The sequence below is a fragment of the Salmo salar genome, chromosome 07 (assembly GCF_965601325.2).
Source record: "Salmo salar chromosome 07, fSalSal1, whole genome shotgun sequence".
Lineage (NCBI taxonomy): Eukaryota > Metazoa > Chordata > Actinopteri > Salmoniformes > Salmonidae > Salmo > Salmo salar.
Genome location: NC_138297.1, coordinates 24,089,918 through 24,162,006, shown reverse-complemented (window position 1 = coordinate 24,162,006; position 72,089 = coordinate 24,089,918). Strand labels below are relative to the sequence as shown.

At 40.7% G+C, this 72,089-nt stretch overlaps 2 pseudogenes; both read left to right on the top strand.

Annotated features, from left to right (window-relative positions):
• The first annotated feature begins 30,865 nt into the window (after window positions 1-30,865).
• Window positions 30,866-38,233, top strand: LOC106608705 (uncharacterized; annotated as a pseudogene).
• Window positions 38,234-39,710: 1,477 nt separating this feature from the next.
• LOC145879982 (uncharacterized) lies at window positions 39,711-70,694 on the top strand (annotated as a pseudogene).
• Window positions 70,695-72,089: the final 1,395 nt, after the last annotated feature.

The window sequence follows — 72,089 nt, the reverse complement described above, 5'->3', positions numbered from 1 at the left end:
CTTGACAAAGGTGATAATGTGTTTCAGCCTGGGGCTGGAATAACGACATTCAGGTTTTTCCCGGGCTCTGAGAGCCTATTGGAGCCGTGGGAAGTGTCACGTTACCGCAGAGATCCTTTGTAATAGAATGAGATGTCAAAGAAAGACAATAAATGGTCAGACAGGCCACTTCCTGTAAAGGAATCTCTCAGGTTTTGACCTGCCATTTGAGTTCTGTTATACTCACAGACACCATTCAAACAGTTTTAGAAACTTTGGAGTGTTTTCTATCCAAAGCCAATAATTATATGCATATTCTAGTTACTGGGCAGGAGTAGTAACCAGATTAAATCGGGTACGTTTTTTATCCAGCCGTGAAAATACTGCCCCCTAGCCATAACAGGTTAAGCTAAAGGGTACAACACCCGTTGAATATGGACAGTGTCAGTAAACGTTTGAAAAAAAGCGTAATGAAATTGTTGCAAGCAGAGCTGGTTAGGCTTTTTTCATGTTATCCATAGGTAAACAAGTCATCGGCCAGAGCGTCAAATGTGCGCTCTGAACGCTCTGAGAGCGAAACGAGATGGGTGGGGCCAAAGCTTAAGAGGGTGTGAACGATGCTGAATGGGTGTAGACAAAGAAGTGCTCTTCACTAGATACCAAAATATTCAAAGGCCATTTTCTGAAAAGTGAGTTTTCAAGTTGATCAACTTTCAAAGCAGAATTACTTTCCCATTGTTCTTCAAAAATGCAGTATATGATATACCACTTTGTAGCTCTGAGTCTCTACTTTTATCCAATGTAAAAAACACCATTTCATTATTTTCCTACATAAGACCGCATCCATGTGGTGAGTCACAAATATATAAACAGTGCATTCAGGAAATATTCAGACCCCTTGACTTTTTCCAAATGTTGTTACGTTACAGCCTTATTCTAAAATGGATTAAATAAAAAAAACATTCCTCATCAATCTACACACAACCCCAAATTGACAAAGTGAAAACAGGTTTTTATACATTTTTGCAAATGTATAAAAAAAGAAAAAACAGAAATAACTTTTTACATAAGTATTCAGACCCTTTGCTATGAGACTCAAAATTGAGCTCAGATGCATCCTGTTACCAATGATCATCCTTGAGATATTTCTACAACCTGATAGTACTTCTGTGGTAAATTCAATTGATTGGACAGGATTTGAAAAGGCAAACACCTGTTTATATAAGATCCCACAATTAACGGTGCTTGTCAGAGCAAAAACCAAGCCAAGTGGTCGAGGCACAGATCTGGGGAAGGGTACCAAAAATGTTTGCAGCATTGAAGGTCCCCAATAACATAGTGGCCTCCATCATTCATAAATGGAAGAAGTTTGGAACCACCAAGACTTGAACCGCCCGGCCAAACTGAGTAATCTGGGAAGAAAGGCCTGGGTCAGGGAGATGACCGATTAAATCAATCATGCAACAATTAACTCATTAGGACCTGGGGCACCACGAGATCGGTACTGTTAGGGCTAGGGGGCAGTATTTACACGGCCGGATAAAAAATGTACCCGATTTAATCTGGTTATTACTACTGCCCAGAAACTAGAATATGCATATAATTATTGCCTTTGGATAGAAAACACCCTAAAGTTTCTAAAACTGTTTGAATGGTGTCTGTGAGTATAACAGAACTCATATGGCAGGCAAAAACCTGAGAAGATTCCTTACAGGAAGTAGCCTGTCTGACAAGTTCTTGTTCTTCTTGACTCTCTTTATTGAAAACTGAGGATCTTTGCTGTAACGTGACACTTCCTACGGCTCCCATAGGCTCTCAGAACCCGGGAAAAAGCTGAATGATGTAATTCCAGCCCCTGGCTGAAAAACATTAGCGCCTTTGGTAAGTGGTCTATCAGAGGACAATGAGACTGAGGCACGTGCACGAGGCGACCCCATGTTTTTATTTTCTCTCTCTTTGAACGTAAACACGCTTTCCCGGTCGGAATATTATCGCTTTTTTACGAGAAAAATGGCATAAAAATTGATTTTAAACAGCGGTTGACATGCTTCGAAGTACGGTAATGGAATATTTATAATTTTTTGTCACGAAACGCGTCGTGCGTGTCACCCTTCTTTACCATTCGGATAGTGTCTTGAACGCACGAACAAAACAGAGGATATTTGAACATAACTATGGATTATTTTGAACCAAACCAACATTTGTTATTGAAGTAGAAGTCCTGGGTGTGCATTCTGACGAAGAACAGCAAAGGTAGTAACATTTTTCTTATAGTAAATCTGACTTTGGTGAGGGCTAAACTTGGTGGGTGTCTAAATAGCTAGCCCTGTGATGCCGGGCTATCTACTTAGAATATTGCAAAATGTGCTTTCACCGAAAAGCTATTTTAAAATCGGACATAGCGAGTGCATAGAGGAGTTCTGTATCTATAATTCTTTAAATAATTGTTATGTTTTTTGTGAACGTTTATCGTGAGTAATTTAGTAAATTCACCGGAAGTTTGCGGGGGGTATGCTAGTTCTGAACATCTAATATAAAAAGCTGGTTTTTGATATAAATATGAACTTGATTGAACAAAACATGCATGTATTGTATAACATAATGTCCTAGGATTGTCATCTGATGAAGATCATCAAAGGTTAGTGCTGCATTTAGCTGTGGTTTGGGTTTATGTGACATTATATTATAGCTTGAAAAATGGGTGTCTGATTATTTCTGGCTGGGTACTCTGCTGACATAATCTAATGTTTTGCTTTCGTTGTAAAGCCTTTTTGAAATCGGACAGTGTGGTTAGATTAACGAGAGTCTTGGTATTTGAATAACGCTCCACAGGATTCCACTGGCTGTTACGTAGGTGGGACGAGGTTAACCTGTTTAGGATAGGGGGCAGTATTGACACGGCTGGATAAAAAACATACCCGATTTAATCTGGTTACCACTCCTACCCAGTAACTAGAATATGCATATACTTATTACATATGGATAGAAAACACCCTAAATTTTTTAAAACTGTTTGAATGGTGTCTGTGAGTATAACAGAACTCAAATGGCAGGTCAAAACCTGAGAGATTCCTTTACAGGAAGTGGCCTGTCTGACCATTTCTTGAACTTCTTTTCCATCTCTATCATTTACTAAGGATCTCTGCTCTAACGTGACACTTCCCACGTCGTCCATAGGCGCTCAGAGCCCGGGAAAAAACAGAATGTCGTCATTCCAGCCCCAGGCTGAAACACATTATCGCCTTTCTCAAGTGGCCGATCAAGGGACACTGGCTTATGCGCGTGACCCCGACCGCCCCCGCCTTTGGGATTTTTTCCTCTGTTTGCCGAAAAGGAGATTCCCTGTCGGAATATTATCGCTTTTCTACGAGAAAAATGTCGTAAAAATTGATTTTAAACAGCGGTTGACATGCTTCGAAGTACGGTAATGGAATACTTAGAATTTTATTGTCACGAATTGCGCCATGCGCGCGACACTTCTTTACTATTTCGGATAGTGTCTGGAACGCACGAACAAAACGCCGCTATTCGGATATAACGATGGATTATTTTGGACCAAACCAACATTTGTTATTGAAGTAGCAGTCCTGGGTGTGTATTCTGACGAAGACAACAAAAGGTAATCAAACTTTTATAATAGTAAATATGATTATGGTGAGTGCTAAACTTGCCGGGTGTCTAAATAGCGAGCCCGTGATGCCTGGGCTATGTACTTAGAATATTGCAAAATGTGCTTTCACCAAAAAGCTATTTTAAAATCGGACATATCGAGTGCATAGAGGAGGTCTGTATCTATAATTCTTAAAATAATTGTTATGCTTTTTGTGAACGTTTATCGTGAGTAATTTAGTAAAATGTTAGCGAATTCCCCGGAAGTTTGCGGGGGGTATGCTAGTTCTGAACGTCACATGCTAATGTAAAAAGCTGGTTTTTGATATAAATATGAACTTGATTTAACAAAACATGCATGTATTGTATAACATAATGTCCTAGGGTTATCATCTGATGAAGATCATCAAAGGTGAGTGCTGCATTTAGCTGTCTTCTGGGTTTTGGTGACATTATATGCTGGCTTGAAAAATGGGTGTCTGATTATTTCTGGCTTGGTACTCTGCTGACATAATCTAATGTTTTGCTTTCGTTGTAAAGCCTTTTTGAAATCGGACAGTGTGGTTAGATTAACGAGAGTCTTGTCTTTAAATGGCTGTAAAATAGTCATATGTTTGAGAAATTGAAGTAATAGGATTTTTAAGGTTTTGAAAATCGCGCCACAGGATAGCAGTGGCTGTTACGTAGGTGGGACGAATTCGTCCCGCCTAGCCTAGAGAGGTTAAAGAGCTACCATCTCCTGAATTAAACTCTAAAGGTCTTTACCTGTCACATCTATAAACAGTCAACTTATTAATCATAACCTCGTATCATATCATCATTCTGAACAGTCATAATCTCCTTTCATCCTCAAAAACCAGAACCTTACCTATGATTCAGTTCTACACAAATTTGTTTAATTATTTATTTACTAGCTAACTAAATAGTATCACAGGATAAACATACACACTTAATACATTAAAAACAGGTCCCTAGCGGACTGACAACAATATGGCTGCTTGTTACAAAAGACATGGAGAGGGCCAGAGAGAGGGACAGAGACACGTATCGCTGGTACGTTTTAGAAACTACTCTCACTTATAGTACTCCTATACTTATAGTACTTCTTATACGAACCGCCATCCGCTTGGAGTAAGAAATCATGAATTTATTTACGTAAAAATGCCTTGGTTCTTCTCGGGAACGGGGACGCCTTGGAAAGGGGGGTTTAGGCTTTTTCACGCCATGCTTGTAAGGCTCTGATTGTCCAAAGGGGTTTCTCTGTTCTTCTCCCCTGCAGTCATCCGGTATCCAGAGACTTGTCATGTAGTCCTGAAAAGAACTACAAGTTTATTCTCCTTCCATTTGCTCTGGGAGATCATTTTCTGAAGATAGGCTAGCCAGGTGTGTCGATGGTTCCCAGTGGGGTGATGCGAGTAGTGGAATACGATGGTTTGAAAAGAGTAGTAGAATGGTCCCACTTAAATTCGCTTTTGTAGATACTTTACTTAGGACAGCTAAATAGCGTCATGCTGTGGGGATGTTTTTCAGCATCAGGGACTGGGAGACTAGTCAGGATTGAGGGAAAGATGAACAGAGCAAAGTACAGAGAGATCCTTGATGAAATCCTGCTCCAGAGCGCTCAGGACCTCAGACTTGGGTGAACATTCACCTTCCAACAGGACAACAACACTAAGCCCATAGCCAAGACAACGCAGGAGTGGCTTCGGGACAAGTCTCTGAATGTCCTTGAGTGGCCCAGTCAGAGCCCGGACTTGAACCTGATTGAACATCTCTGGAGTGACCCTCCCCTTTCAACCTGACAGAGCTTGAGTGGATCTACAGAGAAGGATGAGAGAAACTCCCCAAATACAGGTGTGCCAAGCTTGTACCCAAGAAGACTTGAGGCTGTAATCGCTGCCAAAGGTCCTTCAACAAAGTACTGAGTAAAGGGTCTGAATACTTATGTGATAGTGATATTTCAGTTTTGTATTTTTTATACATTTGCAAACATTTCTAAAAAACTGTTTTTGCTTTGTCATTATGGGGTATTGTGTGTAGATTGGAGAGGGGGAAAAAATAATTTCGTCCATTTTAGAATAAGGCTGTACAAGTCAAGGGGTCTGAACACTTCCCGAATGTACTGTATATTTTGAAACGGCCCTACTGTGAATTAAGAACTGGCGTCAAGCACCTCAGTTTCTGTAACCGGTCACATATATTTCCACACTATGAGGTTGGAATAATACTGTATAATTGCGAAAATTATATAATGTCCTTTTAGTGTAAGAGCTGTTTAAAAAGAGCTCCTGAAATATCAGTCAGTTTTGGTGGGAAGGAGCTTTGGCCTGCCTGGAAACATCACCAGTGTCATATTCGTGTATGTAGGTGGCAGGGAAGTCAGGCGCAGGAGGAACCAAATTGGTTAAACTGGAGTATTTAATGACAAAAACAAACTCCAAAGCCAAAGTACAAAATAACATGGGTAAAAATAACCCGTCTCACACCGATACAAAATACACACGTAACATAACATCACAAACAATCACCGACAAGGACATGAGGGGAAACAGAGGGTTAAATACACAACGTGTAATTAATGGGATTAGAAACAGGTGTATAGGAAGACAAGACAAAACCAATGGAAAATGAAAAACGGATCAATGATGGCTAGAAGACCGGTGACGTCGACCGCCGAGCACCACCCGAGGAAGGAGGGGCATCGACTTCGGCAGAAGTCGTGACAACCAGGCTGTAAATTAGTTAATAGACCAATAAGAAAGAGACTTCCAGTTCTCTGCCAATAACAGCTAGTTTTCAGTTTTTCCCTCCCCACTAAGATCACTCCCAGACAGTCCTAGCAAAATTTTTGCTTGAGAACGTGCTCTTCACTATGAAGTAATTTTTGTTTATTTTTTATGTAAACAATCAAAGTAAGGTACTTAATTGTTATCCATAAATTATTTTATATTGAGATAAAAAAAAAAAATCCCCTGAAAAGTGAGAGAAAATGTACATTGTACTCTCGTTGAATGATTTATGGTATGGGAAATGCTATTAGCTTGTTTTTTGTATTCTTCAAACACTCTATACTCTACACCTTAATTGAGCAGCTGGGGTCTGGTGTTTTCGCCCAGATTAACAGATGAAGAGTGGTGTGAAAAGAGCTTGTGGTTTTGATGCGCTGAGATGAGAGGTGTGGTGAGAACAGAATGCCAGTCTTCCTGTAGTGCAGTGTGCTCGTCTTCAGCAGAGAAAGAGAATGATGCATGTTAGGCCCCTTATCGTCAACCCCCCCTTCCTCAAATCACCCACGTAGTTACACTTACATACTTAAATATTTTGGCCATTTAAAAAAAAGAGATTCAACTACTAGATGCTTCACCAACTACGCAATCTGTTGGCAGGTGGACAGGAAATCTGTCAAGACATACTGAGAGAGAGAGAAAGAGAGAGAGAGAGAGAGAGAGAGACTGCACGAGCGAGACATGAAGGCCAGCTCATCTCTCCGTGTTAGTTTGTGAGAGGCCCAGGGATGTTCACCTCAGCAGGTCTCATGCAACACTGAGCTGCTCCTCCACACTGGCCCCTCCTCTATCTCTGACCTAGATCACATTCTCTTTAAAAGGCGACTAGCTGCTTCTCAGAATAGGGGGCTGTGGTCAGTGCAAAGTAAAAACAGGAAATACTAAAGGGACGAATAACATAATGAGAATGCCAATTTTGATTTAACTTTGTCTTTATAAATGACCACTACAATACAATACAATACAATCATCAACTGTCTGGTGTTTTGCCCTTTAAGGCCACCTTATTAGAAATTACCAAATCACTAATATACACAACAGAGTTAAGAGTTAAGAGAGGCCAGAAGAGGCAACTACTCCTCTGCGGCCATTAAACAGTTGTGTTTTGACTTCTAACTCCTCCATTCTAACCACACCCTGCATGAATCTACAGGTAGCTAAAGCTAACCAACTAGTGAGGTTTAATGCGAATGGGTCTGAGATACGAATAATATTACTAAACAGATCATACACATAGCAATAGTTAGCCAGCCAGCCAGCTAACGTTATCTAGCTAGCTAACAGTACGCTTTAATTTGCAATGAAACTACTTTCTGACAAAATTAGAAATGTACAATATCTGAAAATGTAGCTAGCTAGACTATCTTACCCATTTACATGGATGAACACTTCTCCCTCTCTGTCATGGATGCCATGGTTGCCCTTAGTTTGAAGATGTAATCCAGAGACAGGTGTTTTATACAACAACCTTCAGTGTAAATTGACTGAGAACACTTTCTCATTTACAGCAACAAACTGGGGAATAGTTATATGGAGAGGAGGGGGGATGAATGAGCCAATTGGAAGCTGGGAATGATTCAGTGGCCATTATGGTATGAGGGGCCAGATTGGGAATTTAGCCAAGACACCAGGGTTAACACCCCTACTCTTACAGTATGTGCCATGAGATCTTCAGTGACCACAGAGAGTCAGGACAACCATTTAACGTCTCACCCTACACAGGGAAATGTCCCCAATCAGTCCCTAATCACTGCCCTGGGGAATTAGAATATTTTATTTTAGACCAGAGGAAAGAGTGCCCCCTCCAACACCACTTCTGGCTGCATCTGGTCTCCCATCCAAAGACTGACAGGAGCAACTCTGCTTAGCTTCAGAGGCAAGCCAGCAGTGGAATGCAGGGTGGTATGCTGCTGGTCCTTAATCAAAATATATTTGCCGGATAATTGTTTGGTTCTCTTTGAGAATGTATTTGAGTCTACTGTATCATCAGTCCTGCTTCGAACAGTGACCTGTGAAGTTATATGAAATTCCTGAATAATCCCTATAGGTGTACCTTGACTCAAATGTATGAAAAGGTCCTCTGTAGGTGTCAGCTTCCGCCCCTTTTTTTCAGTTTGTACTTCATTGTCTAACTGACATTATGAAGGTGATACATGCATCAACCACAGTGAGAGTGTGATGACCTGATATTATTAGTTATTGGCTCTGACACCCAGACAGATCTGCAGGCTTTGATCATGAGCTAAAATGGTTAGGGCAACGGCTATGGTTAAGGTTAGTGTTAGGGCTATGGTTAACGTTAGGGGTAGGGATAGGGAGAATAGGATTGGGCTCAGAGGTAGAGGATGGACCAGTGAGCAACACATCACTTCATCTTGTATGAGTGACAGGATGGAGCAGCTCAGTGATGAGTGAGACCTGCTGAGGTGAACATCACTGGGCCTCTCATAGACTAACACTGGGGGATGACATGGTCCTTATGTCCTATCTCTCTCTCTCTCTCTCTCTCCAGATTTCCAGTCCACCTGCCAACACATCAGTGTGGTTGGTCAAGCTTTTGGGTGTAAATGTGTGCGTGATTTTATGGGGATTGGGGATGTGAGACAGAGACACTGACCAAATGTCATTTTCCATTGCGGTAGACTTAACATGCGTCACTCTCTCTCTCTGCTAAAGACAAAAATACCTGCACCACAGGAAGGCTGGCCTTCAGTTCTCAGCTCTCACCACACCTCTCAGTGCATCAAAACCACACGCTCTTTTCACACCTCTCTTCATCTGTTCATCTGGATGATAAACACTAGAGCAGACCCCTGCTGCTCAATTAGATGTTCAAAATATTTAAATAAATACCAACAAGATAAAAGTATTTCCCATACTATAAAGCATTCAAAAAGACTACAAAGTACAGATACCTTGTAACTTGACAACAACAACAAAAGTATAATTTATTTATACATTTGCAAACAAAAAAACTTTTCCTTCATGAAAAAACAACTTCAGTCAGTATCAATTTTCACAGTGATATTTATTCATGCTTATACACACTGCTTATGTTGTAAATCGGGATGTTCCGGGGCTCTGAAGTACAGGAACGGATAAAAGAAAAGTACCTTTGTAATAAAGCAGTGCATGCATATCATCAAATTTGCGCCGTGGCATAGAGCAAGTAGAGGTGCTTACAGAAGTTGCAAACATGGGAAGAATTTTGCCTTTTATTAACACATTTCATGCAATTCTATGTCATTTTATATGACTGGAGACTTAAGCAGAATCTTTTTTAATACCGCACAAATGATTGAAATGACAGGCTACTTTGACACTGAGAAACTTTGATCAATAAAAATGACCTCGTCTTGAATCCATCAATAGCTTAGACCTAGGTGTGTGGAGACACGTATTGTACAATATGAGGAGGAAATTATAGTCTTAGAAAAGCTTTCCACTTTCACTGACTCACCCAATGATGCACAGCTCACTGCTGGCGATAGCCAATACTCTTGTGCCAAAAGCCTATCTCTCTTGTTCGCTCAATAGGCCAATTTGGAAGTTGATCAAATATTTTGGTAGCCTATAGTCAGATTAGAGTCTGCTCTTTTAAGCAGGAGCCATTTGCTTTCCAACCTGTGTTTTCCGGTGATTGTGTTAAAAATATTGCAAAAGGCTTGTTCTGGCTGCATGCTGTTAACTGACAGATTTGCAGCGCGATCCCGGGCTATATGCCTTGTGATTGGGTTACATAAACACAATCCACAGCTAGGCCATTTTTTTAAAGAAGTCCTCTGTGGCTGAATTATAGGCTTACCCCTGGAGTATTATTCGGAATTATTTGATTTCTTTCTGAACAGCCAGCAGTAATTATATAACATTGGCAAAAGAAAATCTGTGAATCAGAGTTGCATCTCCTGCAGCACCCTTACCGAGGGTTCTATAAGGATTCTATAAGGAAATAAATAATGAAGAGCAATGTGGGAGAGATGAGAGTTGCAGGCTCATGTCTATCAGAGCAAAGAGAGGGAGAGACCATAGAAAGTGAATCTCATTCTAGTTCTGAGAGAGATACAGGCGTGCTTCTCTCTCTCTCACCACAACAACGGTCACGTGTTGGTCTCAAACATAAGCTATAATGCGCTAACCATAAATTCGGGCCGACCTAACACTAATTCATTCTTGAATAAATTCTTAGAATATTAGGCGCGAGCTGAAATTCTACGTTTCACATTACGTTTTTTTTAGAGGGCATGAGAATTTATGAGGTGGCAACTCAAACAAACTTTGATTGCTTTTATTTAAAAAAAATGTTTTCTCATGTAGAGGTACCAGATGCAGCCAAATAGGTTCTGAGCGAAACAGTCCACAACTGAGAGGTGTTTAATTTGAGCCGGATCCTGCTGCTTATAAACACTGCTTATTCAATAGGTGCATACACATGCAGTGGTGTCAGTTCAGCTAAACCTGAGGTATGGCAAAGTGGGGTGGGAGTATTTTTTTAGGGAGGGGGGGTTGGAAGTTGACGCTAATTTACTGCATTTCTACACAATTTATAAACTCTAAAATGTTATTTGGAGAACAGCAAAAACAAAAACAAATGACCCAAGGCATTAATTATCACTGCAAATGATCAATGATAAATTGATGTTTACTGATCATGAAAAGCATGCAGTTACTTGCTGTATAACTCTGATGATAGAGCTAAATGTGCACAATTGTTTTTCATGGAATAATCAAACACTTGTAGGTCTGACTATGCTCTTCAAGAGGTGATGATATTACAAAGAAATAATTAGCGTTTATATAACATTCCCTTGAAAACAGCATGCAGTTGTCATAGGTTTTAGTGGAGCTGTGGGCCTCCTTGCCCCCCAGCAGGTAAATCGAACACTGTACACCTTATTATGATGTTTTATTGAAAGCAACCTATACAATGTCATACACTGTATTATATCCTCGATCTTATCATAAATTGACTTAAACCTTGTGGAAAAGCACATACAGTGCAATGTGAAATATATGCATAATAAACGCTATCAAGCCACAACAAGGATGACTTCAAATGCTGACATCCATAGTTTGGTGAAGATATTTTTTCACCATAAAATTGCACCTTTGTATTTAAAGAATTTCATGCGTCTAGAATCGCATTTCACAATCACTCTTAGCAAAACACACAGTTCTGAACAATGCGAGCCTGAGCGTGAAGGCCTAATCAGAGACGTTTCTTCTCCGTTCTTTGCACAGGAAAAATGTGGCCTTTTATAAACAAATTTCATGCATTTCTACTACATTTTATACGACTGAAGACATAAGCAACATCTTTTTTAATACAAAACAAATTAGTAGCCGACTCTGCTGACACTGACAACAGATCATTAAAAATGACCTTGCCTTGAATGCAACCATCTAATCCGGCCTGCAAGAAAAGGGAGACACAAATTGTACAATATGATGTTCATCTAGCCTGAAGGAGGAAATTATTGTCCCCAAACAACTTTCCAGTGGTACTGATTCAATGATAGAGACAGTGAATATGCTCGTGCTCACCGAGGATATGGCCTCCACTAGTGACAATAACATAAACTACTGTTCGCTCAATTGGTAGAGACAGATTAGTCTTTTAATGTGTTCTCTTTTCAGCAATGGCCATTCTCTTTCTGAAATATGTATTTCTATTGATTGTATTTAAAAAATAATGCGATAGGCCTAGGCCTATATAACAGCTTTTCACTGAGTGCCACAGCTCAGTAATATGCAATTTGGTAGGCTGTTTGTCTTGCCACGTGCACTGCTCAAATGACACGCTTAAAACAATCCACAGCCCATGTTTATAATAAGATGATACTCTGTGGCCAAATCATGCTCTCTGGTGTTGTATTTTGAATGATTTTATTTCTTTCTGTGTAGACACGAGTAATTATATAGATAATTATGCCAACATCAATTTGGAAGCAACCGGTGCATAAAACAGATGGCGGCAAGGCTTAAATGGCCGAGTTCAAATGCGGCATCAAATTCAAAGAAATGGCTGACCAGCAAAGCAAACTGTCTGGCACTGTCTCTGCTTTCTTAAAGTGAGAGAAAGGCACACAGGCTGGCAGCTTCTCCCCTAACAATGCTCCGCATGGTCCTAAAGCCAGCCCGGCAATATGCTAAACATCTGTTGTAAAATCGGGATTAGAATGATTTTAGGCTACTTTTTTGTAGCCTACTTTTACATGTTTAACAGCGATACCCTGCCATACCCAACTGACGCCCTTGTACATAAGGATTTGGAAAAGTAACTACATATACTCTACTGACTTTATTTATTTCCTGGTGGTGTAGAAGATGATGAAGATGGTCAGACAGCAGAGGAGAACTCCTGTTCTTATGACGGAGAGAAGGAACAGGATTCTCATCTGTGGATCAGCAACTGAAATAACAATCATTCTCTGTCTAGGTTGCTTTAAGATGCTGTTGTACTTTATTTATATTTCGTGCTGCTTTCATGGTATAGCATATTAATTAATTTATGAAAGATTCTCACTTAAAATAGCAGAATAAACATACCTTCTTCACAGTGCTCTGTTTGGTCCTTTTCAGAATCTTTGTGACCTTTTGGAGGATTAGTAGAGATAAAAAAATCCTGCTGTTCTTCACACTGTAGTACGATAGTATTACATCTCCAACATTTTCTCAATAATATCTCTGATACATCAGATACATGTTAGTGCATTTGGAGTCATAGCAGACAAGGTTGAAAAGATTACCTTGGACCTTCAGGACAGTCGCATTGGTGAAGATGATGAATCTATCAAACATTCCACAGCAGTACAGACCAGAATCAGCTACATCCACCTCTGTGATTTTGAGGAAGATTATTCTATGGTTGATTAACATTTCCATATGGCTGGGCGGAAAACCATTGTGATGGTGGACAGTTGAATCAGAGCTGTACATAGACGCGATGCATAGGGGCTCTGAGCCGTTGACTTGCTTGAACCAGCCAACGTGTCCTGGAGCTCCAGTGACATTAGTACACTGCAAAGTGACATTTTCTCCAGGATGGGCTACCACTGAGGGAGGAGGAGAGACAGACACAACAGGGGTCAGACCTGAAAGAGAGAAGACAAAGGTTAAGAAACAATGACAAACATTTAACTTCCTGTTCCCTCATGCACTACTACACATTAACCTAGTCTTAACTATGAATCATAAACTTGTAATGACTTAGATAACTTACACAAGCCATAGATGACAAGAGCTGATAAATATCTGCTTGCCATTCTGTGTTTAGATCTACACTGCTAGACCATGAAGGAAGGATTACATCTTGAGAGAAAAAACATTTGTAATTAGGGGCGGGACATGGTGTGAGAGCCATAGCTGCATACAATGACCAGAGACAATTTTTTTTCTTCCCACCAACCACTGATTTTCCACTCTTACATTTGGTTTGAGAGGGAGAATGATAAGATATTAGTTATAGACTTTGGTTTATCATCATAGAGGTTCCCAGAATTGAACATTGTAAGTAGGTTAAACATACTGTATATTGTCCATTTTAAAGTAATAACATTTAAACAAAGGGTCTGGATTACACCCCCTGGGGTGGATAACAATTGGCTGGAGTTGGTGGTTGTTAACCAATAGGGGGTGCTCCTCTGACTGCACCAAGTAGATCACTGAACTGAAGAAGTCATGCGGTTGGCAGGAGCATTGGATTTTAGTCACACTATAGTATACCTTTAAGGTATTCTAAGCTTGGCTGCATTACATTTGATCATAGAAGACACACACAGTAGTGTCAGCCCAACAGGACGCTCAGGTCTGTCTATCTGGCCTCTTGTAATCTGGGTTGTAATTTTAGTTGAGAATGTAACACAGAGAATGCTTGTTATGATGATGATATCGACCAAAACAAACGTTATGTAGTTCAGCAATCGGGTTTGATTCTCATGAGAAGGAGAAATATATAAGTTTCCAATTAAGGAATTGGTAAGGTTGCTGACCAAAACAAATGGTGTAGTTAATAATACCTTTACCTATATTTGGTGCCCCGCATGAGGATAACATAATATTAACCGTTTTTTTTGCATTTTATGAAGCCTTTTATTTACAGATCTGCTCGCTAAAATATAATAATGTATCTAATAATAAAAATAATAATAATCTAATCATTTTTATGGGGGGAGATTATGTTCCCAAGTTTACCTGATTGACAGGTGCGGTTGGTAATCTATCAATTCAGATTAAAAAAAGGAAGGGGGAAAAATGACATCAAGTACAGTATAGAAGCCATCTTATTAATGCAGTATATTTTCCTCTTGCATAGACCCGATGGTTGAACATTACTGTGAAAAATAAATAACTGTAAATTAATTAGTAGTTATTAATATGCATGTCAGATGCAAATGACAAGTCTTTCTATACCTCTAGGTCCTCTGTTACTTTCCTTGCATATTCCACATGGCAGTAGAATGATCACAATCACAACCAGTGCAAGAGCGGTAAGAGTCAGCGGAAAATCATAATCTGAAACCAAAGGATTTGAGGATTTCAATCTGCTAATTTTCAATGTTTTATTGGTAGAATATCAGGTAATAGTACATTTTATCTTACAATACAGGTTACACATATGCATGCTGTAAAACTCTATAAATGGTAAATTGGTGAAATAAGTGAAAGAAATTACCTTGAATGTCCAGCTTGTGGCATCCCCACAACACACAGTGTGTTGTGAAATCTGTAACTGTATTGTAATGTTTTTAAAATTGTATAAACTGCCTTCATTTTGCTGGACCCCAGGAAGTGTAGCTGCTGCTTTGGCAGCAGCTAATGGGGATCCATAATAAATACAAATACAGCACAGTAGTAAGGTTCTTCTTTGGGAGGTTGTAGGCACAGCTCTGTGTAGGAGACCCAGCATCAGGCATCTTCTCACACTGATCACTCCTGTATCCATGGGTTTAAATGATTCCTGGACGGGATTCTTCTGAGCCATGTCTGAACCAACAGAGACTGTTGTCCTGCACAGGTCTTAGTGTGTATTCTACAGTTCAGAGTCACAGAGTCTCTTGGCTGGACTGACTTAGACACAAGCTCCCGAATGAGATGCTGAATTTGCACCTTTTGAAAGAAAACCAAGGCTCCATATGTTTCCACATGAATTTCATAATTTCCACATACAAAAAGACAGACAGTTACATATTATAGAACTTCTGTGTTACTTACTATCATACTTCAAAAACACAACTTTCCCAAAGGTCACAGTTTCATAGTCCTTTGCAGCAAAGTAACACATCCCAAAATCTGTCTGCCTTGCATCTGAAATGGTCAGCACAAAACGTACAGTTATGACTATATCTACTGTTCCCTGAAGGAGGGAATGATGTATATCATACTATGTGGAGTCAAGGACCAATTATACAGTGCATTTGGAAAGTATATATATATATATGTCTATATAAATTCCCTAAATTGACAGTGCATGTCAGAGCAAAAACAAAGCAATGAGGTCGAAGGAATTGTCCGTAGAGCTCCAAGACAGGATTGTGTCGAGGCACTGATCTGGGGAAGGGTACAAAAACATTTCTGCAGCATTGAAGGTCCCCAAGAACACAGTGGCCTCCATCATTCTTGAATGGAAGAAGTCTGGAATCGCCAAGACTCTTCCTGGAGCTGGCCGACCGGGCCAAACTGAGCAATCGGGGGAGAAGAGCCTTGGTCAGGGAGGTGACCAAGAACCCGATGGTCACTGACAGAGCTCCTGAGTTCCTCTGTGGAGATGGGAGAACTTTCCAGAAGGACAACCATCTCTGCTGAACTCCACCAATCAGGCCTTTATGGTAGAGTGGCCAGACGGAAGCCACTCCTCAGTTAAAGGCACATGACAGCCCGCTTGGAGTTTGCCAAATGGCACCTAAAGGACGCTCAGACCCTGAGAAACAAGAAACAAAGCTCAAACTCTTTGGCTTGAATGCCAAGCTTCACATTTGGAGGAGACGTGGCAACATCCCTACGGTGAAGCATTGTGCTGTGGGGATGTTTTTCAGCGGCAGGGACTAGGAAACTAGTCAGGATCGAGGGAAAGATGAACAGAGCAAAGGACAGAGAGTTCCTTGATGAAAACCTGCTCCAGAGAGCTCAGGACGTCAGACTAAGCACACAGACAAGACATTGCAGGAGTGGCTTGAACCTGATCAAACATCTCTGGAGATACCTGAAAATAGATGTGCAGCGACACTCCCTATCCAAAATACTAGTGTGCCAACCTTGTACTGTCATACCCAAGAAGACTTGAGTCTGTAATCACTGCCAAAGGTGCCTCAACAAAGTACTGAGTAAAAGGTCTGAATACTTCTGTAAATGTGATATTTCAGTAATAAAACATTTAACCTCTATGGGCTAGGTGGGACGCTTAGCTAGCTAACATTGAACCTGGTTGGTTAGCTACCTGCAGATTCATGCAGGGTAGTAATGTCATAAATTGGGATTATGGTTCATTGTTTGCCTAGCTAGCTAGATAAATATCTTAAATTGCAACAATTTCTAAAAATGTGTTTTGTCATTATGGGGTATTGTGTGTAGATTGATGAGAGAGAGAAAAAACAATTGAATCCATTTGAGAATAAGGCTGTAAAGTAACAAAATGTGGAAAAGGTCAAGGAGTCTGAATACTTTCCGAATGCACTCTTTTCACCTGAAGAAAGCAAAAAAACACGCCCAACGGGACTATGAATGCAAAGCCCGCCCTCAGAAGCACCGCCGTCCTGGCTATAATACCAGAGCTCGCATTAATTTCCTCAATTCAGTACTGCTCTTGAGCAAGCTCAAACACCCTGATTGCGCGGGCCCAAAATATGTTATACCTCATTCTGTCCTTTAAGGAACAGCTATTATATTCATAACTGTACGTTCCTTTTCAGTCGGTCACTCGGTATAACATGCTATGGGGACACACAATCCCACCCCAAGCCGGCTCAGACAGTACCAAACTAGGAGGCACATGGCAGTCCAAGCACACAGAGGTTCCATCGGCTCCAAAAGTGGGCTTAATAATTACCAAAGAAGCCTGAACTGTCAGAACCCCATACAAGGAACCAGAACCTGCTGGAACTTGGATATGGGCACTGAAACGCTGCAGCCCAAGTCCATAGACACCACAGTTACAAGAAACTGGCCACACAGAGCACAATAGTTACCTTGTGAGCCTGAAATGTTTGAATTTGTACAAGGAACCGCAAGTCGACAAAAATGAACAGCTTCTTTAACTTGGTAAAGTGCACACTCGCGCTGCATAGCCTCGAACAGAGTCAACGAACCACGGCACCCTGAGGCTCAAACCCACAGGAAAACCTGCAGTACCCTACTAGTTTCAAAAAGTCTCACATGAGTTTGGAATGCCTGAACTCACACAAGGAACTGCAAGTCCAAAAAAACAGACACTTGCTGTGACTTGATAATGCACATTCACACATCGCCTCATTTACGAACCATGGCAGCCCAAAGCTCAAATCCACAGGGAAACTGTGGTAACCCGGATAAATGGGCAATCTGTGCACTGCCGGGCATCAAGGCAGCACAAGGTTCAATCCCACAGGGGAACTGTGGTGACCCGAAGAAATGTGCAACTGGTGTGCTGCCTAACACCCGCTCCCGGACTCAGCCATAAGAACACAATGAGCCAGACTGGGAGCAGTTACATCCAAGTGATAAAACCTCACAAAGGCATGTGAGGAACCTTAACTCGCTAACTGGCTAACATTGGCTAGCTTGCTAGCTACTTCCAGACACATAATGAGAGAACATCCCACTCTGACCATTTTTCTCGCCCTAGCAGAGCTGGTTAGGCTGTTTTCATGTTATCCAGAGCATTGGTGACTGTAACTGTGGTGCTAGCATCAATTTAATTACACTTTTTTGCTGACGTTTACTGACACCGGCCATATTCAACAAGTGTTGAGCGTACGTAAATTCATCAGTTATTCTGCGCTCTCTGGCGTACTCAGACGAGAGTGCTCTGAAATCGGAGTAGATGGCCAGAATGAATTTACGAAGGCACAAAAAAATGGTTAATTGTATAGTGGAGTCTTTTGTTAATTAACCTCTTACATCTAGACGTTCCGCTAGCGGAACACCTGCTCCAATATCCAATGATGGGCGTGGCGCGAAATACAAACTCCTCTAAAATCCGAAAACTTCCATTTTTCAAACATATGACTATTTTACAGCATTTTAAAGACAAGACTCTCCTTTATCTAACCACACTGTCCGATTTCAAAAAAGCTTTACAGTGAAAGCAAAACATTAGATTATGTCAGCAGAGTACCAAGCCAGAAATAATCAGACACCCATTTTTCAAGGTAGCATATAATGTCACAAAAAACAAAACCACAGCTAAATGCAGCACTAACCTTTGATGATCTTCATCAGATGACAACCCTAGGACATTATGTTATACAATGCATGCATGTTTTGTTCAATCAAGTTCATATTTATATCAAAAACCAGCTTTTTACATTAGCATGTGACGTTCAGAACTAGCATACCCCCCGCAAACATCCGGTGAATTTACTAAATTACTCACGATAAACGTTCACAAAAAACATAACAATTATTTTAAGAATTATAGATACAGAACTCCTCTATGCACTCGATATGTCCGATTTTAAAATAGCTTTTCGGTGAAAGCACATTTTGCAATATTCTCAGTAGATAGCCCAGCCATCACGGCTAGCCATTTAGACACCGACCAAGTTTAGCCCTGATCAAACTCCGATTTACTATTACAAAAGTTTCATTACCTTTGTTGTCTTCGTCAGAATGCACTCCCAGGTGTGCTACTTCAATAACATATGTTAGTTTGGTCCAAAATAATCCATCGTTATATCCGAATAGCGGCGTTTTGTTCGTGCGTTCCAGACACTATCCGAAATGGTAAAGAAGGGTCGTGCGCATGGCGCAATTCGTGACAAAAAAAATTCTAAATATTCCATTACCGTACTTCGAAGCATGTCAACCGCTGTTTAAAATCAATTTTTATGCCATTTTTCTCGTAGAAAAGCGATAATATTCCGACCGGTAATCTCCTTTTCGGCAAACAGAGGAAAAAAATCACAAAGACGGGGGCGGCCAGGTCACGCGCCTAAGCCCAGAGTACCTTGATCGGCCACTTGAGAAAGGTGATAATGTGTTTCAGCCTGGGGCTGGGATGATGACATTCAGGTTTTTCCCGGGCTCTCAGCGCCTATGGACGACGTAGGAAGTGTCACGTTAGAGCAGAGATCCTTAGTAAAAGATAGAGATGGCAAAGAAGTTCCAGAAATGGTCAGACAGGCCACTTCCTGTAAAGGAATCTCTCAGGTTTTGACCTGCCATTTGAGTTCTGTTATACTCACAGACACCATTCAAACAGTTTTAGAAACTTTAGGGTGTTTTCTATCCATATATAATAAGTATATGCATATTCTAGTTACTGGGTAGGATTAGTAACCAGATTAAATCGGGTACGTTTTTTATCCAGCCGTGAAAATACTGCCCCCTAGCTATAAGAGGTTAAGACATGTAGCTAGCTAGCTAGCTAGGTAAACAATGACCCATAATCACAACTCATGACATTACTACCCTGTACGAATCTGCAGGTAGCTAACCAACCAGGTTCAATTTTAGCTAGCTAACATTAGGCTATAGCTAGCCAAGCAAAAAACTCAGAGCTATGAATAATAAGGTCATACACATAACGTTAGCTAGCAAGCCATCCAGCTAATGTTAGCTAGCTAGCTAACATCAGACTAAAGCTAGCCAAGCAAATGGCTCTTTCTGTCAAAATTAGAAACGTGTAATATCTGAAAACGTAGCAAGCTAGACTATCTTACCCGTATACATCATTCATAGTTGAACGCGTCTCCCGTTGGATGCCATGGTTGCCCTTAGTTTTAAGATGTAATCCAGAGACAGGTGTTTTCTCCATCTCCTTAGCTATCATACTCGCATTCCACTGATTTCAAAACTCTGTCCTCCAGAAAGTGGAAAGCAAAACTTATGCAGGATTAAAAAAAACAAAAGCAGCATTAGAGAGGATTACCTAGACATACTGACCAGCTCAAATAGACAGAAGTGTGCTATATGGCAGACCAATCCAAACTCATCTCTCGGCATGTCGAACCCACTCATTATCTCAGCCAATCATGGCTAGCGGGAAGGTTGCTCTCTTTAACTTTGACTAAACCAACTAGGCTCGTAATTTAACAATTTTATTTGTATTTACAGATGGCATACAAGTTTGTTATTAAGGCACATGAAAGTTCACATGTTGGCGAAGGCATTTCTGCCCCACAAAAAAGTTCACATTCAAACAGCTGTCCTGTGAAGTAGTGACCGCGACATACACCTAGTTTCCTGAAACGGGTCACATATTTAACCTGTTGGGTCTAGGGGGCAGCATTTGCACGTCTGGATAAAAAAAATGTACCCGATTTAATCTGGTTACTAATCCTACCCAGTAACTAGAATATGCATATACTTATTATATATGGATAGAAAACACTCTAAAGTTTCCAAAACTGTTTGAATGGTGTCTGTGAGTATAACAGAACTCATTTGGCAGGCAAAACCCTGAGACATTTTCTGACAGGAAGTGGATACCTGATGTGTTGTATTGACTTTAAACCTATCCCATTGAAAAACACAGGGGTTTAGGAATATTTTGGCACTTCCTATTGCTTCCACTAGATGTCACCAGCCTTTACAAAGTGTTTTGAGTCTTCTGGAGGGAGATCTGACCGAACAAGAGCCATGGAACGATGATGGCCCATTAGACACCTTGCGCGCGAGTTGATGTTGGGTACCCTCGTTCCAATACGTTATAAAAGAGTATGCATTCGTCCACCTTGAATATTATTCATGTTCTGGTTAAAAAAGGCCCTAATGATTTATGCTATACAACGTTTGACATGTTTGAACGAACGGAAATATATTTTTTCCCCTCGTTCATGACGAGAAGTCCGGCTGGCTTACATCATGTGCTAACGAGACGGAGATTTTTGGACATAAATGATGAGCTTTTTTGAACAAAACTACATTCGTTATGGACCTGTGATACCTGGAAGTGACATCTGATGAAGAGAATCAAAGGTAATGGATTATTTACATAGTATTTTCGATTTTAGATCTCCCCAACATGACGTCTAGTCTGTATCGCAACGCGTATTTTTCTGGGCGCAGTGCTCAGATTATTGCAAAGTGTGATTTCCCAGTAAGGTTATTTTTAAATCTGGCAAGTTGATTGCGTTCAAAAGATGTAAATCTATAATTCTTTAAATGACAATATAATATTTTACCAATGTTTTCTAATTTTAATTATTTAATTTGTGACGCTGACTTGACTGCCGGTTATTGGAGGGAAACGATTTCCTCAACATCAATGCCATAGTAAAACGCTGTTTTTGGATATAAATATGAACTTGATAGAACTAAAAATGCATGCATTGTCTAACATAATGTCCTAGGAGTGTCATCTGATGGAGATTGTAAAAGGTTAGTGCATCATTTTAGCTGGTTTTATGGTTTTGGTGACCCTGTCTTTGACTTGACAAAACATTACACACAACTCTTGTAAATGTACTGTCCTAACATACTCTAAATTTATGCTTTCGCCGTAAAACCTTTTTGAAATCGTAAAACGTGGTTAGATTAAGGAGATGTTTATCTTTCAAAGGGTGTAAAATAGTTGTATGTTTGAAAAATTTGAATTTTGACATTTATTTGGATTCAAATTTGCCGCTCTTGAAATGCACCTGCTGTTGATGGAGTGCACCACGGGTGGCACGCTAGCGTCCCACCTAGCCCATAGAGGCTAGGTTACTAAACATTCCTTAAGCCAAAATAGTGGGAGTGTCAAAATAACCTTATACCAATTTCTTATAAACCTATCTTCGCCCCATTTTTAACACTTAATTCTCCATGAGAGTAATGTATATAAAAAACTACTACTGGTCAAAAGATAAGACAACATTTCAAATAACATAATCAAATTAAAATCACTACCCTGAAAAACTCCCCAAAGAAAAATGATTGTACCCTTATGGTCATAGGAAAATAGACTTAAGGAAGCATATCCTTAGTCAAAGGCAATGCTCTTTCTTTCTTCTCATTGGTTCAAATTACAAATATGTCTAAGAACTTTAAACTCCATCATAATTATCAATTACACAAATTACCTTAAAATCAGTATTATAAATGACCTTAAATTCATTATCCAAATGGCTTTCCAATGAGGCTGATCAAACCACAATGGAAAGTCATGATAGAGGTCATAGGTCATACAAACCCTTCAAAGAAGTGTTTCTTACTATATTAGACAAATTAAAGAAAAACCGTCAAACATTTCCTACATGTTGTATCCCAGGTTCCTAGAACAGTCCTTTATCAAAAGAATTCACATGTTTAATTAAAACTCAGGAAATAAAAACTTCTAAAATGCCATGTGCGTGCCCCTTTAAGATACCTTGGCACTTAAGACAAATGGAAATCTCACCAAACCCAAAGGAAATAGAACACACAAATCAAAACACAGTATTTTGAAAGCACCAACAAATAGTAATACACTATTTGTGTGTGTGGGTATTTGCAAACCCTAAGGTAAAAACAAACAGAAACTTGCCAGGCCTTTTCAATTTGGTAGTTTATGGCCTCCATCTAACTCACTCTCCCCAAGATTATAGCCCCAGGAAACATTCCAAAGAGAGACAATGAAACCCCCATTTTCCCAGAAAAAAAAACACAAACACTTCGTCAGCATTCATTATACTACACCGATTCAGAAACCCAAAAGTTAACTACAAACAAAACCTAATAATAATGATAATTCCACTGTACTCCCTCAAATCATTCGTTTTAAACTTCCTCAATGTTTATATGTACTTAATTGAACATGCGCTACCGTTAGATACAATTATCCTGGTATCATTCCTCGACCCATGTCCAACAAATATGTAATAGCTTTTTCTCCTTAGATTGTTCCTGTTACCCCACTAAATGCAACACATTTTGTTTTCTGTCACAAATGTAGTACATTTCTCAGCGTAAGGAATCAGTGATATTTATCCCAGGCTTTTAATAGAAATGTAGGCGTGTTCTCCTATGCCTCCTTAATAAACATACATGCTTTAGATGACTTCCATCCTTTCCGGAAGAAAGAATCCTGTTGTTTAACAAATCTAAAACCTTTAAAAAGTTGGTGCTGTCTCATCTCCATATCTCTCTACTCTCGCTCTCGCTGTCTCTGTCTATCTTGCTCTCTCTGTCTCTCTCTGGAATTTAGGAATAATTACTATTGTGACTTTTGATAAGTTATTAGGTCTCACACGTGAGCGAATTATCGTTTTTGTGACTCTCGACTGATTAATATATCTATCTCTACTTTTAATAGTCTCAGACTACTTCCCATATACAATAGACTATTTAGGTCTCACACGTATACGAGTTACCGCTTCTTATGACTTTTGACTGGTTAATAAACCTCTCTCACACGCACATAATTTTTCCCCTGCTGATATCCTTCTTGAAACTTTCTCTCTCTCTTTCTATGCATCTGTTTAATCATAGACTCTAACACAACACATTTCAGATGATACACACCACGAAACGATTCAATCAGAACACATTTCAGATGACACACACCATGAAACGATTCAATCAGAACACATTTTCGGATGATACACACCATGAAACGATTCAGTCAGAACACATTTTCGGATGATACTCCCCCTGAAATGATTTAATCTTGTCTATATCGAGACGCCCAACAAAACCATACTTCTTTCTCCTTCACTCCTTCTACTCTCTTACGGGCCTCAGACAGCCACACCCTAGTGGTGTCTAGCCCCTCTACTCGCTACTTCCCTATACTATCTCCGCATGCCTTATGCATTTGCTTTACAATTAGTTCTAGCTTTTCTACATCTAGACGTCCATCAAATTCGTACTTCTTTCTCCATTTTGGGCCCAAATAAATGTTCCTTTTATCCATATATCTCTCATCTCCGGTTAATTCCAGGACCTCCTTTGAGAATTTACCACCTATGTCATTTCCTTGTTATTATGCTTATTCTCACCATCTATTATGCTTATTCTCACCTAATGCTGGCTCCTTGTACTTGCCCATTTTACACAGTAAAAAAAAAAGCCTGACACCATTACATATTATTTCTTAACAACTGTACTTACCCTCATGCATCAAAAACACACAATTTCCAAATATGATGGTGTCATAATCGCATGCAGCACAGTAATACATCCCCACATCTGCCGGTCTGGCATCTGCAATGGTTAGCACAAAACTAGTTCCACTCTTCTCTGCAACTAACTCAGGGTTGATAAACACTCCAACGTTCTATGGGGAGTTTAACCTCTATGGGCTAGGTGGGACGCTAGCGTGCCACCCGTGGTGCACTCCATCAACAGCAGGTGCATTTCAAGAGCGGCAAATTTGAATCCAAATAAATGTCAAAATTCAAATTTTTCAAAAATACAACTATTTTACACCATTTGAAAGATAAACATCTCCTTAATCTAACCACGTTTTACGATTTCAAAAAGGTTTTACGGCGAAAGCATAAATTTAGAGTATGTTAGGACAGTACATTTACAAGAGTTGTGTGTAATGTTTTGTCAAGTCAAAGACAGGGTCACCAAAACCATAAAACCAGCTAAAATGATGCACTAACCTTTTACAATCTCCATCAGATGACACTCCTAGGACATTATGTTAGACAATGCATGCATTTTTAGTTCTATCAAGTTCATATTTATATCCAAAAACAGCGTTTTACTATGGCATTGATGTTGAGGAAATCGTTTCCCTCCAATAACCGGCAGTCAAGTCAGCACCACAAATTAAATAATTAAAATTAGAAAACATTGGTAAAATATTATATTGTCATTTAAAGAATTATAGATTTACATCTCTTGAACGCAATCAACTTGCCAGATTTAAAAATAACCTTACTGGGAAATCACACTTTGCAATAATCTGAGCACTGCGCCCAGAAAAATATGCTTTGCTATACAGACAAACGGCCATGTTGGAGAGATCTAAAATCGAAAATACCTTGTAAATAATCCATTACCTTTGATTCTCTTCATCAGATGTCACTTCCCGGGATCCCAGGTCCATAACGAATGTAGTTTTGTTCAAAAAAGCTCATCATTTATATCCAAAAAGATCCGTGTTGTTAGCACATGATCTAAGCCAGCCGGACTTCTCGTCATGAACGAGGGGAAAAAATATATTTACGTTCGTTCAAACATGTCAAACGTTGTATAGCATAAATCATTAGTGCCTTTTTTAACCAGAGCATGAATAATATTCAAGGTGGACGAATGCATTCTCTTTTATAACGTATTGGAACGAGGGTACCCAACATGAACTCGAGTCTAATCGGCCATCACCGTTCCATGGCTCTTGTTCGGTCAGATCTCACAGTAAAAGACTCAAAACACTTTGTAAAGGCTGGTGACATCTAGTGGAAGCAATAGGAAGTGCCAAAACATTAATCAACCCCTGTGTGTTTCAATGGCATAGGCTTAAAGGTAATTCAACACATCAGGTATCCACTTCCTGTCAGAAAATGTCTCAGGGTTTTGCCTGCCAAATGAGTTCTGTTATACTCACAGACACCATTCAAACAGTTTTAGAAACTTTAGGGTGTTTTCTATCCATATATAATAAGTATATGCATATTCTAGTTACTGGGTAGGATTAGTAACCAGATTAAATCGGGTACGTTTTTTTATCCAGCCGTGAAAATACTGCCCCCTAGCCCCAACAGGTTAACAACCCTCCAGACGAGCTTCAATGCCATTCAACTCTCCTTCCGTGGTCTCCAACTGCTCCTAAACACAAGTAAAACTAAATGCATGCTCTTCAACCGATCGCTGCCTGCACCTGCCCGCCTGTCCAGCATCACTTCTCTGGACGGTTCTAACTTAGAATTTGTGGACAACTACAAATACCTAGGTGTCTGGTTAGACTGTAAACTCTCCTTCCAGACTCACATCAATCATCTCCAATCCAAAGTTAAATCTAGAATTGGCTTCCTATTTTGCAACAAAGCATCCTTCACTCATGCTGCCAAACATACCCTCGTAAAACTGACTATCCTACTAATCCTCGACTTCGGCGATGTCATTTACAAAATAGCCTCCAATACCCTACTCAACAAGCTGGATGCAGTCTATCACAGTGCCATCCGTTTTGTCACCAAAGCCCCATATACTACCCGCCACTGCGACCTGTACGCTCTCGTTGGCTGGCCTTCGCTTCATAATCGTCGCCAAACACATTGGCTCCAGGTCATCTACAAGACCCTGCTAGGTAAAGTCCCCCCTTATCGCCGCTCACTGGTCACCATAGCAGCACCCACCTGTAGCACGCGCTCCAGCAGGTATATCTCTCTGGTCACCCCTAAAGCCAACTCCTCCTTTGGTCGTCTCTCCTTCCAGTTCTCTGCTGCCAATGACTGGAACGAACTACAAAAATCTCTGAAACTGGAAACACTTATCTCCCTCACTAGCTTTAACCTGTTATGGCTAGGGGGCAGTATTTTCACGGACGGATAAAAAACGTACCCGATTTAATCTGATTAGTACTCCTGCCCAGAAACTAGAATATGCATATAATTATTAGCTTTGGATAGAAAACACTCCAACGTTTCTAAAACTGTTTGAATGGTGTCTGTGAGTATAACAGAACTCATTTGGCAGGCCAAAACCTGAGAAGATTCTGTACAGGAAGTACCCTGTCTGACCATTTCCTGGCCTTGTTGATTATCTCTATCCATTACAGGGGATCTCTGCTCTTACGTGACACTTTCTATGGCTCACATGGACTCTCAGAAGGCAGCAAAAAGCTGAATCGTGGCTTTGCAGGCTCTGGTTGAAACAAAGTAGCGCGTTTGGGTAGTGGCTGGTTACAGTACTGTGAGACTCAGGCTCGTGCCCGCGTCGACCGAAAGCTTTGTTTTCTTCCCTCTGTTTAGCTAAATGGAGATTCCCGGTCAGAATATTATCGCTTTTTTACGAGAAAAATGGCATAAAAATGGATTTTAAACAGCGGTTGACATGCTTCGAAGTACGGTAATGGAATATTTAGAAATCTTTTGTCACGAATTGCGCCATGCTTGTAACCCTGATTTACCATTCGGATAGTGTCTTGAACGCACGAAGAAAACGCCGCTATTTGGATATAACGATGGATTATTTTGGACCAAACCAACATTTGTTATTGAAGTAGCAGTCCTGGGAGTGCATACTGACGAAGACAACAAAGGTAATCAAACTTTTGTAATAGTAAATCGGAGTTTGATCAGGGCTAAACTTGGTCGGTGTCTAAATGGCTAGCCGTGATGGCTGGGCTATCTACTGAGAATATTGCAAAATGTGCTTTCACCGAAAAGCTTATTTAAAAATGGACATATCGAGTGCATAGAGGAGTTCTGTATCTATAATTCTTAAAATAATTGTTATGTCTGTTGTGAACGTTTATCGTGAGTAATTTAGTAAATTCACCGGATGTTTGCGGGGGGTATGCTAGTTCTGAACGTCACATGCTAATGTAAAAAAGCTGGTTTTTGATATAAATATGAACTTGATTGAACAAAACATGCATGCATTGTATAACATAATGTCCTAGGCTTGTCATCTGATGAAGATCATCAAAGGTTAGTGCTGCATTTAGCTGTGGTTTTGTTTTTTGTGACATTATATGCTAGCTTGAAAAATGGGTGTCTGATTATTTCTGGCTGGGTACTCTGCTGACATAATGTAATGTTTTGCTTTCGTTGTAAAGCCTTTTTGAAATCGGACAGTGTGGTTAGATTAACGAGAGTCTTGTCTTTAAAATGCTGTAAAATAGTCATATGTTTGAAAAATGGACGTTTTTGGATTTTAGAGGAATTTGTATTTCGCGCCACGCCCATCATTGGATATTGGAGCAGGTGTTCCGCTAGCGGAACGTCTAGATGTAAGAGGTTAAGCACCAGCTATCAGAGCAGCTCCCAGATCACTGCACCTGTACATAGCCCATCTATAATTTAGCCCAAACTACTACCTCTTCCCCCACTGTATTTATTTATTTATTTATTTTTGCTCCTTTGCAGCATATTATTTATACTTTAACTTTGAACTTTCTTCAAACTACAAATCTACCATTCCAGTGTTTTACTTGCTATACTTTATTTACTTTGCCACCATGGCCTTTTTTGCCTTTACCTCCCTTATCTCACATCATTTGCTCACATTGTATATAGTCTTATTTTTTTCTACTGCATCATTGATTGTATGTTGTTTTACTCCATGTGTAGCTCTGTGTTTTTGTATGTTGTCGAACTGCTTTGCTTTATCTTGGCCAGGTCGCAATTGTAAATGAGAACTTGTTCTCAACTTGCCTACCTGGTTAAATAAAGGTGAAATAAAAATAAATTAAATAAATTAAAAAATCTGACACCGCGATTGCATAAAGGAATTCTGTATCTATAATTCTTAAAATAATTGTTATGTTTTTTGTGAACGTTTATCGTGAGTAATTTAGTAAATTCACCGGAGGTTTCGGTGGGTATGCTAGTTCTGAACGTCACATGCTAATGTAAAAAGCTCGTTTTTGATATAAATATGAACTTGATTGAACAAAACATGCATGTATTGTATAACATAATGTCCTAGGAGTGTCATCTGATGAAGATCATCAAAGGTTAGTGCTGCATTTAGCTGTGGTTTAGTTTTTTGTGACATTATATGTTAGCTTGAAAAATGGGTGTGTGATTATTTCTGGCTGGGTACTCTCCTGACATAATCTAATGTTTTGCTTTCGTTGTAAAGCCTTTTTGAAATCGGACAATGTGGTTAGATAAAGGAGAGTCTTGTCTTTAAAATGGTGTAAAATAGTCATATGTTTGAAAAATGGATGTTTTTGGATTTCTGAGGTGTTTGTAATTCGCGCCACGCCCTATCATTGGATATTGGAGCGGTGTTCTGCTAGCGGAACATCTAGATGTAAGAGGTTTTAAGCCATTTAGCCACAACTTTGGAAGTATGCTTGGGGTCGTTGTCCATTTGGAAGACCCATTTGCGACCAAGCTTTAACTTCCTGACTGATGTCTTGAGATGTTACTTCAATATATCCACATAATTTCCATCCTCATGATGCCATCTATTTTGTGAAGTGCACCAGTCCCTCTTGCAGCAAAGTACCTCTACAAATGGTGCTGCCACCCCCATGCTTCACGGTTGGGATGGTGTTATTCAGCTTGCAAGCCTCCCCCTTTTTCCTGCAAACATAACAATGATCATTATGGCCATAAAGTTATATTTTTGTTTCATCAGACCAGAGGACATTTCTCCAAAAAGTATGATCTCTGTCCTCGTGTGCAGTTGCAAAAAAGTCTGGCTTTTTTATGGTTTTTGAGCAGTGGCTTCTTCCTTGCTGAGCGGCCTTTCAGGTTATGTCGATATAGGACTCGTTTTTACAGTGGATATAGATACTTTTGTACCTGTTTCCTCCAGCATCTACACAAGGTCCTTTCCTGCTGACCTGGGATTGATTTGCACATTTCGCACCAAAGTACGTTCATCTCTAGGAGACAGAAAGCATCTCCCTCCTGAGGGGTACGACGGCTGTGTGGTCCCATGGTGTTTATACTTGCGTACTATTGTTTGTACAGATGAACGTGGTACCTTCAGGCGTTTGGAAATTGCTCCCAAGGATGAATCAGACTTGTGGAGGTCTACAATTTTTTCTCTGAGGTCTTGGCTGATATCTTTTGATATTCCCATGTCAAGCAAAGAAGCACTGAGTTTGAAGGTAGGCCTCGAAATCCATCCCTAGGTACACCTCCAATTGCCTCAAATGATGTCAATTAGCCTATCAGAAGCTTCTAAGGCCATGACATCATTTTCTGGAATTTTCCAAGCTGTTTATTAAGAAGTTATATTTCATTTAACTACATTGTACTTTTGAAATCCCTGTATATGTTGCTTCTTTTAGCATTAAGAAATATAAATTTAAACAACATACTGAATAAAATAGACTTGTTCCTTCTCTTGAGTTCTGTACATAATGTATGTCTGTATGAATGTGTGCAGAGGGCTTCTGCAGACCCAACCTACTGATAAATGCTAAACACACCCATGCATGCACCCACACAGCGAGATGTTCACAGGTACCTGCACACTGTGGTCTGTTGTGAGCACAAAACAAGTCCGTCTCTACACTTTGGACAGGCCTGCTGGCCTTTTACACACCTTGTGTCTCTATGTGGTTTTCAGCAGGATGTCTATGTGGTGTCACTGTTTTCTCTCATTCTTTCATTGTTGTTCACAACCATGACAATTAGCATCAAAGTCCACTTATATACTGTATGCCATGTTGCCTGTATCTTGTCCCTTACAAGATCATAGGTTTAATTCATTCAAACTACAATCATTTGTTTACAGAGTTTAAAGTAGAAATTGTATCAATGTACAGCGAAGAGGCCTACCCACGAGGTACACCCCTACTAAATGCTGAACTAGAAGACTACACTTGAGTTAGTACATGAATGACAGGGATAAGACTGACTTTCATTCTGTAGGTGTTTCCCCCATATACCCTCACAGTAATACTCCACCCCTGTTCACCCTACAAATCAGGATATGTTCTATGTATAACAGTCCTCCTATAGGTCATCAGGAGTACTGCCTGTAACTGTTACATGGGTGGGGCTAAATCTATCTTTGGCACACAACTGAGTTTAATAACAAGAGGATTCATGTATATGTATGTGTAATGTATGCTTGAAAATGTACTGCATACTTACCAGATAAGATAATTTTAACCCACTTTAATAAGGGACATTCAAATATTTTATTTTCACACTGCCTCAGACATATTTGATTCAGTTGGTGCCCACATAGCAAACTATACAATGTTTCTAAAAAATATATAATTATCATCTAGACACCACAAGTGTGTATGCTTCACCCACCCTCTCCAAAATATCCTATACAGTAAGCATTGGTTCACTTTGCATGGATTATATGAGCGATTTACACCATGGTTGGCTGAATAAGTTGTTAGCAAAAATGACACATCCAGTTTGACCAATCACCAATAACCCCATAGTTGAAGTGTTGTCTGCATTGGTGGACTTTTTCCACTCAAGACGTAGGTTGTGAAGAGGACATACTTTGATATTTCTCTGCTTAAGGGATATACACTCGGGTTCTTTATTGATGCAATTCATAGATGTATTTTTTGGGGTATATAAAGGACTTGTGTAAGTAACGGATCATGTCTCTGTGTGTATTCTAACTGCTACACAATCCTCGGAAATTCATCTTGTTACAGCCAATGTTGGAGAAACAGTGACTTTACACTGCTTCTATAAAGGCAATCTGGCACTGTACTTTAAGGTGGTACAAGGAAACATTGGGTGACAATCTTCAAATCTTATCAGTCTTTTACAAGTATAACAAGAACGCAACATTTTACCATGAATTTAAGGGTAACACTCGCTTCTCAGTGCAAAGCGGTGAAGAAATGAATCACCTAAAGATCTCAGACATGCAGCTCTCTGATTCAACCACATATTACTGTGGGAACTCTTATGCCAACCAGGTGGAGTTTGGAGGAGTCATTCAACATCTGAATTTATACAGAAAGGAAATAGTAACTAATGCTCTGCAACTATAATCTTGAGGGCTTTTTCCACATTACGTTTTGGATATGATGGGAACAGATTTACTGACTTATAAACCTTTGTGAGGGATCAGCCGGATCAAGTGGTCCGACTGCGCCCTCTCCTGGAGGTGGGCCGCAGTACAGCCACTACTGATGAGCTCACCTGAGATCAATTGACTGATTATTGTTTGTGCTCTCTTAAAATTTGTTTGAGATAGGGGGCAGTATTTTCTCGTCCGGATGAAAAGCGTGCCCAAAGTAAACTGCCTGCTACTCAGGCCCAGAAGCTAGGATAGGCATATATATATTGGTGGATTTGGATAGAAAACACGCTAAAGTTTCTAAAACTGTTAAAATAATGTCTGTGAGTATAACAGAACTTATTTGGCAGGCGAAACCCCGAGGACAAACCATCCAGGATTTTTTGTTGTTGAAGGGACTCTGTTTTCCATTTGGTTTCTATGGGAACCTGGATTTCTGTGGCACTTGGTTGCAGTTCCTATTGCTTCCACGAGATGTCAACAGTCTTTAGAAATTGGTTGACGTTTTTCTTTAGAGAAATGAAGAAGTACGGCTTTTCAGAAAGAGGGTCTAGCCGAGTGGACTATACTGTTTTGATGCGCGCTCCAGGCCACGTGCTTCACTTTTTTTTTTATCCCGTATTGAACACAGTTTATCCCGTCTTAAATTTTATCGATTATTTAAGTTTTAAAATACCTAAAGTTGGATTAGGAAAGTTGTTTGAAATGTTTGGACAGCGTTTACAGGTAACTTATTAGATATTTTGTAGTCATGCTGGGCGAGTTGGAACCGGTGTTTTTCTCAATCAAACACGCCAAATAAATGGACATTTTGGAGATATAATGACGGAATTAATCGAACATAAGGACAATTTGTGATGTTTATGGGACATATTGGAGTGCCAACAGAAGAAGTTCTTCAATGGTAAGGCATGAATTATATCATTATTTCTGAGTTTTGTGTCGCGCCTGGCAGGTTGAAATGTGATTGTCATGTGTTTGTTTGATGGGGTACTGTCCTCAGATAATCGCATGGGTTGCTTTCAACGTAAAGCCTTTTTGTGTATTGCACTTGTGAATGTATGAAAGTTAAATATTTGTAATGATTTTCTTTGAATTTCGTGCTCTGCAGTTTCACTGGATGTTGTCGAAACATTCCGCTAGCGGAACCCCTATCCCAAACCCCTTTTAAGGACCTGACTGAAGGGGAAGAGAGAAAGAGTGATTATGAGTTGGAGACTATGGTGAATTCCTGGACAGTAGGTTTCCTGGTTATAGGGTCGGCTGAAGCTGTTGGAGTGGAGGCCATTACCCTGGCCTTTGTTTGTATGGTCCTGTGGAGAGTTAACCTCTCTAGGGTCGGCGGGACGAAATCGTCCCACCTACGTAACAGCCAGTGGAATCCTGTGGCGCGTTATTCAAATACCTTAGAAATGCTATTACTTCAATTTCTCAAACATATGACTATTTTACACCATTTTAACCTGTTAGGGCTAGGGGGCAGTATTGACACGGCTGGATAAAAAACGTACCCGATTTAATCTGGTTACTACTCCTGCCCAGTAACTAGAATATGCATATAATTTTGGGCTTTGGATAGAAAACACCCTAAAGTTTCTAAAACTGTTTGAATGGTGTCTGTGAGTATAACAGAACTCAAATGGCAGGCCAAAACCTGAGAAGATTCCATGCAGGAAGTGGCCTGTCTGACAAGTTGTTTTTCATCTTGGCTCTTTTTATTGAAGACTGAGGATCTTTGCTCTAACGTGACACTTCCTACGGCTCCCATAGGCTCTCAGAGCCCGGGAAAAAGCTGAACGATATCGAGGCAGCCTCTGACTGAAACACTTTATCGCTTTTGGCAAGTGGCCGATCAGAGTACTATGGGCTTAGGCGCGTGCCCGAGTCGACCGAATGCTTTATTTTCTTTCGTCTGTTTACCTAAACGCAGCTTCCCGGTCGGAATATTATCGCTTTTTTATGAGAAAAATGGCATAAAAATTGATTTTAAACAGCGGTTGACATGCTTCGAAGTACGGTAATGGAATATTTAGAATTTTTTTGTCACGAATTGCGCCATGCTCGTCACCCTTATTTACCCTTTCGGATAATGTCTTGAACGCATGAACAAAACGCCGCTGTTTGGATATAACTATGGATTATTTTGAACCAAACCAACATTTGTTATTGAAGTAGAAGTCCTGGGAGTGCATTCTGACGAAGACAGCAAAGGTAATAACATTTTTGTTATAGTAAATCTGACTTTGGTGAGTGCTAAACTTGCTGGGTGTCTAAATAGCTAGCCCTGTGATGCCAGGCTATCTACTGAGAATATTGCAAAATGTGCTTTCACCGAAAAGCTATTTTAAAATCGGACATATCGAGTGCATAGAGGAGTTCTGTATCTATAATTCTTAAAATAATTGTTATGCTTTTTGTGAACGTTTATCGTGAGTAATTTAGTAAATTCACCGGCAGTGTTCGGTGGGAATGCTAGTCACATGCTAGTCACATGCTAATGTAAAAAGCTGGTTTTTGATATACATATGAACTTGATTGAACAAAACATGCATGTATTGTATAACATAATGTCCTGGGGTTGTCATCAGATGAAGATCATCAAAGGTTAGTGCTGCATTTAGCTGTGGTTTGGGTTTATGTGACATTATATGCTAGCTTGAAAAATGGGTGTCCGATTATTTCTGGCTGGGTACTCTGCTGACATAATCTAATGTTTTGCTTTCGTTGTAAAGCCTTTTTGAAATCGGACAGTGTGGTTAGATTAACGAGAGTATTGTCTTTAAAATGGTGTAAAATAGTCATATGTTTGAAAAATTGAAGTTCTTGCATTTGTGAGGTTTTTATTAACCTGTTGGGTCTAGGGGGCAGCATTTGCACGTCTGGATAAAAAAAATGTACCTGATTTTATCTGGTTACTAATCCTACCCAGTAACTAGAATATGCATATACTTATTATATATGGATAGAAAACACTCGAAAGTTTCCAAAACTGTTTGAATGGTGTCTGTGAGTATAACAGAACTCATTTGGCAGGCAAAACCCTGAGACATTTTCTGACAGGAAGTGGATACCTGATGTGTTGTATTGACTTTAAACCTATCCCATTGAAAAACACAGGGGTTTAGGAATATTTTGGCACTTCCTATTGCTTCCACTAGATGTCACCAGCCTTTACAAAGTGTTTTGAGTCTTCTGGAGGGAGATCTGACCGAACAAGAGCCATGGAACGATGATGGCCCATTAGACACCTTGCGCGCGAGTTCATCTTGGGTACCCTCGTTCCAATACGTTATAAAAGAGTATGCATTCGTCCACCTTGAATATTATTCATGTTCTGGTTAAAAAAGGCCCTAATGATTTATGCTATACAACGTTTGACATGTTTGAACGAACGGAAATATATTTTTTCCCCTCGTTCATGACGAGAAGTCCGGCTGGCTTACATCATGTGCTAACGAGACGGAGATTTTTGGACATAAATGATGAGCTTTTTTGAACAAAACTACATTCGTTATGGACCTGTGATACCTGGAAGTGACATCTGATGAAGAGAATCAAAGGTAATGGATTATTTACATAGTATTTTCGATTTTAGATCTCCCCAACATGACGTCTAGTCTGTATCGCAACGCGTATTTTTCTGGGCGCAGTGCTCAGATTATTGCAAAGTGTGATTTCCCAGTAAGGTTATTTTTAAATCTGGCAAGTTGATTGCGTTCAAGAGATGTAAATCTATAATTCTTTAAATGACAATATAATATTTTACCAATGTTTTCTAATTTTAATTATTTAATTTCTGACGCTGACTTGACTGCCGGTTATTGGAGGGAAACGATTTCCTCAACATCAATGCCATAGTAAAACGCTGTTTTTGGATATAAATATGAACTTGATAGAACTAAAAATGCATGCATTGTCTAACATAATGTCCTAGGAGTGTCATCTGATGGAGATTGTAAAAGGTTAGTGCATCATTTTAGCTGGTTTTATGGTTTTGGTGACCCTGTCTTTGACTTGACAAAACATTACACACAACTCTTGTAAATGTACTGTCCTAACATACTCTAAATTTATGCTTTCGCCGTAAAACCTTTTTGAAATCGTAAAACGTGGTTAGATTAAGGAGATGTTTATCTTTCAAATGGTGTAACATAGTTGTATTTTTGAAAAATTTGAATTTTGACATTTATTTGGATTCAAATTTGCCGCTCTTGAAATGCACCTGCTGTTGATGGAGTGCACCACGGGTGGCACGCTAGCGTCCCACCTAGCCCCAAGAGGTTAACGCGCCACGGGATTACACTGGCTGTTACGTAGGTGGGACGATTTGGTGCCACCTACCCTAGAGAGGTTAAAGACAAGACTCTCGTTAATCTAACCACACTGTCCGATTTCAAAAAGGCTTTACAACGAAAGCAAAACATTAGATTATGTCAGCAGAGTACCCAGCCAGAAATAATCAGACACCCATTTTTCAAGCTAGCATATAATGTCACATAAACCCAAACCACAGCTAAATGCAGCACTAACCTTTGATGATCTTCATCAGATGACACACCTAGGAATATTATCGCTTTTTTTACGAGAAAAATTGAATAAAAATGGATTTTAAACAGCGGTTGACATGCTTCGAAGTACGGTAATGGAATATTTAGAAGTTTTTGGTCACGAATTGCGCCATGCTCGCGACCCTGATTTACCATTTCGGATAGTGTCTGGAACGCACAAACAAAACGCCGCAACAGCGAGATCCGGAGGTGCTAAAGCTTATGGCCGAAGTGGCAATTATTGATGGGAAGAGGCTACAGGATGAGGGTGAGTTACGTTTCCCATATTTTGACATACATCACATCCTATTATATTGGATATGTAGGAGAAGGGAGGGGGAGATCGAACTATTTGTAGTACTGAGGTCATATCAAGACACTGCGCTGCACTTGGCCCACTCCCATGCCTTGGGTAGACATTTAGGACTGGAGAAAAAAGCTGATGGTACTCACCCGGTACTACTGGCCGGGGGTGACCAGAGAGGTAGCCAAATACTATGCTACTGTAGAGAGAGGTGCTGGAGATTAAATGGGCGCTAGGGTATCTGATGTACTACCTCCTGGGGAGAAGTTTCCGTCTGGTCACAGATCACACCCCCTCAAGTGGATGGCGGGACAGAGGAACAACAATAGCCGGATAACAAGGTGGTTCCTAGCACTGCAGCTGTTTAAATTTGAGGTGGTTCCCAAACCCGGAAAACTACACTTTCTCGCCGAGACTGACTGAAGGGGCAGAGACAGAGTGATTATGAGCCGGAGACTATGGCGAATTCCAGGACAGTAGGATTCCCGGTTATAGGGTCGGCTCAAGCTGTTGGAGTGGCGTTTGTTGCCAACTGTTATTTTAATTTATTTTTGGGGTTTTGTTTGGATAGCCATTACCCTGGCCTTTATTTGTTCAGTCCTGGGGAGAGTTGAAAGAACTCCCAATACAGTTGCCTCTTTTATTAAAAAAAGATAATTTTTGGTCACTTGTCTTCGTCTCATTTTGTGCTGTCCCGCCTAGGATTTCGTCAGTGAATAGGTACGGCCTTTCACACTTTCTTGTCAGGATAAGGGTCCAGAAACATGACTGTGCTCCAGCAGCCTCTGTCTGAGTCAGTCCAACCAGGAGACTGACTGAACTGTATAACACACACTGAGACCAGTGTAGGAGAACAGTGTCTACTGGTTCAGACATGGCTCAGGAGAGTAGCATCCAGGAATCATTTACACCCATGGAGACAGGAGTGATCCGTGTGAGAAGATACCTGATGCTGGGTCTCATACACAGAGCTGTGTCTACAACCTCCCCAAGAGGAACCTCAGCCTCTATGATGCTGGGACTTACTACTGTGCTGTGGCCTCATGTGGGGAGATACTGTATGGGAACGTGACCAAGCTAGACATTCAAGGTAGGTGATATGGCTTGCATCTTTTTAAATATTTTACTAATCTATTGTGTAGAACACTTACGTGATATTCTGAGTGTCCTCTATCAATGTTTGAATGTCCACAGGCCATAAGGCAGACCTTCTTCTCTTGGTGTACTTCCTGGGTGTAGGATTGACTTTCTTGTTAATAACCTCTTACATCTAGACGTTCCGCTAGCGGAACACCTGCTCCAATATCCAATGATAGGTGTGGCGCGAATTACAAATTCCTCAAAAATACAAAAACTTAAATTTTTCAAACATATGACTATTTCACAGCATTTTAAAGACAAGACTCTCCTTTATCTAACCACACTGTCCGATTTCAAAAAGGCTTTACAGCGAAAGCAAAACATTAGATTATGTCAGCAGAGTACCAAGCCAGAAATAATCAGACACCCATTTTTCAAGCTAGCATATAATGTCACAAAAACCCAGAAGACAGCTAAATGCAGCACTAACCTTTGATGATCTTCATCAGATGACACACCTAGGACATTATGTTATACAATACATGCATGTTTTGTTCAATCAAGTTCATATTTATATCAAAAACCAGCTTTTTACATTAGCATGTGACGTTCAGAACTAGCATACATAACATAACTTCCGGAGGAATTTGCTAACAATTTACTAAATTACTCACGATAAAACGTTCACAAAAAGCATAACAATTATTTTAAGAATTATAGATACAGAACTCCTCTATGCACTCGATATGTCCGATTTTAAAATAGCTTTTTGGTGAAAGCACATTTTGCAATATTCTAAGTACATAGCCCAGCCATCACGGGCTAGCTATTTAGACACCCGGCAAGTTTAGCACTCACCAATATCACATTTACTATTATAAAAGTTTGATTACCTTTTGTTGTCTTCGTCAGAATGCACTCCCAGGACTGCCACTTCAATAACAAATGTTGGGTTGGACCAAAATAATCCATCGTTATATCCGAATAGCGACGTTTTGTTCGTGCATTCGAGAAACTATCCGAAATGGTAAAGAAGGGTCGCGCGTGACAATTCGTGACAAAAAAATTCTAAATATTCCATTACCGTACTTCGAAGCATGTCAACCGCTGTTTAAAATCAATTTTTATGCCATTTTTCTTGTAGAAAAGCGATAATATTCCGACCGGGAATCTCCTTTTCGGCAAACAGAGGGAAAAAAATCACAAAGACGGGGGCGGCCAGGTCACGCGCCTAAGCCCACAGTCCCTTGATTGGCCACTTGAGAAAGGCGATAATGTGTTTCAGCCTGGGGCTGGGATGACGACATTCAGGTTTTTCCCGGGCTCTGAGTGCCTATGGACGACGTAGGAAGTGTCACGTTAGAGCAGAGATCCTTAGTAAAAGATAGAGATGGCAAAGAAGTTCCAGAAATGGTCAGACAGGCCACTTCCTGTAAAGGAATCTCTCAGGTTTTGACCTGCCATTTGAGTTCTGTTATACTCACAGACACCATTCAAACAGTTTTAGAAACTTTAGGGTGTTTTCAATCCATATATAATAAGTATATGCAAATTCTAGTTACTGGGTAGGATTAGTAACCAGATTAATTCGGGTACGTTTTTTATCCAGCCGTGAAAATACTGCCCCCTAGCCATAAGAGGTTAATCCTGGTCATTGTCCTTGCTTGCATCATGTACAAGATGAATCAGAGAAAGTGTCTGCAGTGCAGAGGTAAGAGACACCCACTCAAAGTTTCACTGGAAGACCTGTACAATATAAAGAAGATGAATCAGAGAAGTTGCTCTTCTTTAATATCACCATCTACAGATCTATCTGCAGTGGAAGAATGAGTTATATTTTTATCATTGGTGTATTTCTTTTCAGGATCAGTCTCTCTGACATGTCGAGCAGTCTCTTCTACAGATGCAGGGGTAAGTAGAATTCCTGAAATGTTGTATTTAAGGAATTGGTGAGTGCTACGGGTCGGTAGTCATTTGGGCAGGTTAACTTGGTATTCTTGGGCACAGGGACTATGGTGTTCTGCTTGAAACATGTATTAGAATCGGCCAGGGACAGGTTGAAAATGTCAATGAAAGGTGTGTGTGTGTGATTTATTTATATATTTATTTCAATGTGAATTTGGTCAGGTTGTCAAAGTTACACATTGCAGCTTTAATTTGTAGTGCTAAACCGTTTTTTTTTTTCTCTTATCACGCCGCTAGCTCCCTCAAACACACAGCAACCTATTTACAGTTACTCTGTGGTCTGTGATGAACACAAGATGAGAATGTATCTTCACTTTGTTAGGGCTTGTTGGCTTTGTACACATAACCCTCTGCTCTCTTTCTTTCTCTCTGCTCTTTCTCTCTCTCTCCTCTCTCGCGCTCACTCTCACTTTCTCTCTTTTTGTTTCTTTCTTTCTGTGGTTTTCAGCCGGATGTCTCAGAACTCTTAGCTCTCTCATACTGTAGGCTATACTAGTTGCTCTTCAAGTTGACCATTTTAACAACCGTAAACCAACTCTTTTGATAAGGCAGCTCATCTAAACATAGTCGACTGAAATCTGTGAAACACTGAGCTATTTATTAGGTTATTTCAACTAGATCTATAGTTCTTAGTCAAACACAACACAGTTTTAACAGTGAAGTATTATATAGGCCTAGAGGAATCTGCCTCCTCAATAACAACATCATGGGGAGGGATTCTATCCATCCAATCCAAATGAGTGTAAATCCTGAATTAGAGATTTTTTTGCATTTATGTTTTTTAGTGAGGGGAAGTGACTGTGTGGTGATAGAAGCCCTGGTGGATGACAGTGTCATTGCATGCATGCCACCATCAAGTTCACAACTGATTCTCTTGATGTTGACCACAGTAGCTGTAGTGATAAAGAATAAGGGATGCAAGCTCAGGGCGGCAGGGTAGCCTAGTGGTTAGAGCATTGGACAAGTAACCGACAGGTTGCAAGTTCAAATCCCCGAGCTGACAAGGTACAAATCTGTTGTTCTGCCCCTGAACAAGGCAGTTAACCCACTGTTCCTAGGCTGTCATTGAAATTAAGAATTTGTTCTTAACTGACTTGCCTAGTTAAATAAAGGTCAAATAAAAAAACTTGAATAATTATTACTAAATCTATAAGAATATAATACAATCTTTGTCTAATTTTGTCCAGCCTGTGACTCTGAACAATGTGAACAAGATTGTTCTTCCACAATATGGTGTCAACAAAAATGATACGTCCAGTTCGACCAATCACCTGTAACTCCATTGTTGAAGAGTTGTCTGCATAGGTAGACTTCTTATACGAAAAACAGGTTGTGAGGAGGACGACACTGTGTCTGATAATTCCACTTCTTGTAGAGATGGTAAAGTCCAACTTTTATATTTCTCTGCTTATGAGATGTCCGCTCTTGATTTGGATGCTTGAGATATCACATGTAATACTCTACAGACACTTTGAATATTCTAAGTTGTATTTGGGGTATGTAACAGCAAATATACTGTATTGTTCATGTTCCTTAATAGATGTAGTAGCTGGTACTGAATCCTCATCCATACTTCAGGACAGTGGTTTCATATCAGCCAACGTTGGAGACACAGTGATTGTGCACTGCTTCCATGAAGGCCACATGGACATGCATTTCTCCTGGTACAAGCTTCAACTCTTCTCAACTGTCTATAAGTTTGACAGGAACGCAACATTTTACCATGAGTTTAAGGATAACCCTCGATTCTCAGTGGAAAATGACCCAAAAAAAGAATCACCTGAGGATCTCAGACATGCAGCTCTCTGATTCAGGCACATACTTCTGTGGAAGCGCTTATGACAAGGTGGAGTTTGGAGAAAGAGCCATTCTCATAGTAAAAGGTACGTTTTTGTAAAACTGAATTTACAGATATAAGGTGTAAATGAGGTAATATCTTAATCAGATGAGATGTTTATTTAACAAATGTTGAGTTTGAACACTTTCTACAGTAATAGAGATTCGATGCTTTTATCGATTTTGTCAGGATAAGGGTCCAGAAACATGTCTGTACTCCAGCAGCCTGTGCCCCGGGATTTCCGCCCCTGCTGAGAGGCCGTGTCATTTCAAACATATTGGGACCTTGTGTAGAGGAGTGGCCAGTAAGAATCACATCTCTTACTGTGGTGACAGGAAGGAGCAACTCAGTGTTGAGTGAGACCTGCTGAGGTGAAAATGACTTGGCCTCTCATAGACTATCACTGGGGGATGGAATGGCCTTTGTATGTTACACTCTGAAGGAGAGTCTCTCTCTTTTCTCTCTCTTTTTGAAGTGCCATAAAATAAATTAATGCTTAGCACCTATGCGTTTATATTTACTATCAATTTACTTATTGTTTCCTCTTTTTCAGTAATGATTAGTCTTGTCCCAGGAATAGCATGTTTCACCAGAGTTATGTGCCTGCCAACAGATGCTATGGATGGTGAAGCACTTGGCGTGTTGGGGCTGAGGGACACCAACAGTAACTTTCCACTGTGCGTCATTCTCTCCCTATTGAAAATGAGCAACCTGGGCCACATCAAGTCTGGCATTCAGCTCTCACCACACCACTCAGTGCATCAAAACCACACACTCGCTTCTCACACCTCTCTTCATCTGTTCATCTGGTTGAAACACCAGACCCCTGCAGCTCAATAAGATTAGTGGGTAAAGAAAACAAACAAGGCCATTTTCATTCTCAAGCATTCAACAAGTGTACAAAGCCCACCTCTGACCCATGAACTCAATACATAATGATCTTCAGTTCAAAATGCTATGTATTAATGAATACAATAGGTGCATAGACAGGGATTTGGGGAAAGCGTATACAAAAAACGTACATGCAATATGCTAGGAAGACATATTCCCCTCTATTGACTTTGTCCTTTGCTTTACCTATTTATTTGTGTTGTAGAGGAGGATGCAAATGAAGCAGAGGAGAACTCCAGTTCTTATGATGGAGATAAGGACCAGGATTCTCATCTGGGCAGCAAAGTCACCACCCTCAAAGTCCAGCGTGGTTCAGTTCCCAAACAGTATCTCCCCACATGAGGTCACTGCCTAGTAGTGACCAGAGGGGCTGAGGTTCCTCTTGGGGAGGTTGTAGACACAGCTCTGTGTAGGAGACCCAGCCTCAGAGCTCTTCTCACACTGATCACTCCTGTCTCCATGGGGGTAAATGATTCCTGGACGGGATTCTCTTGAGCCATGTCTGAACCAATAGGCACTGTGTTCTCCTGCACAGGTTTCAGTGTGTATTGTACAGTTCAGAGTCTCCTGGCTGGACTGACTCATACACAGCTTGCTGAACAACATGCTGGGTCCTGGTATCTGCACTGTTCATTGCACATACAAACAGAAAGGTTCTTCATAAAAAAACATCTAAATATTCATTATAATTTTATCATTAACAAAGATTCTGACAAGGCCACATAATTGAACTTTTGAAATACACTCATGAATCAGAAATATGCCATTCCCATAAGTCGTGGTGTCATAATCGCGTTCACCACAGTAATATATCCCCACGTCTGACACCATGGCATCTGAAATGGTCCTCACAAAACAGTTCCTGCTCCTCCCCGCAGCAAACCGAGGTTATTAAACTCCCAATAGAACGTAACTGTGTTGGAGGAAGCATAAAGACTTAGCATTAACATTGGAGCTTGTTCAACCGTGAGCTTGTACCAGTAGCTGTAGGTGGCAAGTGCTGCAGAAAAGAAGGGACCAACAGAGAAGGATGAGGAAAAGAGTGGGTGGAATGTACAGTAGGTTAACTTCATATGCCTCAGATGTGGTCTTCAGAACAGTCTTAGAAGGAGGCTAAATGTCACAGCCACAGGTCTGCTCATGGCTTTTGAACAAGAAATGGACTCTTGGGAGTTAAATGGATTTGACGTGGGGAGAGTCATTGTGGGAGGTTTTGAAAACAGAAATAGGACATGTTCTGTACTGTGAAGGTATTCTGAATATGTGCTTCATATTCTCACATAGGCAGGAGGCCTATATATTTTCATATGTGTGTTCTCCTGTAGCTTACATTGATGTCTCTAATTTGAAGTTATATTCCAATATTTTTAAATTTCTTCTACTGCTACATTGATGTCTTGAAAATTATATGAAATTCGGGTCTTGCAAGCCCGCAGTGGCCAGCTGAGTATGTGGGCATATTCATATGGCGGGTGTTCTGCAGTGTCGTCTAAAAATGTTGTTTTACATTGATGTCTAGATGTAAAATTAGGCTATAAGAAATTTGGACTTGTGTAAGCCCGTAGTTATACTCAAGTATGTGTGCATACTGCAGTGACGTCTAAAACGTTTTGAAATAATCAGCACCTTTGAGAGTGCTGTCCGTTTCACCACCATAGATAGTAGGCTACTTTGCTGCTACGTTCTGTTTGACACTTTTTTTTCTCAATGTGTTTCGGTACTTCAGAGCTCCCCTGATAACCCTCCCTTCTCACGCTTACTATGTGTTCCGGGACCTCCCTATTTACTACTCAAGCACTGGGCATTGTCATGCTGAAACAGAAAAGGGCCTTCCCCAAACTGTTGAAACAAAATTGGAAGCATCGAATCGTCTAGCATTTCATTGTATGCTGTAGTGTTAAGATTTCCTTTCACTGAAACTAACGGGCCTAGCCCGAACCATGGAAACCCAGATGCGTCCTTCGGGTTGCCAGATGGTGAAGAATGATTCATCACTCCAGAGAACGTTTCCACTGCTCCAGATCCCATTGGCGGCGAGCTTTACACTACTCCAGCCGAAGCTTGGCATTGCGTACTTCTGCTCTGCCATGGAAACCCATTTAATGAAGCTCCTTCCGAACAGTTATTGTGCTGAAGTTGCTTCCAGAAACAGTTTGGAACTCGTAGTGAGTGTTGCGACCAAGGACTGTCACACCCTAATCTGTTTCACCTGTCTTTGTGCTTGTCTCCACAGCCTCCAGGTGTCGCCCATCTTCCCCATTATCCCCTGTGTATATATACCTGTGTTCTCTGTTTGTCTTTTGCCAGTTAGTTTTGTTTCGTGAAACCTACCAGCATTTGTTCGCCTGCTCCTGTCTGGTCTTGCTGCTGTTTTCTAGTTCTTCCCGGTTTTGACCGTTCTGCCTGCCCTGACCCTGAGACTGCCTGCCGTTCTGGACCTTTTGCACCCTCGCTGGATTACTGACTTCTGCCTGCCTTGGACCTGTCGTTTGCCTGCCCCTGTACTAGAAATAAACTTTTGTTTCTTTGACACTGTCTGCATCTGTGTCATACCTGAAACCTGATAAGGACAGACGATTTTTACACTCTACGTGGATCAGCACTCAGTGGTCACATTCTGTTAAGTTGTGTGGCCTATCATTTCACAGCTGAGCCATTGTTCCTCCTAGATGTTTCCACTTCACAATAACAGCACTGACAGTTGACCGGGGCAGCTCTAGCAGGGTAGAAATTTGACAATCTGACATGTTGAAAAGGTGCCATCCTATGACGGTGCCACGTTGAAAGTCACTGAGCTCTTCAGTAAGGCCATTCTACTGCCCATGTTTGTCTATGGAGATTGCATGGCTGTGTGCTCGATTTTATACACCTATCAGAAACAGATTTGGCTGAAATAGCCGAAGACACTAATTTCAAGGGGTGTCCACATACTTTTGTATATATAGTGTACCTGGCCTTACCTGCTGGAAATAACAGAGGGTTATACCCATGTGTAGACTAGTTCTGTCTGTCAGATGACAGTGAGAGTCAGTGGGTTGTCTGTCTTACATGGCTGGAGTGTTGGGCCCAGGCCAGGACTGATTGGCTGCTGTGAGACCAACAGAGAGAAGGATGAGGACAGCCTACTGTATCATAGTCCTACTTCGAAGAGTGAACTCTGAAGTTAAGAATAATACATAGTCATGAATAAAGTAATGAATAAACATTTTTCTGTTTGCATACTGTGCCCCCAAACAGTATTCATACCCCTTGACTTATTCCACATTTTGTTGTGTTACAGCCTGAATTCATATTGGATTAAATAGATTTTCTTCTCACCTATCTACACACAATACCCCATAATGACAAAGTCAAAAAAAGTTTTCAGACATTTTTGCTAATTTATTGAAAATGAAATGCAGAAATATCTAATTTACATACGTATTCACACCCCTGAGTCAATACCTGTTAGAATCATCTTTGGAAGCGATTAACCTCTTCAGGAATGGACCCTTTTTTTCAGTTTTCGCCAAAAATGACATACCCAAACTAACTGCCTGTAACTCAGGCCTGAAGCAAGGATATGCATATTTTTGATACCATTTGAAAGGAAACACTTTGAAGTTTGTGGAAATGTGAAAGGAATGTAGGAGAATATAACACAATACATCTGGTAAAAGATAATACAAAGAAGAAAAAAAAAACATTCTTTCATATTTTTTGTACCATCTTTGAAATGCAAGAGAAAGGCCATAATGTGTTATTCCAGCCCAGCTGCAATTTAGATGTTGGCCACTAGATGGCAGCAGTATATGTGCAAAGTTTAAGACTGATCCAATGAACCATTGGATTTCTGGTCAACATTTTGTATTAAGATTGCCCAAATGTGCCTAATTGGTTCATTAATAACTTTCATGTTCAAAACTGTGCACTCTCCTCAAACAATAGCATGATATTATTTCACTGTAATAGCTACTGTAAATTTGACCGTACAGTTAGATTAACAAGAATTTAAGTTTTCTGCCAATATCAGATATGTCTATGTCCTGGGAAATGTTCTTGATACTTACAACCTCATGTTAATCTCATTAGCCTACATTAGCTCAATGTCCCACCAATCCTGAAGAAGTTAAAGCTGTGAGTCTTTCTGGGTAAGTCTGTAAGAGGTTTGCACACCTTCGATTTAAGTAAAAACTGTAACTAGGCCACTCAGTTGTGTTTTAGTTTATTGTCCTGCCAAAAGGTGAATTTTTCTCCCAGTATCTGTTGGAAAGCAGACAACCAGGTTTTCCTCTAGAATTTTGCCTGTGCTTCGCTATATTCCGTTTATTTTTATACTACAAAACTCCTTAGTCCTTGCCGGTGACAAGCATACAATAACATGATGCAGTCACCACCATGCTTAAAAATATAAAGAGTGGTACTCAGCGATACGTTGTGTTGGATTTGCCCCAAACATAATGCTTTGTATTGTTAGGTTCTAATTTTGAGTAAATAACTCACGGACACTAGAGAAGCTTAACCAAGTTTAATTCTTCCCAAAGGGTCGATACAGCTGTAATTCAGACAAAAAAAAACATTTCACACAAGCACTGATATTAAACCCTTTCTCCTAGGCTGAGTCTCCTCCTCCACAACAGAACAGCCAATGCATCTCTGGTGCTAGACAGAACTTTAGTGATATCTGTTCTTCCTCACTTCATCTAACCTGACCTGTACCCCCAAAGTGTTCACTCCTCCCCAACTCAAGGCTGTCATGGTTATTGATACCAGTCTCTGTCTCTTCTCCTCCCAGAGTATCCCTGATGGCTAACAATAACATATCCTGACATAATGTAAACGTTATACATTAACCTCTCTCCCTCAGTGACATTGTTAGTTTCTAAGATCTCCACCCGTCTCCCCTTATCAATGCCTGCCACATGTAATCGCTTCGCTGCACTCAACACATTCCAAGATTAGTTGCACCCATTATATACCTTCCTCCATTAACCATTAACCTCTGGTTTAGACCCTCAACCTTAGCACTCCATCAGTGACATGAATAAGTATATTTTCATATTCTCAGAACCCAACAGTATTCATGACGTAAAGTTAATTTCTTTGCCACATATTTTGTAGTTTTACTTTAGTGACTTATTGAATACAGGATGCATGACTTGGAATATTTTTATTCTGTACAGGCTTCCTTCTTTTTATTCTGTTATTTAGGTTAGTATTGTGGAGTAACTACAATGATGATAGACCATCAGTTTACTTCTGTCACAGCCATTAAACTGTAACTGTTTTAATGTCACCATTGGTCTCAGGGTGAATTCCCTGAGCGGTTTACTTCCTCTCCGGCAACTGAGTTAGGAAGGACACTGTCATAAAAATAGTTGTACTCATCCTTAAAAATGTCGTACTGGAGAGAAGAGGACCAAAACACAGCAGGTATGTGCAGGCTCATCTTGACTTTTATTCACTATCAAAATGAATGCCAAAATAACAAACCATGAGAATGAACGAACAACCAACAAACAGTCTGGCAAAGCATAGGCTCAACACAGAACAATTCCCCACAAACCCCAGTGACAAACAACTCCTACATATGTGACTCCCAATCAGGAACAACGATTCCCAGCTGTTCCTGATCAAATGTCACAAGACACACACCAGACTGCCACGTCCTGACCCCCAAACTACTACACCAGCTCCATCTGCTGGTCAGGACGTGACAGTACCCCCCCCTCAAGGTGCAGACCCCGGAATGCACCTAAAAAAGAAAAACAAGAAAAATCCCCAATACCCCAACAAAAACCCAACAAACAATAACCCCTAAACCATAAGGGAGGGAAGGGAGGGTGGCTGCCGTCAACGACGGCACTGTGCTACACCCTCCCTCCCCAACCCACCTATCCTGGAGGTGGCTCAGGTGCAGGCCGTTCCAGGCTGTCGGGGCAGTCTGGCAACTCGGCGCAGTCTGGCCACTCCGGCAGTTCGGCGCAGTCTGGCCACTCTGATGATGACTGTTGACTGGCGGGCAGCTCTGATGACGACTGTTGACTGGCGGGCAGCTCTGATGACGACTGTTGACTGGCGGGCAGCTCTGATGACGACTGTTGACTGGCGGGCAGTTCTGATGACGACTGTTGACTGGCGGGCAGCTCTGATGGCAACTGTTGACTGGCGGGCAGCTCTGATGGCAACTGTTGACTGGCGGGCAGCTCTGGCGACTGACTGGCGGGCAGCTCTTGCCCCGTCAAACAGCCCTTGTGCCCCCCCCTAAAAAATTATTGGGGGTGCCTCTCGGTCTCCCTTACCTCGCCAGCCTTCTTCCGCTGCTTGTTCCTTTGTTGGTGGGGAATTCTGTCATAGAATAAGTTGTACTCATCCTTAAAAATGTCGTACTGGAGAGAAGAGGACCAAAACGCAGCAGGTATGTGCAGGCTCATCTTGACTTTTATTCACTATCAAAATGAATGCCAAAATAACAAACCATGAGAATGCACGAACAACCGTCAGTCAGTCAGTCAGTCAGTCAGTCAGTCAGTCAGTCAGTCAGTCAGTCAGTCAGTCAGTCAGTCAGTCAGTCAGTCAGTCAGTCAGTCAGTCAGTCAGTCAGTCAGTCAGTCAGTCAGTCAGTCAGTCAGTCAGTCAGTCAGTCAGTCAGTCAGTCGTCGCGGCAAAGCATAGGCTCAACACAGAACAATTCCCCACAAACCCCAGTGACAAACAACTCCTACATATGTGACTCCCAATCAGGAACAACGATTCCCAGCTGTTCCTGATCAGGAGTCACAAGACACACACCAGACTGCCACGTCCTGACCCCCAAACTACTACACCAGCTCCATCTGCTGGTCAGGACGTGACAGACACCTATATCTTTGTAGTGACTGGGTGTATTGATACACCATCCAAAGTGTAATTAATAACTTCACCATGCTCAAAGGGATATTAAATGTTGCTTTTTTATTTTTACCCATCTAATAATAGGTTACCTTCTTTGAGAGGCATGAGAGAGAGAGAGAGAGAGAGAGAGAGAGAGAGAGAGAGAGAGAGAGAGAGAATATAGGGTATTTCATCCCCCAGTGTTAGTCTGAGATAAACAGTGATGTTCACCTCAGCAGGTCTCCCTCTACACTGAGCTGCTCCTTCCTTTCACTCACACCACAGGAGGTGATGCATACCCTCACTGGTCCCTCCTTTACCTCAGACCCAAATCCTATTCTCCTTATAAGGTGCTTCTCAGAATAGGGGGCTGTGATCAGTGCAAAGCCAAGACAGGAAATACTAAGGGGGAAATAACAACATGATAAAGGCAATTTTGGTTTAACTCTTTATTTGTCTTTAGGAGTGATCAATACAATGCAATTGTTCACTGTTGGGTACTTTGCCCCCTCAGGGTCACCCTATAAAAAAATAACCAAATCACTAACAGACACAACAGAGATCTAAGCTAAGAGAGGCCAAAAGAGGCAACCACTCTGCGGCCATTAAACAATTGTGTTTTGACTTCTAACTCCTCCTCTCTAACCACACCCTGTACCACTGAGCTGTGTGGCCTAACTGAGTTGGAGAGAGCTACAGTGGCCCTGAGGTACAACTCACAAACATACACTGCAGAGACGGATTGATTCACATTTCAATACATTTATTATAACTTCACAGATAGAAAATCGCAAGATTTAAACTTGTATTCTAAGATAAGGCAAACCAATGTATTCAAAGATATGGCCAACCAATTTTCCTCCTCTTCCATCCTCCTCCACTTTATCATCTTGTAGCAGCATACACTACATGGGTGTCCAGCTCCTTCTCTCTTCTCCTCTCAATCTTCCTCTTCTTGGAGGTGAAATTCAGAGCGGCATAATTCAATGTATCTGGATCTTGGTTCTGTAGATTTGCCAACATGTTATTTTAACGATTGCTGAATTGCTTATATCTCAGTATTTAATCATGCACTATTTACCTGATCAGTTTTACCTGATCATTGTGTGGTTGTCTTTGAGAATCAGGTCCTGAATATGATATAAAAGAGAGACGAGAGAATGGATCATTCCATTTTAATGTGCACACTTACTCCTCATGGGAAAAACATCCACATTTGAAGTGTTGTTCACAGGTCCCATATTATCATGACATGGGTTCCTACCTGTGTTGTGTCTGTTTGCGTCTCGTCTGATCTTGAGGACCAGGATGAGGATGACTATAGGTAGAACAGCAGTCACAACACCCAGGATCACAACCAGGGGAAGGAGGTACATGGATCCATCATCATGCTCTCCTACAATACCGATAGTTCCATTACACTACCACCCATCACAACCAGTGGGAAAAGGTTAATTGGTAAATCATCCTTTCCTCTAAAAAAAATGTCATTTAGAATCACAAGTATAAAATCTATACACCATAATCAAACAATTACTAGCTCAGATTAAAGATATGGGTTAAAATGGATGTTTTAAATTATTTTCACCATACAATAACAGACTGAGCATACCTTCAGAACATTGTTCTGGCTCTTTGTCAGAATCCTTGTAACCTTTTGGATGAATAGGAGAGTTTAATATTCTGACTACAATAAAAGTTGATTGAACGTTTCCTTGTTTCCAACCCTTTTATGTGCACGCACACTTGTAGCACAACATTTCATAGCATTCAGTTGTCACAGCTGAGAAATCGTTGAAAAGATTACCTTGAACCATCAGGACAGTCATGTTAGTGAAGATGAAATAATGATTATACATTCCACAGAAGTACAGACCAGAATCAGCTACGTCCACCTCTGTGATTTTGAGGAAAAGTATTCTATTCCCAAATAACATTTCCACATGGCTGGGCTGAAAACCATTGTGATGCTGGGCATATGGCTGAGAGCTGTACATAGACGCGATGCACAGGGGCTCTGAGATGTTGACTTGTTTGAACCAGGCAACGTGCCCTGGGACTTTAAGGACATTAGTGCACTGTAGGGTGACATTATCCCCAGGATGGACCACCACTGAGGGTGGCAGAGAGACTGCGATGACAGGGGTCAAACCTGAAAGAGAGAGAGAACAGTTACACATTTCTGTGTAATTATTACGGAATATACATCTGGTGTGATTTAATAAAAAGCTATTGTTCACATTCAAAATATTTTGCACACTCACACATATAAAACACACACACCTAGACAGTCACGACTATTTGAAAGACCAAATCGATTAAAATCTGAGCTGAAGATACAGTAACTTACAGAAGCCGTAGAGGACCAGAGCTGGTACATATATGCATGCCATTCAGTGTGTACATCTACACTGCCAGACTATTAAGGAAGGACTGAATCTTCAAATACGAGAGATGAAAGTAACTTGTAATTATGGGCGGGACATAGTGTAACAACCATATAGCTGCATAAACCCCAGATTGATAACAAGCTACTGGTTTTCCATTTTTGCATTTGGTTTGAGAGAGAGAATTATATTTTATCATGCTCATAGAGCTTCCCAGAATATAACATTGCAAACACTCAGAATTTATTAAATGTTTTGCACTAGATCACATTTTGCCCATTTTAAAGTAATAACCTTTGGAAAAAAGTCTGACAGCAAATATTTAAAATCTTATGTTTTGTCAATGATGATGCCCAGCATGGTTGGATCTAACAACTGTGTTGGTCAGGAGACCCCCGGAGTTGGTAGGTATTGGCTGGAATTGGTAGTGGTTGGCCAATAGGGGGCACTATTCTGACTGCACTAAGTAGATCACTAAACTTAGGATCTCTTACGGTTTGCAGAAGCCATAATGGACTGGCCATCTGGCATTTGCCTGAAATGCCAGATGGACTTGTTCGTCTTTAGCCACATTGGGCCAGTATAACTTCTTTTTTTTTGTTGCACAAAATGATCATTATCTGGCTAATAATGAAATTTATGTAATAGACAATTTACTAACATCAAAAAACATTAATGTTCTATACATCTCTGAAACACACTTTGAAGATTCATTTTGATGATGCAGTAGTAGCTATACATGATTGTAGCATATACAGGAAAGATAGGAATGCAAATGGAGGAGGTGTTGTTGTATATGTCCAGAGTCAAGTTCGTGTTAGGCTGAGAGAGGATCTGATGTCAGATGATGTGGAAGTAATATGACTACAGGTTCATCTGCCTCACCTAAAGCATTTTCTTGTAGGAAGTTTCTATAGACCACCGAGTGCTAAAAGTCCGTATTTGGACTATATGTGTGAAATGCTCAATAATGTATGTAATATCAACAGAGGTATATTTTCTAGGTGACCTAAATATTGACTGGTTGTCATCAAACTGTCCACTCAAAATTAAGCTTCAAGTTGTAACCGATGCCTGCAATGTGGTTCAGGCTATCAGTCAACCAACCAGGGTATTTACTAATGCGGCAGATATCTGCTCTAAAGCAGAATCCACACCCATCAGATGTTGTTATCATAATATAATAGCTATATGAAATTCCAAGGTTCCAAGGAGTAGTACTAAAAAGGTGTATAAGCGATCATACAAGAGGTTTTGAAACAATTCCCATGTCGAAGATATGAAAAATATTTGTTGGTGTGATGTGTGTAATGAGGAACATCCTGATTCCACACTTGAAGCATTTGTAAAATTACTACTTCTGGTTACAGATAGGCATGCACTCATCAAGAAACGGACTGTTAGAACTGCCAAATCCCCATGGATAGATGATGAATTGAAAAACTCTATGGCTGAAAGGGATGAGGCAAAGGGAATAGCAAATAATTCTGACAACATAGCAGATTGGAAAATATACAGTCAATTTGTCACGCCTACTCCTGCTCCCTCCCTTCGGTGCTCGACGTCACCGGTCTACTAACCACCGGTCCTGGCAACCCACATTGCACACACCTAGTAATCATCATTGTGCACACCTGCATTGGGCCAGTGACCGAAAGGTTACTAGATCGAATCCCAAGGTAAAAATTGGTCGTTCTGCCCTTGAGCAAGGCAGTTAACCCACTGTTCTTAGGCCATCATTGTAAATAAGAATTTGTTCTTAACTGACTTAACTAGTTAAATAAAGGTTAAATAAAAAATTAAAATAAATACCCATCGTTAAGCACAGCTGGACTTTATCCCCCACCCTGATTACTCTACCTTCATATAGCCCTCAGCAACCTCAATCATCAGGCTGTATTGGTTTTGGTTACGTTCAGTACCCTTCTCCTTATTTGTATTTTCTTCATGTTTATCCTGTTGGGGATAGGGGGCAGTATTTGCACGGCCGGATAAAAAACGTACCCGATTTAATCTGGTTATTACTACTGCCCAGAAACTAGAATATGCATATAATTATTGGCTTTGGATAGAAAATACCCTAAAGTTTCTAAAACTGTTTGAATGGTGTCTGTGAGTATAACAGAACTCATATGGCAGGCAAAAACCTGAGAAGATTCCTTACAGGAAGTGCCGTCTCTGACCATTTCTTGGGCTTCTACACTCTCTTTATTGAAAACTGAGGATCTCTGCTGTAACGTGACACTTCCTACGGCTCCCATAGGCTCTCAGAAGGCGGCAAACCGGTGAATGATGCCTTTGGAGCCCCTGGCTGAAAAACAGTAGCGCATTTGGATAGTGGTCGATCAGAGGACAATGAGACTGAGGCGCGTGCACGAGGCGACACCATGTTTTTATTTTTTCGTCTTTGAACTGAAACAGGGTTTCCCGGTCGGAATATTATCGCTTTTTTACGAGAAAAATCGCATAAAAATTGATTTTAAACAGCGGTTGACATGCTTCGAAGTACGGTAATGGAATATTTAGACATTTTTTGTCACGAAACGCATCGGGGGCGTCACCCTTCGTCACCCTTCGGATAGTGTCTTGAACGCACGAACAATACAGAGGATATTTGAACATAACTATGGATTATTTTGAACCAAACCAACATTTGTTATTGAAGTAGAAGTCCTGGGAGTGCATTCTGATGAAGAACAGCAAAAGTAATCACATTTTTCTAATAGTAAATCGGAGTTTGGTGAGGGCCAAACTTGGTGGGTGTCAAATTAGCTAGCCCGTGATGGCTGGGCTATCTACTCAGAATATTGCAAAATGTGCTTTTGCCGAAAAGCTATTTTAAAATCGGACATAGCGATTGCATAAAGGAGTTCTGTATCTATAATTCTTAAACTAATTGTTATGTTTTTTGTGAACGTTTATCGTGAGTAATTTAGTAAAGTGTTCGGTGGGAATGCTAGTTCTGAACGTCACATGCTAATGTAAAAAGCTGTTTTTTGATATAAATATGAACTTGATTGAACAAAACATGCATGTATTGTATAACATAATGTCCTAGGGGTGTCATCTGTTGAAGATCATCAAAGGTTAGTGCTGCATTTAGCTGTGGTTTGGGTTTATGTGACATTATATGCTAGCTTGAAAAATGGGTGTCTGATTATTTCTGGCTGGGTACTCTGCTGACATAATCTAATGTTTTGCTTTCGTTGTAAAGCCTTTTTGAAATTGGACAGTGTGGTTAGATTAACTCTTACATCTAGACGTTCCGCTAGCGGAACACCTGCTCCAATATCCAATGATAGGCGTGGCGCGAATTACAAATTCCTAAAAAATACAAAAACTTCAATTTTTCAAACATATGACTATTTTACAGCATTTTAAAGACAAGACTCTCCTTTATCTAACCACACTGTCCGATTTCAGGGCCTTCTCTTGAGTTCCTTCAAGGGGTGTAGCCTGAAGCTGACAGAACCTTGCCCACTTTAAGCAGTGTCCAGCCAGACGAGCTCACCTGACCCAACTGAACAGCTGCTGGAGGTGAAGAGGTGTCGGGACACGTGGACCTACAGTAGGCTTCTGCGCATGCACTTCGTGGAGTACAGCGAGGTGCTGTCAGCCGCAGATGTCACACAGTCTCGCTGGGCCTCAGTGTGAGCTCGGCTGCTAATCATGCTAATGACGCTAGCAATGCTAACAATGCAGTTAGGCAAGCTAAATAGTGTATTTACCATGTGGAGTTAGGATGCTAATCATGCTAACTATGCTAGCATGCTAACAAGGAATAAAACCAGCAACTGGAAGCGATGAACTGTGCCGACTACAAAACACAAATGCTATCTTAGGTCACATAGTATCCTATGCTATGGGGACACCAAATGGAAAGACTCAAACTCTAAGAGCATGAGATGTCATGGGAAACTAACAGAACAACACTAACAACATACACAGCACAAGTGAGCCTGTAGTAAGGGTTGCCTCCTGTGGGGAGGCCTTTAAATATGGGACAAAACACACATCACAACAAGAGAGACAACACAACACTACATAAAGAGAGACCTAAGACAACAACATTGCAAGGCAGCAACACATGACAACACAGCATGGTAGCAACATAACATAACAACAGCATGGTAGCAACACAACATGGTAGCAGCACAAAACATGGTACAAACATTATTGGGCACAGTCAACAGCACAAAGGTCAAGAAGGTAGAGACAACAATACATCACACAAAGCAGCCACAACTGTCAGTAAGAGTGTCCATGATTGAGTCTTTGAATGAAGAGATTGAGATAAAACTGTCCCATTTGAGTGTTTGTTTGCAGCTCGTTCCAGTCGCTAACGACCCAGGGTTGTGTGTGCTTTGGGGACCTTTAACAGAATGTGACTGGCAGAACGAGTGATGTTTGTGGAGGATGAGGGCTGCAGTAGATATCTCAGATAGGAGGGAGTGAGGCCTAAGAGGGTTTTATAAATAAGCATCAACCAGTGGGTCTTGCGACAGGTATACAGAGATGACCAGTTTACAGAGGAGTATAGAGTGCAGTGATGTGTCCTATAAGGAGACAAATCTGATTGCCGAATGGTAAAGAACGTCTATCCACTCGAGAGCACCCTTACCTGCCGATCTATAAATTATGTCCGTAATCTTACATGGGTAGGACGGTCATCTGAATCAGAGTTAGTTTGGCAGCTGGGGTGAAAGAGGAGCGATTACAATAGAGGAAATTAAGTCTAGATATAACTTAACTTTAGCCTGCAGCTTTGCTATGTGCTGAGAGAAGGACAGTGCACCATCTAGCCATACTCCCAAGAACTTGTATGATGTGACTACCTCAAGCTCTAAACCGTCAGAGGTAGTTATAAATTGCATATTTGTAAGATTGACTTGTTATTTCAATAGGCAAAGGTTACTGACTAAAATCTGGTTTTTAATCGCAATTCAACTTTGCAATGGTTTGCTGAGCTAGATACAGGTAGCTTATAGCCCCTCATAGGCCAATATGCCAACATCTCATTTCAGGAAAAAGACCACAATGAAACTGACATTAAATGTGGAGAATGATATATTTTTGATAGGTCTGTGCCCATGATCACAATTGATAACTTGCAATTTAATTAACTAAAGATGGCCTTTAATAATTGCATAATTACACAATGCTACAAGAACAAACGGAGTTATAGGTTATTTATTAAATACGTTTGCCAGCACCAGGTAGGCTACACAAGTGGCACAAATTGATTTGCAATGATTTTTTTTTTATTGTATCAACTGGTAGGCTACAGTAGCATAAAATGGCATATAAATTAATAGCCTACTTGATGGCTAACAGATACAAATGTAGCCTATCACTCTCCACATTTAATGTAATTTTCATTGTGGACTTTTTCCCATTACACAAGCATGCAAGGGAGTTCCATAACTTCCACTCGGCCAGCGCTCCAGACCCAAGATCTGAGCATGAGTGAAACCCTCCGCTTGATGATGATCTAAATAGCCTACCTACAACTGGTAAAAAGTTGTCATGACGTGGTCGCGTGCTGCTCTGTCTCAGTGACTCAGCTGCCTCTGCTCAAATCAAAGTTTATTTGTCATGTGTGCCAAATATAACAGGTGTAGACCTTACAGTGAAATGCTTATTTACAGGCTCTAACCAACAATGCAAAAAGGTATTAGGTGAACAATAAAGAAATAAAAACAACAGTAAAAAGACAGTGAAAAGTAACAGTAGCGAGGCTATATACAGTAGCGAGGCTATAACAGTAGCGAGGCTATATACAGGCACCGGTTAGTTGGGCTGATTGAGGTAGTATGTACATATAGATATGGATAAAGTGACTATGCATATATGATAAACAGAGTGTAGCAGTAGCGTAAAAGAGGGGTTGGCGGGTGGTGGGTGGCGGGACACAATGCTGATAGCCCGGTTAGCCAACGTGCAGGCCAATTGAGGTAGTATGCACATGAATGTATAGTTACAGTGACTATGTATATATGATAAACAGAGAGTAGCAGCAGCGTAAAAGAGGGGTTGGGGCGGCACACAATGCAAATAGTCCGGGTAACCATTTGGTTACCTGTTCAGGAGTCTTATGGCTTGGGGGTAAAAACTGTTGAAAAGCCTTTTTGTCCTAGACTTGGCACTCCGGTACCGCTTGCCAGGCGGTAGTACAGAGAACAGTCTATGACTGGGGTGGCTGGGGTCTTTGACAATTTTCAGGGCCTTCCTCTGACACCGCCTGGTGCAGAGGTCCTGGATGGCAGGCAGCTTAGCCCCAGTGATGTACTGGGCCGTACGCACTACCCTCTGAAATGCCTTGCGGTAGGAGGCTGAGCAATTGCCGTACCAGGCAGTGATACAACCGGTCAGAATGCTCTCGATGTTGCAGCTGTAGAACCTTTTGAGGATCTCAGGACCCATGCCAAATCTTTTTAGTTTCCTGAGGGGGAATAGGCTTTGTTGTGCCCTCTTCACGACTGTCTTGGTGTGTTTGGACCATTCTAATTTGTTGTTGATGTGGACACCAAGGAATTTGAAGGTCTCAACCTGCTCCACTACAGCCCCGTCGATGAGAATGGGGACGTGCTCGGTGCTCCTTTTCCTGTAGTCCACAATCATCTCCTTAGTCTTGTCCCACAAGCAGTGGGAGTTAAATCATTACACAAAGGCGATTATTGATTGGGCTTTTAATTTGAATAACTAATACATTTTTCAAAACTTTACTATCGCAAATTCTTTATGTGATCAGAGCATGATTCCACGGGCCGTATTGAATCAGGTCGTGGGCCACATATGGCCACCGGCCCGGCCTTTGCCCAGGTCTGGTGTATACGGTTGAGTTGTCAGCATACATAGACAAGCAGGCTATATTTAAGGTCATTGGAAGGTCATTATTAAAATCAGATAACAATAATGGCCCAGCTGCTCTGTGGTACACCATACCGAATTTGCATTAGAGAGAGTTCCATTAAAGAAAACCCTCTGTTTTCTATGAGATAGGTAATGGTCAATCCATGATAAGGTGGAGGCTGTAAATGCAGAGTACCTACGTTTTTTCAGCAATAGGTTATGGTCAATGGTATCAAAAGCTGCACCTAAGTTTAACAAAACAGCTCCCACAATCTTCTTATTATCAATTTGTTTCAGCCAATCATTAGTAATTTGTGTCAGTGCCAAACATGTTGAGTGCCCTTCCCAATAAGCATGCTGAAAGTCTGTTGTTAGTCTGTTTTCTGTTAAATAAAATTATATTTGGTCAAACAGGATATAAAAAAAGTTTTCATCAACACCATTAACATGCTGATTGGTTGGCTGTTTGAACCATTAAAGGGTGTTTTTCTATTCTTGGGCAGGGGAATGACGTTTGCCTCCCTCCAGGCCTAAGGGCATACACCGTCTGCTAGGCTTAAATTGAAGATGAAGCAAATAGAATTCATAATGTATTCCGCTACCAACCTCAGGAATTTACCATCCTTGTTGTTGACACCAGGTGGTTTATCCTTATTTATAAATAGTAATAATTACACTAACTACAGTGCTTGTCTTTCATTATTTGGTCCGTTATGCATGAATATGAAGGCTCAGCGTTTGTTGTTTGCATGTCTTGCCTAAGTTTGAAAATCTTGTCAACAAAAAAGCTATTCAAGTGGTTGTAACGATGTGCGCTGAGAGCCGGGAAGCAAGTACAGGGAGGGAGTGTTTTAATTAATAAACGTAACATAATACAAAACAGGAAAACACGAACAACGCACAGACATGACACAGAAACAGAAACAATGACGCCGTGGGAAGGAAACAAAGGGAGTGACAAATATAGGGACGGTAATCAGGGAAGTGTTATTTAAATTTAATGACGTCGGGTCGGGAACTTCTACAGGCTCTCATGCCTCAACCAGATCGCCAGGCTTCTCTGCCTCAGCCGGCTCGTCAGGCTTTCATGCCTCCGCCGGATCGCCAGGCTCCCCTGCTTCCACCGGCTCGTCAGGTTCTCATGCCTCACCTGGGTCGCCAGGCTCCCCTTCCTCAACCGATCTGTCAGGTTCCTACGCCCCAGCTGACTCAACAGGTTCCAGTGCCTTAGCTGGCATAACAGGTTCTCGCGCATCAGCAGGGGTGACCGGTCTGCTCCTGATCCCCGCGTTCGTCCCCTTTGACGGCGTTCTGCGGCTGGAGCCACGCGTCCGGGAGGGGGTACTGTCACGTATACTCCCTCTCCGGCCTCTCGATCATCAGGCTGCTGATTATCCCGCACACCTCTCACCATCGTCTCACCCACCTGCGCCTAAAGACACTCAACTGGACTACATCACCTCCTTGATTATCCTCCCTATATCTATCACTCCCCTTTGTCCTTTCCTGTTATTGACTCTGTTTTCATGTCGGTGCGTTGTTTGTGTTACATGTTTATTGTTTCATTTATTCATTAAAACACTCACTCACTGAACTTGCTTCCCGACTCTCAGCGCACTAATTACAGTGGTTTGCAATATCAAAAGGCTTTGTGATGAACAAGCCGACTGACTCAATTAAGCATTATTTATATAATTGTATCTTTGTTCCATATTATAGTTTCTGCTTCTTTTTGTTTAGTTTAGTTACAGGATTTCTCAATTTACTGAATGTTTGCCAATCTGTTATATTGTCAGACTTATTTGCTCTTCCCTTTGCCTCATCCCTCTCAGACATACAGTTTTTTAAATTAATCATCTATCCATGGGGATTTGGCAGTTCTAATAGTCAGTTTCTTGATGGGCGTATGCCTTTCAGTAACCGGAAGGAGCATTTTCATACAGTAAATGCTTCAAGTGCAGCGTCAGGTTGTCCCTCATTACACAAATCAAACCAACAAATATGTCTTTGACATAGGAATCATTGTATAACCTCTTGTACACTCAGAAAAGAAGGCGCTATCTAGAACCTAGAAGGGTTCTTCGGCTGTCCCCATAGGAGAACCCTTTGAAGAACCATTTTTGGTTCTATGTAGAACCCTTTACACAGAGGGTTCTTCATGGAACCCAAAATCGGTTCTCCTATGGTGACAGCTGAAGAACACTTTTGGAACCCTTTCATCACTTATACACAATTTTAGTCCCAGTCTATATATGGCTATTGTATTCTGATCACTACATCCGATGGGTGTGGATACTGATTTAGAGCAGATTTCTGCCAAATTAGTAAATATGTGGTTAATACACGTGGAGGATTTTGTTCCTCTTCTGTTTGTAATTATGCTGGTAGGTTGACAGATATCCTGAACCAAATTGCAGGCATCGGTTACAGCTTGAAGCTTCTTTTTGAGTGGACAGCTTGATGACAACCAGTCAACATTTAGGTCACTCAGAAAATATAACTCTCTGTTGATATCACACGCATTGTTGAGCATTTCACACATATAGTCCAAATACAGACTTTTAGCACTTGGTGGTCTATAGCAACTTCCTACGAAAATAGGTTTTAGGTGAGGCAAATGAACCTGTAGCCATATTACTTCCACATCATCTGAAATTAGGTCCCTTCTCAGCCTAACAGGACTATGTAACTTGTTTCAGGAAACTAGGCTCAGGAAATGTTGTGCGTCACTACTTCACAGGAGAGCCATTTGAACGTAAACCTTCTGGAACAGGTGAACTTTCATGTGCCTTATTAACAAATTTGTATGCCATCTCTAAATATTAATTAAAAAAAATCAGATATTACAAGTTTCTATTTTTGTCAGAAAGTCATTTTCATTTCAAGTTAAAGTGTACTGTTAGCTAGCTAGCTAACGTTACCTGGCTGGCTCGCTAGCTAACGTTACTGTAGTGTATTATCAACATCTAGTAGTGCAATACCAGCGGGGCATAAGGAGTCACTGGAGGAACAGAGGGAGGCTAAGCTTGAGAGACCAGGAATAAAGTACAAGTCAATGATTCCCATGAGTCTGAGTCAAGTCGATTCATTACATCTAGCAACGAGGATATGGAATTAAAATAAACCTTATCCACTCAAGAAGCTGGGAGAGTGCAGGAAAAGTGAATTTGTAAAGGGACTTTTCACAAAAACCTAGCCGTTCAGTTAACACAGCTAACAAGCAAACAAGTGCGCTAGCAAAAGAAACTAAGAATAATGGCACTGAGCTAACCTTCTCTCCCGCCGTTTCATGTGCATTCTGACCCAGCCAGTGTTGGTTTGCGATGGGTAAAATGGATTAATAGTTTCAAACTGTTCATCACTGCTTCAGGAGTCAAAGATGCAGCACAAAAACAAGCTCTTTTATTGCACTTGAGAGGTTCAGATGTGCAGGATATATTCGCCACGTTAGATGACATGGGGGAAGACAAGGACTATGAAATCGCAGTGACAAAGGTGAACAAGTACTTCACTCCACGCCTGCTAGTCAACAGCCTCCATTGCTCTTGCTTCATCTATTAGAGTGGTGAGAGTGAGGTTCCTCTTGCGCAGAAACCATTTGCGCAACACATTTGAGTGACATTTGTTTAGGCAAGCTGAACAAGCGCAGGGGGAATCATTGGACACTTTTGTGAGCAGACTGAAACAGTTGGTTGCTACATGTGATTATGGAGATTTCAAAGATGATTTCATAAGGGACCAAGTGATTGACAATTGTCACTCAAATGTGTTGCGCAAATGGTTTCTGCGCAAGAGGGACCTCACTCTCACCGCTCTAATGGATGAAGTAAGAGCAATGGAGGCTGTTGACCAGCAGGTGGACAGAATGGAAAGACTAAATGTCAATGCAATTCAACAGGGGAAAAGTGAACAAAAACAACCCGTGACGGGAATGGAACAAAATATAAAAAAGGAAAACAATATTTTCTTCATCCAACAAAAGCAAGCCATCTAATGATGACCAAACTGTTAAATGTTTCAGATGTGGTCAGGAGGGCCATACTGGACGGGCATGTTCCATCACACAAGGTAAACAATGCAACAAATGTGACAAAGATGGACATTTCTCCAAAATGTACAGGACAAAGACAAAACTGAATGTAAATCAAGTCACAAACACACCTGCTATTCAAAATGATAAAACAGACAAATGTGAATTCTGACTGAAGGAGATGGAGTTCATGGGCTACATTGCCTCGAAGAACGGCATCATAGCAGCACAGTCAAAGGTGGAAGCGGTGCAGAACACACGCAGACCGACAAACACTGCTGAAGTAAGGCGTCACTTAGGACTAGTAAACTACTGTGGCAGATTTATCCCTAATCTGACAACCACATTTAAACCACTGAGAAGACTCACAAAAGCATCATGAGACGTTTCTTTTGTGAAACTTTGGATACAACCATAGTCAGGACAATGGACTACAAGTGGCAGAGCCTGACACACTGCCTAGACAAGTGCGTGCACCTGACGAGGCCATTCAACTACAGCCTTGACCATGAAAACTCAACACAACAAGTTGTGCATCTGAAGGACTATGTTAGATAGATATGTTGCCATAATGGAGCAGAATAATCTCTGGCATAGTCTCAATGGCAGGGCAGTCTACCCCTAGCCATCACAGAAAAGTTCCGGCAAGAATTCTTGGCAAATAAACATTGTTAACCTGTTGGGGCTAGGGGGCAGTATTTGCATGGCCGGATAAAAAATGTACCTGATTTAAACTGGTTACTACTCTTGTCCAGAAACGAGAATATGCATATAATTAGTAGATTTGGATAGAAAACACTCTAAAGTTTCTAAAACTGTTTGAATGGTGTCTGTGAGTATAACAGAACTCATATGGCAGGCCAAAACCTGAGAAGATTCCATACAGGAAGTGCCGTCTGACAATTGTTATCCTTCTGTTGCATCTCTATCGAAAATACAGCATCTCTGCTGTAATGTGACATGTTCTAAGGCTTCCATTGGCTCTCAGAAGGCACCAGAAAGTGGAAAGAGATGTCTGCAGTCTCTGGGCGAAGTACAGCAGCTCTGTTTGTTACTGGTCAGGCTGGGGACAGTGACACTGGAGATGCGCGGTCACAAGAAGTCGCCATGTTTTTCTTTCAGCCTTTGAATGAATACAACGTCGCCCGGTTGGAATATTATTGCTATTTTACGAGAAAAATCGCATAAAAAGTTGATTTTAAACAGCGTTTGACATGCTTCGAAGTACGGTAATGGAATATTTTGAATTTTTTTGTCACGAAATGCGCTCGTGCATCACCCTTCGGATTGTGACCTGAACACACGAACAAAACAGAGCTATTTCAATATAACTATGGATTATTTGGAACCAAAACAACATTTGTTGTTGAAGTAGAAGTCCTGGGAGTGCATTCTGACGAAGAACAGCAAAGGTAATCCAATTTTTCTTATAGTAAATCTGAGTTTGGTGAGGGCCAAACTTGGTGGGTGTCAAATTAGCTAGCCATGATGGCCGGGCTATGTACTCAGAATATTGCAAAATGTGCTTTCGCCGAAAAGCTATTTTAAAATCTGACACCGCGATTGCATAAAGGACTTCTGTATCTATAATTCTTAAAATAATTGTTATGTATTTTGTGAACGTTAATCGTGAGTAATTTAGTAAATTCACCGGAAGTTTGCGGTGGGTATGCTAGTTCTGAACATCACATGCTAATGTAAAAAGCTGGTTTTTGATATAAATATGAACTTGATTGAACAAAACATGCATGTATTGTATAACATAATGTCCTAGGAGTGTCATCTGATGAAGATCATCAAAGGTTAGTGCTGCATTTAGCTGTGGTTTTGGTTTTTGTGACATATATGCTTGCTTTGAAAATGGCTGTGTGATTATTTTTGGCAGGGTACTCTCCTGACATAATCTAATGTTTTGCTTTTGCTGTAAAGCCTTTTTGAAATCGGACAATGTGGTTAGATTAACGAGAGTCTTGTCTTTAAAATGGTGTAAAATAGTCATATGTTTGAGAAATTGAAGTTATAGCATTTATGAGGTATTTGTATTTCGCGCCACGCGATTCCACTGGCTGTTGACTAGCGTCCCACCTTGCCCAGGGAGGTTAACAAAAGAGTTCCAGCAATGTATCCAGAGTTGTGGTTGGTAGTTTAAAGAAAGTAGAAAATAAACATTACAGTACACAAGAGATACTTTATTTTGAGTACTAGATAATGTTTTGTTACGTTATAATGCATAGATTAGGGGCGGCAGGTAGCCTAGTGGTTAGAGCGTTGGACTTGTAACCGAACGGCTGCAAGATCGAATCCCTGAGTTGACAAGGCTATGCTTGAGAGACCTGCAATAAAGTCAATGATTCGTCTGTGTCAAGTCGATACATTAAAGTTACATGTATGATCTGAGTAGTAATATTATTTATATCTCAGAGCCATTTGCATTGCTACTTATAGCCTAATGTTAGCTAGCTAACATTGAACCTGGTTGGTTAGCTACCTGAATATTCATGCAGGGTAGTAATGTTATGAGTTGGGATTATCTTTTCATTGTTTAACTAGCTAGCTACATGTCTAGACATAATAATCCACTCTACAAGTAACCATTTCAATAGAATGTTCATGAACTTACCAGTTACGTCTAACTGTCGATAGACGTAACTGGTAAGTTCGCTCTGGCTATCTACTCCGATTTCAGAGCACTCTCGTCTGAGCCTAACCAGTTCTGCTAGGGTGAGTAAAATGGTCAGAGTGAGCTGTTCTCTAATTTGTGTCTGGAAGTAGCTAGTATACGTTAGCCAGTTAGCTTGGGTGCCTGATTGCTGTTGTTAGGTCAGAACGCTCGGATCAACTCTATTCCTCGGCCAGAGCGCCCAGTGTGCGCTCTGCCCGCTCCGAGAGCGAAACGCTCTGAATTTATAAACGGACAATCTGACAACGCTCTGAGTTTACGAACCCCCAGAGCACACTCTGGCACTCCAGATGAAATTTACGAACACACCCATAGTATAAACCAATTTTAAGTCTTTAAGTCTTTGGTTGTTTAGTACATGGCCTCACATGTGAATCCTTAAAGAGATGGGTGGGGCTAAGGCTTTAGAGGGTGTGAACAATGCCTAATGGGTGTGGATAAAGAAGAGCTCTCCAGTAGGTGCACTAAAACAATTAAGGGTGGGGTTTCTCAAAAGGGAGGTTACAAGTTTATCTACTTTCAAAACAGAATTACTTTCCCATTGTTTCTCAACCATTTTCTTGCTCTGAGTCTATACTTTTATCTAATGTAAAAAAACACCATATGTGTCTCTGGCCTTCCATTGCAAGACCTCCTTCTTTTGCATTCATATCTCCTGTATATGCTATAACCATGTATAGCTGCTTCGTCAAAGGAATTATCTAAGTGTCTTTCAGAGATGGCCAAAAAATGAATGTTTTCTGATGTTAGTAAGTTGTCAATTTACCAGCCAGATAATGATCATTTTGTGCAACAAACATTTTTTTGACAGGCCCATTGGGCTAAAAATGGACCAGCCGGTCCGCCCCTGGTTCCTGCCAACTGAAAGAGTTTCTAAGTTTAGTGATCTACATGGTGCAGTCAGAAGTGTGCCCCCTATTGTTAACCACCACCAATTCCAGCCAATACTTACCCACTCTGTCTCCTGACCAATGCAATTATTAGATCCAACCATGCTGGGCATCATCAATGAAAAACAGATTCATACTTGGAATATACACTCTAATAGAGACTCTTTTTTTCAAAAGTTGTTACTTTAAAATTAACAAAATATGTTTAACCAGCTGGTCTACTGAAATACATTTGATCAATTTTGAGCATTTACAATTTTATATTTTGGGAACCCCAATGATCATGATATAAATCAGACTACAATGAAAATATCTTATCGTTCTCTCTCTCAAACCAAATGCAAAAGTGGAAAACCAGGGGCTTGTTAATAACCTGGGGTGTATGCAGCTATATGGTTGTCACACTATGTCCTGCCCATTATCAGAAATGACGTTACTCTCTCTTATTTGAAGATTCAGTCCTTCCTTAATGGTCTCTCAATGCAGACCTACACACAGAATGGCATGTATATATGTACCAACTCTGGTCCTCTACGGCTTCTGTAAGTTACTTTATCTTCAGTTCAGATTTTAATAGATTTGGTAATTGAAAAATGTGTGACAGTGTCTAGGTGTGTGTGTGTAGTATATGTGTGAAAAAATGATTTTGTGTATGAACAATAGCTTTTTATTAAATCACTCCAGATATACATTCCATAAGAATTACACAAAAGATATGTTTCTAAATCTGTTTTCTCAATTTCAGGTTTGACCCCTGTCATCTTGGTCTCTCCGCCACCCTCAGTGGTGGTCCATCCTGGGGATAATGTCACCCTACAGTGCACTGATGTCCTTAAAGGACCAGGGCACGTTGCCTGGTTCAAACAAGTCAACGTCTCAGAGCCTCTGTGCATCGCATCGATGTACAGCTCTCAGCTGTATGTCAAGCATCACAATGGTTTTCAGCCCAGCCATATGGAAATGTTCATCAACAATACAATAATCTTCCTCAAAATCACAGAGGTGGATGTAGCTGATTCTGGTCTGTACTTCTGTGGAATGTACGATCAATACTTCATCTTCACCAACATGACTTTCCTGATGGTTCCAGGTAATCTTTTCAATTATTTCTCAGCTGTGACAACTGAATGCTATGGAATGTTGTGCTGCAGATATGCACATAAAAGAGTTGGAAACAAGTTAGCTTTCAATCAACTTTTATGTAGCTGGAATATTAAACTCTCTTATTCATCCAAAAGGTTACAAGGATTCTGACAAAGAGCCAGAACAATGTTCTGAAGGTATGCTCAGCCTGTTATTGTATGGTGAAAATCATTTAAAACATCAATTTTAACCCATATCTTTAATCTGAGCTAGTAATTGTTTGATTATGGTGTATAGATTTTATACTTGTGATTCTAAATGACATTTTTTTTAGAGGAAAGGATGATTTACCAATTAACCTTTTCCCACTGGTTGTGATGGGTGGTAGTGTAATGGAACTATCGGTATTGTAGGAGAGCATGATGATGGATCCATGTACCTCCTTCCCCTGGTTGTGATCCTGGCTGTTGTGACGGCTGTTCTACTGATAATCATCCTCATCCTGGTCCTCAAGACCAGACGAGATACAAACAGACACAACACAGGTAGAAGCCCATTTCATGATAATATGCGACCTGTGAACTACACTTCAAATGTGAACATTTTTCCCATGACATACTGCACACTGACAATCAGAAGAGACAGTGTGCTCACTAGAATGGAATGATCCATTATTCCCTTCTCTCTTCTCTCTTTTATATCATATTCAGGACCTGATTCTCAAAAGACAACCACAAAATGATCAGGTAAATACTGTATCGTTAAATACTCTATTTTAGGTGACATTAGTTTGTAAGCAATTCAGGAACAGAAAATTACAACTGCAGCCTATTTCATGATGTTTGCAATCTACAGAACCAAGATCCAGATGCATTGAATTATGCTGCCCTGAATTTCACCTCCGAGAAGAGGAAGATGGAGAGGAGAAGAGAGAAAGAGCTGGACCCCCATGTAGTGTATGCTGCTACAAGATGATAAAGTGGAGGAGGATGGAAGTTTGGTTGGCCATATCTTTGAATACATTGATTTGCCATGTCTTTGAATACAAGTTTAAATCTTGCTACATTGAATCTGTGTAGTTATATTAAATGGACTGAAATGGATTTAAATGTAAATCAATCAATCTCTGCAGTGTATGTTTGCTAGTTGTCCTTCAGGGCTACTGTAAGCCCTCTCCAACTAAGTCAGGCCACACAGCTCCATAGTACAGGAGGATGGAAGAGGAGGAAAATTGGTTGGCCATATCTTTGAATACATTGATTTGCCATATCTTTGAATACAAGTTTAAATTTTGCTATATTGTATGTGTAGATAAATAAATGTTTTGAAACGTAAATCAGAAAATATCTCTGTAGTGTTTGTGAGTTGTACCTCAGGGCCACTCTAGCTCTCTCCAACTCAGTTAGGCCACACAGCTCAGTGGTTCAGGGTGTGGTTAGAGAGGAGAAGTCAAAACACAACTGTTTAATGGCTGTAGAGGAGTTGCCTCTGTTGGCCTCTCTTAACTTAGATCTCTGTTGTGTGTGTTAGTGATTTGGTATTTTTTTTATAGGGTGACCCTGAGGGCCAAAGTACCCAGCAGTGTTTGTCACTTCTAAAGACAAATAAAGAGTTAAAGCAAAATTGCCTTTGTCATGATGTTATTCGTCCCTTAGGATTTCCTCTCTCTCTCTCTCTTTCTCGCTGTTGAATCTCTTTTTTTAATGGGCAAAGTATTTAAGTGACTGTAAATGCAGGGATGATTTAAGGGGGTTAGACAGTGACACTGACCAACTGTTATTTTCCACTGTGGTGAGCCTTACATGCATCATTATCTCTCTGTCTCTCTGTCTCTCTCTCTCTCTCTCTCTCTCTCTCCTAAAGACAAAAATACCTGCACCACAGGAAGGCTGGCCTTCAGTTCTCAGCTCTCACCACACCTCTCAGTGCATCAAAACCACACACGTTCTTTTCACACCTCTCTTCATCTGTTCATCTGGAAGATAAACTCCAGACCTCTCCCCCTCAGTTAAATGTGCTAAGGACACTCTTTAAAAAAAAGTCCTATCTAGAACCTGATAGGGTTATTCGGCTGTCCCCAAAGGAGAAGCCTTTGGAGAAGCCTTTTGGGTCCAGGTAGAGCCCCTTTTGGTTCTATGTTGAACCCTCTCTGAAAAGGGTTTTAGCTGTAACCAAAATGGCTATCCTATTGGGAAAGCTAAAAAAAACACTTTTGGAAACAAACAAGTTAAAATAATTTTTCCGTACCCTGACCTGCACACAATACCCCATAATGACAAAGCAAAAACTGGTTTTTATAAATGCTTGCAAATGTATTAGAAATAAATGACTGAAATATCAAATCTATATGCCAAAACCAATAAGTATTCAGGCCCTTCACTCAGTACTTTGTTGAAGAACTTTTGGCAGCGATTACAAAGTCCTCTTGGGTATGACACTACAAGCTTGGCACATCTGTATTTGTACAGTGCATTCGGAAAAAATTCAGACCTCTTCCCTTTTTCCACATTTTGTTACGTTACAGCATTATTCTAAAATTGATTAAATCGTTTTTTTCCCTCATCAATCTACACACAATACCCCATAAAGACAAAGCAAAAACAGGTTTTTCAAAATGTTTGCAAATGTAAACAACAGAAATATCTTATTTACACAAGTATTCAGACCATTTTCTATTGAGCTCAGGTGCATCCTGTTTCCATTGATCATCCTTGATGTTTCTACAACTTCATTGGACATTCAGAGATTGTCCCAAAGCCACTCCTGTGTTTTCTTGGCTGTGTGCTTGGGGTCGTTGTCCTGTTGGAAGGACCAATCCTTTCCTGCATTTGCAGCAGCTAACGGGGATCCATGACAAATACAAATACAAATACACCCATGGAGACAGGAGTGATCAGTGTGAGAACAGCCCTGAGGCTGGGTCTCCTACACAGAGCTGTGTTTACAACCTCCCCAAGAGGAACCTCAGCCTCTCCGATGCTGGGACTTACTACTGTGCTGTGGCCTCATGTGGGGAAATACTGTTTGGGAATGGGACCAAGCTGGATGTTGAGTGTGGTCACTCTGATGATCCACAGATGAGAATCCTGGTCCTTCTCTCCGTCATAAGAACTGGAGTTCTCCTGTACTGTCTGACCATGTTCTTCATCATCTACCCCACCAGGAAATACATCAAAGATAGATGTTGATCGACTTTTTGCATTAAATGTTGGAAATATTATCACTATGTATTGAAAATGAATATTTATTGAGATGTTTTATCTAATGACCTGCGACCTTGTTTATAAAGTTGGATGTCAGTTGATTAAATAGCTCTTCAGAAATCCCTGAGTATGCTTCTTCTTTTAGTACTAATACATATCCATTTAAACAACTGACTGACTAAAATAGACTTGTTTCTTCTTTTGTGTTCTGTACAGTATGTCTGTATGAATGTGTGCAGAGGGCTTCTGCAGACACAACCTACTGATAAATACAAAACCCACCCATTCATGCACCCACACAGCGAGATGTTCACAGGTACCTGCACACTGTGGTCTGTTGTGAGCACAAAACAAGTCCGTCTCTACGCTTTGGACAGGCCTGCTGGCCTTTTACACACCCTGTGTCTCTATGTGGTTTTCAGCAGGATGTCTATGTGGTGTCACTCTGTTTTCTCTCTTTCTTTCATTGTTGTTCACAACCATGACAATTAGCATCATAGTCCACTTATATACTGTATGCCATGTAGCCTGTATCTTGTCACTTACAAAATCATAGGTTTAATTCATTCAAACTACAATAATTTGTTTACAGAGTTTAAATAAGAACTTGTATTAATGTATACTAGGCTACAGTGAAGAGGCCTACCAACTGAGGTACACCCCTACCAAACTCTCAACTAGTAGCCTACACTTGAGTTAGTACATGAATGACAGGGATAAGACTGACTTTCATTCTGTAGGTCTTTCCCCCATATACCCTCACAGTAATGCTTCACCCATGTTTAGCCTACATACAATACATTACCAAAAGTATGTGGACACCTGCTCTTCGAAAATCTCATTCCAAAATCATGGGCATTAATATGGAGTAGGTCCCCCCTTGCTTTTGTAACAGCCTCCACTCTTCTGGGAGGATTTTCCACTATATGTTGGAACATTGATGCGAGGACTTGCTTTCATTCAGCCACAAGAGCTTTAGTGAGGTCGGGGGCTGATGTTAAGTGATTAGGCCTGGCTCACAGTCGGCGTTTCAGTTCATCCCAAAAGTGTTCGATGGGGTTGAGATCAGGGCTCTGTGCAGGCCAGTCAAGTTCTTCCACAATGATCTCGACAAACCATTTCTGTATGGACCTCGCTTTGTGCACGGGGGAATTGTCATACTGAAACAGGAAAGGGCCTTCCCCAAACTGTTACCACAAAGTTGGAAGCACAGAATCATCTAGAATGTTATTATATGCTGTAGCATTAAGATTTTCCTTCATTGGAACTAAGGGGTCTAGCCCGAACCATGAAAAACAGCCCCAGCCCATCATTCTTCCTCCACCAAACTTAACAGTTTTCACTATGCATTCGGGCAGGTTGCGTTCTCCTGGCATCCGC